The 57,722-nt window shown below is 35.9% G+C and overlaps 3 protein-coding genes and 1 long non-coding RNA gene across 10 annotated transcripts; all 4 read right to left on the bottom strand.

The window, feature by feature from the left end:
- Positions 1-19,260: 19,260 nt before the first annotated feature.
- Positions 19,261-33,486, bottom strand: LOC110856636. 6 transcript variants are annotated; one of them, XR_004836339.1, is made up of 8 exons: positions 31,302-31,430; positions 27,563-30,184; positions 24,562-24,619; positions 23,995-24,438; positions 23,444-23,564; positions 22,441-22,620; positions 21,660-22,052; positions 21,366-21,538 (listed from the first exon to the last, which is right to left on the bottom strand). XR_004836339.1 is itself a non-coding variant. In XM_035857129.1 (5 exons), the coding sequence occupies exon 5, from the start codon at positions 30,072-30,074 to the stop codon at positions 28,599-28,601; it is 1,476 nt and encodes a 491-aa protein (XP_035713022.1). In that variant the 5' UTR covers positions 30,075-30,184; positions 31,302-31,356; positions 32,274-32,335; positions 32,401-32,455; positions 33,306-33,486; the 3' UTR covers positions 28,248-28,598. The 6 variants fall into 6 exon arrangements, 3 of the variants coding, with proteins under 3 accessions (XP_035713022.1, XP_035713021.1, XP_035713023.1); XR_004836340.1 differs by lacking the exons at positions 27,563-30,184; positions 31,302-31,430 and adding exons at positions 19,261-20,093; positions 20,348-20,649 and having other exon boundaries at positions 23,995-25,866; XR_004836338.1 differs by having other exon boundaries at positions 23,995-24,619.
- Positions 33,487-40,110: 6,624 nt separating this feature from the next.
- Positions 40,111-42,059, bottom strand: LOC118437818. Its single transcript, XR_004836383.1, has 3 exons — positions 41,896-42,059; positions 41,015-41,536; positions 40,111-40,427 (listed from the first exon to the last, which is right to left on the bottom strand). It is a non-coding gene; the product is annotated as an uncharacterized LOC118437818 (long non-coding RNA).
- Positions 42,060-44,747: 2,688 nt separating this feature from the next.
- LOC118437743 lies at positions 44,748-46,733 on the bottom strand. Its single transcript, XM_035857065.1, has 5 exons — positions 45,947-46,733; positions 45,680-45,879; positions 45,449-45,608; positions 45,158-45,366; positions 44,748-45,068 (listed from the first exon to the last, which is right to left on the bottom strand). The coding sequence occupies exons 1-5, from the start codon at positions 46,182-46,184 to the stop codon at positions 44,748-44,750; spliced, it is 1,128 nt and encodes a 375-aa protein (XP_035712958.1). The 5' UTR covers positions 46,185-46,733.
- Positions 46,734-51,548: 4,815 nt separating this feature from the next.
- LOC110856619 (zinc finger protein 382) lies at positions 51,549-56,810 on the bottom strand. Of its 2 annotated transcripts, XM_035857218.1 has the most exons (9): positions 55,667-55,803; positions 55,082-55,200; positions 54,898-54,919; positions 54,105-54,282; positions 53,262-53,583; positions 53,046-53,165; positions 52,955-52,976; positions 52,317-52,657; positions 51,549-51,809 (listed from the first exon to the last, which is right to left on the bottom strand). In XM_035857218.1, the coding sequence occupies exons 2-8, from the start codon at positions 55,158-55,160 to the stop codon at positions 52,594-52,596; spliced, it is 807 nt and encodes a 268-aa protein (XP_035713111.1). In that variant the 5' UTR covers positions 55,161-55,200; positions 55,667-55,803; the 3' UTR covers positions 51,549-51,809; positions 52,317-52,593. The 2 variants fall into 2 exon arrangements, with proteins under 2 accessions (XP_035713111.1, XP_021960805.1); XM_022105113.2 differs by lacking the exons at positions 51,549-51,809; positions 52,317-52,657; positions 52,955-52,976; positions 53,046-53,165 and adding exons at positions 56,062-56,411; positions 56,657-56,810 and having other exon boundaries at positions 53,450-53,583; positions 55,667-55,978.
- Positions 56,811-57,722: the final 912 nt, after the last annotated feature.

Below are 57,722 nucleotides of genomic sequence, written 5' to 3'. Positions count from 1 at the left end.
TTGATGGAATGAAATTACGGAGAGTTTTTTAAGCCAGTTTGAACGAGCCAATTTTTCGGGAGGATTCTTATTTAACCTGTAAAAATCGGGGGTGTGAATTTTTAAATGTTTAATTTACTACGACTTGTTCTATAAATTTGTAAAAAATAAAATCCTCAGAATAAGGGAACGTGCATATATTGCGTCATCATTTTAGTGTGTGGGTGGTTTCGGTCGCCCTATCTTTCCCATGTTAAGATTCCCTACCCCTGAATGTTTACGAAGGGTGGGTGGGTGCTAAATTCGAAAATTCTTGATGACGTAATATATAGATGGCCCCATTGATAAATGATTAAAAGTGGGTTCATTTTTACGATTTTAGCTACGCAAAGGAAGTAGAGTGAGTCACCACGATTCGTGGAAGAGGTTTTGTTTGGCTGGACTTTGACTGTACTCACGTCACGGATGATTAAAAAGATATTGCCTTTAAATGTGTTCCAAGACTCGGAAAACGCAGGATTTTACCCTTTTAGGCAACTTGAATTGGATCATTAGGAATTATTACCGGACGGAGTACATACATATATGATCGGTAATATCGATCGTTACGGCATATGTAGTAATGAGGTGGTAATGAAATCGTTACCACTCAGAATCAAGCTATAACCAGTCCGGTAAGGAATTATTACCAAATCAATACGGAGTACATATATGACTCTATCGGATGCTTTACTGTGTAGTTGATTGTATGTTTTTTCTTGGTTTACATACATACATACATAAAGCGTATTACCTGTTTTAACATATTTTGTGGGCTTTATTGGATTTTTAGCAAAAAAATTCAACCAACATTTCTCAAAGTGTGAGGGGCAAAAAATAATCTGGATTTAATAGAAATCATGACATTAATTTTTCTTATGAATAGTACGGTAATCAATAAATTTCTTAAGTGACATATGGGCTTTAGCCGTCATCATACATAGAAAAATATTGCATCACACTTAAAGTTCTTCTTTAAAATAATTACATCTGTATGTAGGTTAGTTCTTATACATAAATATGTACATAAATACGGATACAATTTTCATAGGAAACAACAATTTGGAAAAATCTGTCTAAACGCTTGGGTAAATTTGAGATAAACAACGTAAAATGAAATCTGATGAATGTGTCATCCCCTAGTTTACACAATCCTTGGGTAAGTTTTTCTTATATTTATGACAATACATAAATACATTCATACATACGGAAATATCATCTCGTGTCGAACCCACAGCTAATTTTCCTCACTCGCAAGTACATAAGGTGGCGTTCATAAATTACATGATGGAAATTTATCGGTTGATAGTGCATAAAGTTTTTAAAGTCTTAGACAAATTTTAAAACTAGGTGGGGCATTTGATCAATAAATTTGTACAATGGTAAATATGTAAATGAGTTATGTACATAATTAATAATGTATGTACCGTCACATTTAAGCACTTTCTGCTTCGTTTGTCGGTCAATTGTTTATCTAACGAGAGATTATGTATCTTCACCTATTTATTTAAGTGGATGTCCATATATTATGTCACGGTTGAGTTGTGTAAAAGTTCAGCCTGGCAGTCCCAAATGGGTCATTTTTTAAAGGCTGAACACGAGGCAAAAAGGCAGGATGGTCAGAAAAATGGCTATTTTTGTATAACATACATTATGGAGGTTCCCTAATTGATAGAAAATGCTTGCATTTGGTTTATTTCCAAATTTATTAATATAAATTTATTTATTTTTTATTTATTGCACATCGATACTCCAGCACATTATACAAAAAATTATGAAATTCAGTAATTGTTCGTGCAAGAAAGACAATATATTTATCTAACTTTTCGTGGCTCATTCTTATCATTTAAAATGTGGCAGGAATACGTACTTATTTACTAACTAATCAATAACGGGAACGCCCATATTTCATGTCATCAAAAAAGTTGGGTGGGTGTTTTCTTGCCGCCCATAGCACTCGTGTTTACCTTAACAAAGATTAGTGTATGGACACGGTGGGTAGGTGGGTGAGCAAAATAATCGGCATCTTTACGATAGCGTAATATATGGACGTCCCCAAATCATGTTTGATTAACTACATATACATACGAAAGTATGCAGAAAGGTTGTAAATTATAATAATAATAGATTTATTGCATCATAGCCAACAGCCTTTGACTAGGTTCAGAAAAACCGGTACATGGTGTTGGACGAGTTATCGCAAAACTCAAAACGCTCTTACACGTGTCTAATAGAATCAAAAATTAAGGTACACGTGTTCGCGCGTTTTTTCGCAAGGTGCCCCAAATTTTTCATTTCGCCCCAAATACTGGGAAAAAACATTGTGACGCTACCAGTGCGGTGATTGATTCCAAACTTGGCATGTAAGCCTTATTTGGCATTGCCCACAGTGCCTGAGAGACTTGGCCGCCTAGGTTGAAATTTACAATGCCAATTACCTGACAATTTTTACAATTTTTTCGTTTTTTCAACACAGTTTCCTAGTTTATGTAATGGTATCTTTCTAGCTTTATATCTCTACGGAAACCCTATATTTTGCTTCGAATTCCGCTCCGCTGAACCTCATAGCTCAAATATTAAGGGTACTTTGTAGGAAGTTCGATTTTGATGGAAGTTCCCACGAAGTAACCATAATGCTCATGTTCGCTATTATTTTCAGTTCGATTTACCCAAATTTTTGATATGTTATACATATTTTGTAGTCAAACAATCGCTAGTTGCAACAAATGTCGAAATCGACCTGCGTGACCATTTTCCAGAGGTCAGAAGGAAACGTCGAGCACTAAAGTCTCACATAACCCCATAACTGGGGTATCGTTGGAAAGGTCTCGGCATACGGAATAAGAATATATATACTTTACAGGGTCTGTGAGTGCTCTCTGTTGTTCCAGGGTCATAAGAATATTTTCGAGTTTTCATCAATCTGCTGCCATGTTAGTTCTCAATCTGCTCCTGTGTTAACGGCTGTATACCTGGAAAAATAAAACTCAATAATTCTCATTGGTCTCTAAATTATTAGGGGGTGGTCCCAGACCCAACAAAGTATATATATTCTGAATCCTCTCTCCGAGACCATTCCAACGATACCCCAGGTATGGGGTTATGTGAGACTTTAGTGCTCGACGTTTCCTTCTGACCTCTGGAAAAAGGTCACGCAGGTCGATTTCGACATTTGTTGCAACTAGCGATTGTTTGACTACAAAATATGTATAACATATCAAAAATTTGGGTAAATCGAACTGAAACTAATAGAGAAAATGAGCATTAGGGTTACTTCGTGGGAACTTCCATCAAAATCGAACTTCCTACAAAGTACCCTTAATATTTGAGCTATGAGGTTCAGCGGAGCGGCATTCGAAGCAGAATATAGGGTTTCTGTAGAGATATAAAGCTAGAAAGATACCATTACATAAACTAGGAAACTGTGCTGAAAAAACGAAAAAATTGTAAAAATTGTCAGGTAATTGGCATTGTAAATTTCAACCTAGGCGGCCAAGTCTCTCAGGCACTGTGGGCAATGCCAAATAAGGCTTACATGCCAAGTTTGGAATCAATCACCGCACTGGTAGCGTCACAATGTTTTTTCCCAGTATTTGGGGCGAAATGAAAAATTTGGAGCACCTTGCGAAAAAACGCGCGAACACGTGTACCTTAATTTTTGATTCTATTAGACACGTGTAAGAGCGTTTTGAGTTTTGCGATAACTCGTCCAACACCATGTACCGGTTTTTCTGAACCTAGTCCTTTGCACATCATGAATGGTTACATAATATTGATATCATAAAATCGTAAAAAAGTATAAAACTAATTATTGGTAGGAACATGAGTCAAAATAATCACTATATGAAGTAGAAAAAAGAGCAATATGAAGTTGCATATTATTAAATTCAATTGGATTATAATTAGGAATTAATTGGTAAATTAGTGATTGTCGCTCAGATTTTAATGAAGTACATGAAAACTTATGATGTTCAACAGAACAATTATCGCTACATAAGGGACAGCTTGAATTTAGAGGGATGTAGCCTGTAGCATTGTCCAATTGTCCAAAAAGCTTAGAAAAACCGGCATCTTTCACTTGGATTGTACCTCGCCCCAACGGGGCGGTGAAATGCGTCCGAAAACTCCTTAAAGTTGCTTAGCGTCCCAAAAACTCGGACTGATGCGGGGCTGTGGACATCCGTTTTTACTTGATCAGTAAGCAGGATGGTCTCCGTTTCATCGTCCTTAAAGGCCTCACACCATTCCTAAATTAATAATAAGTGTGGGGATTATTCAAGAAGTAGTGACAATTTTTGTACTGTATTCCGATTTTGACCAAAGTAGTCTCAATCATTCACAAAGTTAATTAGTTGGAAATTTTTAAATCAACAAAAACTGACGCCGCCGCCGCCCAATAGTTTTCGGCGTCGACCTCTGGCCCGTAAACTTTAAATATTTACCTGTGCCCAAGAAATGAAAAACATTTGTTGCTCGGTAAACCGAGCTAATTGTTGGAATTGAAATTTCATGGGGGAGTTATCCATATCGTTCTCCATCCAGGATTTGTACGCCATTTCCATCCCGATAATGTCGGCCACGTTCTCCTCCAAAGTAAAAGTTCCATTGATTCGGAGGCTCTCTTTGTTGGGAAGGTGTATTTCATAGCCGTTATACTTCCTCTCAACACATTCGCATTTTTCTTCAAAGACGGCTTTCGTGAGTTCGGATGGTTCTTCATGGAGGAAAATGTGGGTCTTGTTTTCTGCAAGATAAATATGCAGATTATTTAAATTTATGTAGAAATTTTGGATTTCTGAATTTTGTTGATTTAATTTAGAAACTCTAATTGATAAATTTTAAGGTTTTCTGGTAACAATAATAAATATTCTTAAATAAATCTTTCACAAATAATATGGTTGTTCAAAATAAACGTTTATTATCCACGAGTTCCTTTCATTAATTGTGAAATTTTTCGATTATTTCAAAAAATCAGCGAACGGCTCCACGCGATTTCGGCGATATTACCAAATGAAAAAATAGTCTCTAAATCAAATGAACAAGGTGTAAATAAGTTTGCAAATATGTTAGTTTATTCCAAACGACGTATGCATAAATATAAATCGTCAATATCAGCATATTTGTAATCATTTTTCAGCTTTGGAAATTTATTTTAAACTTCATCGCGAAGAATTTGTAGTCGCCCAATTGATTAATAGAATTGCGCTGAGTCCTTTAAGCTAGTTTCGATAAGTTTTAATTCTTCTGAAAGCTTCTTAACTTGAGTTTTCTTCAAAAATTTAATGTGTACGTTTTTCTTGAGGATAACCTGCTCGACTAGATAATTTGTCATCCAGAATTTTTGAATAAATTACTTTAACTATAGTTCCGAACAGATCAGATAATTCAGATCAGATATCAGATCAGGTCAGATAATTGCCAGATCAGATACGAGAAGTATCTGATCTGATTCTGAGAACAGATAACAGATCAGATAGTCGATTGTAAAATCAGATATCTGATCTGATTTTTTTTCAGATACCTGATATCTGTTCAGATATCTGTTTTATTTTTACAAATTCAATGTCACCATAAAAGTGAGAAAAATACCGGGATTTTTAGAATTTTCAGGTTCACTCATTTTTAATGTGTACCCTTCTGGACTAAATATTATATTTATTGAGTTTTGATTAACTAATTGAACACGTAGTTGATAAATTATTTTCCGGAGTAATATTATTAACTAAAAATTAACGTTACTTTCTGAACTTAAATTACTGATAAATTATCAGTGATAAGTACGATGGAGGAAAGCGATTCACGGTCGGATTCTTCCGATCTTGACCATACTTCTGGTGAAAATATTATCGACAGCGAAGATGGAGAATCTGAATCCGGCCTAAACAAGACCAAGAAACGAAGTAAAGTTTGGGAACATTTTAAAGAAGTTCTAGTAAATGGCGTACGCTTTGCAAAATGCAACTACTGTTCAACGTTAGTTTATACATACAACAATATTTAAATACATTATCAAGATCAATTCCACATGTTTATTAAATTTACAGAAGATATACATGTCATCCAAAGCAAATCGAAGCACTGGAAATCTGAAAAGCCACCTTATAAAATCACATAAGACACAGTATAATATGGAAAATGACGATCCACAACAGCCTGAAGTTACCCAATTCTACAGTAATAACACCATGACAAGTGTAAGCAAAATAGATTTTAATTACTTGTTGCATTCTTAACAGTAACAGCATACATCTTTAAAAAACAGCAGACTTTTGACCGAAACAAGTTACGACAAGCCTTGCTCAAATGGATAGTTGTTTCGAACCAGCCTCATACAGAAATTGAGCAAGATACATTCCTAAATGTTTCAAAATCTGTAAATCCGGCGTTACCAGTTTCGTCCTTTCAGATTTCTGCTGACACAATAAAATCAGACTTAATGACAACATATAAGGAGGAGCAATCTAAAATTAAACCTCTGGTTATGGTAAGATACTATTGTAAGTTTCTTGCAAACTAATTACGTATACTTAATTATATTCTGGTTCATCAGGCGAACGAAGGAAAACTTTCAGTTACGCACGATGTATGGACCTCAAAGAATCAGATTGCTTTCATGGGAATGAAGGCTCACTGGATATCCAACGACTGGGAAATCAAACAGCTGCTTATCGGATTTCCAAATATTGTTGGGTCGCACACAGGAATAAATATCGCTGCCGTTTTTCTAAGCGGGATTGAAGATGCTGGTATTCCACTACATAAGGTGCTAGGAATTACAACCGACAACGCCTCCAATAATGACACCTTCTTCAGAGAGTTTCAAAAGCTTTGTCATGAAAATCAGGTCTCATTTACAGAGAATGGAAATCGTGTTAGGTGCGTGGCACATATTCTCAATCTCGCCGTCCAAAGTTTGCTAGAACACCTTGAAGTAACACCAACTTTAGAAGATGAAGACTATACAGAAGATGAAATTGACACCGAAATCACTGAAGACCTTGCAAGTTGTGTTGAAACCAAGGTAGTTGTCAAGCTTCGCAAACTCGTAGGACGAATTCGTGCATCTCCACAGAGAAGAGAGAAATTGGCGAATGCATGTAAACAAAACAACACTAAGGAGAATCAATTGGTCATTGATGTCAAGACGAGATGGAACTCGACGCATGCAATGATAACTAGGGGATTGGAATTAAAAATTCAGATTTTAGTTTTCTGTTCATCTGAGCCCGAGTTTCAAAAACATATTTTAACAGAAAGCGACTGGTCAGCACTAGAACACCTCATGGTAGTATTGCAGTATTTTGATAGAGCTACTGAACATCTAAGTACGAGTCGCCACGTTACTATTACTTCGGTCGTCCCGATGTTCGATTGGATAAGTGACAAACTGACGTCGTTCATCTCTGACGGTTCCAGTCCTGCACTGACAGATGCTGCAAGCAAGGCCTATGACAAGATACAAAGATACTTCCCAGATCCAGAAAAAGATGACTTGCTATTTACCGCTGTAATTCTCAATCCTTCATGCAAGTTGCAGTACTTCAAGGAGCATGATTGGGATAGTAGAGCAATAAAGAAAATGAAGAACAAAATAATTAACACATTTATGAAATATTATGCTGGAGCTTCTGATACTACCTCTCCTGACCCAGTCCAGGAGGAAGAGGAAGATGATTTTTTAGCACATATGAACAGAAGAAGTAAACTTGGAAAAAAGGGATCGGAAATCGACAAATTTCTTGCAGAACCACTTGCCCCATCAAAGGGGAGCATACTGGAATGGTGGAAACTTAATAAAAAAACTACCCTAATTTGTCCAGAATGGCAAAAGATGTATTTTCCGTTGAGCCTTTCCAATCGAGCGTGAATTTAGTGGTGGTGTTGACCATGTTGTTCCGTCAAGGTGCAGACTGAAACCTGAAACGATTTCTGCTTCAATGTGCTTAAAGTCATGGCGGGAAGCTGCATTCTAGTTATGTCATTTGAATTAAATTCCATTTGCGGTCTATTTAATGATTTCAATGTTATTTTCGTAAAATTATAAAATAAAGCCGTACATTGTATACATCTTGAACTTGGGCGGTTAATAATATTTTTAATTTTAATTCAGATATCTGATATCTGAACAGATAAATCAGATATCTGAAAGTTCAGACCAGATACGAGATTTATCTGATCTGAAAATTTCAGATCAGATCAGATATCAGATCAGATACATGATTATCTGATCTGTTCGGAACTATAACTTTAACCACGAATTTTGGCGATAAATCCTGCATTAATTGTTAACTTACCTAGTGTCACTCCATTTATTTGGGCCCACACCGCGTGACCCAGCTCATGTCCCACGGTTACGCCTAAATTGGCAAATTTGAACACGCCTAAAAAGCCGGGATGAAATCGGGGCATCTGCACCCAACCGAGTGGAATGAATACGAAATCTGGGAAGGTGGACAGTCTTGAGGCGAAGTTGGCTGCATTGGCAGTTATCGTCCTTGTGGCCGCCATCATTGCGACATTCAGGGACGGATTAAATTCCAGGCGTTTATTCAATTTATCGACTTGTTTCACATTTTCGAGAAAATCGATCGGATCGAGGGGAAGGGAGGAATACAAATCTTCTACATGGTCCGGGTTGAGCATGGTAAACCAAGTCAATCCGGGTATTGAGAGAAATCGGGGTCGGAATCCAGGCCGCCGTTGCGACCGAGTCCATAACCGTTTGGTGGACATGCTTCGAAATTTCGGCCGCACTGGAAACAGTTTTGGTATTCTTTTCCAGCAACAATTTTGCGAAGAGGATCGGAAATTTTGCGTAGACTATAAAACTGCAATGTTCTTCTTTCTTGGTGCGATCTACAGAGTACATAAAGGAATGAGATACATTAACGGGTAGAAAATTGGAATTAAATCGGTACTGGTCCGAGGTAGGGAATTCCGACCCAAAAAATTCGCTAAAATTCGCTAAAATTTTCCATAGATCTTACCATCTTGAAAATAATTTTGCTGTACAGAAGAAATTAGTAAGGCTGCCGATCTCGCGTTTGTAATGCAAGAGGTGTAAAACTGCTTCAATTTTCCTTCCGCGCCGGGAGCCGAGGTTGGGATGGAATCTGTGAAATTTTAATTTTATGTATTTACATATCTAAGAATGTATAAATATTTAAATATCCTTTTTTTCGAAATGCCTCGATTTTTATCATTTTTAGAAAAGATGGAAAATAATTGACCCAAACTATAGAATTTTGTACCTAGTAGTGCTATAATCGAAAGTGCGGTCCCGTCATTCAAATCGGACGTTCGTGTAGCCTTCTTTAGCCCGGTCTCCTTTAGCTTGCACTCTTAGCAACCTGGTAACAAAACCAAGAATTTCGTTAACACCAACCATCGGTGTCAACCTCAATTCCATTAAATAGTGTCAAACCGTTGTGTAAAAATAACACTAAGCAAAAAAACGCGTTGACACGCTACTGGTATCAGAGATATTCCTGCAATGGTGTCGAATTGACACGGTGCGATGTTACCGCAGCAGCAAAACTTGGACTTCACACCAAATTGTGTCAGTCTCTTCCTTGTACACGGGTCTGCTTGGCGGCCATTTTCCTTCCTCCTCCACGAAAAAGTCAACAGAATGGACAAATTAATTGGTTTGTTCAATTGATTTCGATGGAAAAAATTCTTTTTAATAAGTTTAAGGACTACTTCCAATTTCTTGACTCAGGTGAGTTAAAATCTGTAACATATATTAATTTTCCCTCATTTAATTAAAATAATTTTACTGTGTGTATTTTTATTTTGAAAACTTATCGTTTCCAGAAAGCTAAAACTCAACACTGAACCCCACGAGGGAACCGACGAGTAAGGATTTGTCCACCCGACAGCTTATTTAATTATTATTAAATGTTTTTTGCAAAGTTAATTTAACTTAACGATTTACTCATATTTTGATCATCACCGTGTTAAGTACATACATATAAGTTTTTTCTTTAAAAGTGCATAAGGTATGAAGAAAAAAATATTGTTTGATATGTGCGAGTGTTATAATTTCTTACTTGTGAATGTTTGAAGTACTTGATTAATTTTTTAAATGTTTAATATTGTTGAATGTAAAATAAAATATTTGTTACTAAAAGTTGTAGTTCAGTTGTCACAATCCGGGGACGATTTGCCACCGGGTGGTGACATGCATATATTAAAATGCACACATATCATTACCTTGCAGTGTCGAAGCAACATAACTGAGCACAACCTCTAATCCATTCGCGGTGTTGGTATTGTCACAACGGCATGTTGGGTTGACACCGCAACGGTGTGCAACATAATTGACACCGCACCGTGTCAATTTGACACCAAACCGGTAGAGTCATATATAGACACCGGCATGGTGTCAATTCGGTGTCATTTTTTCTGTGAGTGTGGCGACTCTCCCTGTAATCCAACGCTGACAGGCGTACTGTGATAAACAAACAAACATACATACATCGATCGACCTGTTCACTCTCATTCATGTGACTAATTATGATAGTGGATGAACATGCATTTCCTGTGATTTAAGTGGAATATTCAGTCATTTCTGACGAGTGAGTGAGAAATTCGCACTGCGAATGAAGGGATTTCTCACTCGTTCATCTTTCACCCTATGCATGATACAAGCATGGGGCGAGGTAACGTAAGAAATGAAGTCGGATGAAGTGAAATGAAATGAAGTTGAGGGTAAATGACTGAATTTGAATGAAAATCCGCAGTCAGAAATTGGGACGATTGAACTTTGAATGAATATTGAAGTTTTTTGAACAGGTACATTTGTACTCACTAATTTGTAACACTTTTGATGAATGTGAATCTATTTCGCTGTGTCCACTCCCTCTAGACTCTTCCCCTATTAAAGTCAGAGCTCATGAGGTAGCGAGAGTAATTAGAAAACTAAATAAGAAAAAGTCCAACTGTCCGAATTTAGTCCCTACTGAGCTTATAAAGTACGCTTCGAATTTCTTGGGCCCTTTAATAGCCATTATCCTCAATGAATCTTTTGCAACTTTTACTGTCCCTGATTGTTGGAAAATCGGTTTCGTCACCCCCTTACTCAAGAAAGTAACTTGTTCATCACTTGATGACGTCCGTGCGATAACTCAAACTGACGTATTTTCAAAAATTGCAGAGAGTTTTATGTTTGACAGGATTTATTCTCAAATAATTGATAAAATCAACGTTAACCAATTTGGTGCTTTAAAAAAATCGTCTACTGCGCATTATTTAATTCAAATTAACCATTTTATTTTAAAATCAATCGAAATTCCTGGCGCTACAGTTTTAATTGCTGCTATTGATAGTCTCAAAGCATTCGATTTAGTTGACCACTCGTTGTTGGCCGCACTTCTTGTTGATCTTGGTGTACACGACATTCATATTTTATGGTTATTATCCTTCTTAAAATTTCGTAAGCAGATTGTTAAGTTTGAAAAGTCGTTTTCAAATCCCAAGAGATTAACATGCGGTACACCAGCCGGTACCAAACTAGCTGCTCTTCTGTTTATTATCTTAATTAATCCGATTCTGAATGCATTAAAAATCAAATTACTTGATATTAACCCCAATTTTTGTATAGCTGGATACATTGATGATTTGGTTATTGCTGAAAGAGTTATTGGTAATGCACCCAAATTGCAATCTGCACTCAATATTTTGAGTGAAGAGTGTAAGGCAGTTAAAATAACGCCCAATCCTCGTAAATGTGAAATATTGGTAGTTAATTTTGGTGGAAGAAGAGTTAATTTTCCTACTAAGTCCTTTTGTATTGATTCAGTTCCTATACCCGTTGTAAAGAGCTTAAAAATTTTAGGGGTGACTTTTTGCCCAAATTTTAGTTGGGATAGTCATATAAAAACATTGTTGCGAAAGCAAACTCTAAATTATTTCAGTTAAGAAAATTATTCAATGCTGGCTTCTCCAGTAAAGAATTATTAATAGCTTACGGTGCATATATTCGGTGTAATCTTGAGTATTGTTCAGTTGTGTTTGGCTCTGGCTTGAACCAGAAATTAGTTTACAAAATTGAAAGTGTTCAGAAAAAAGCTTTAAGTATAATTTTCCGAAAACGAGTTGATCATTTAAATTATGTTGAATGCATGCAGGAAGCTGAGTTGATAACTTTAAATGAAAGGAGAGAATTGGCTCTTAATAAATTTGCTTACAAATTATTTTTTGGTAGGTATAGGCACTTTTTGCCGCAATTCCAGCGTGCTTCGTGCAGTGGTGTGTCATTGAGGTCAAACAAGGATTTACTATTTCAACCGGTAATTAAGTCGTCAAAATTTAAAAATTCCCCCATTAATATGATAATCAGCAAAATCAATGACGAATGGAAATCAAAATCCACGGTTTTTGGCTTGTCATTTGAAGCTCTAACAAATTTGATAGATTATAGCTAACTTTATACAAACTAAGAGTAGATAATGTCTTACGTACATATATATTGTTAAGTTAAATATAGTAATTTAGCCCTTAGTTATTGTTATTTAATCATTTAAAGTAAGTTATTTCTGTTTGTAAGCTCACGAAAATAGGCTAGTGTGCTATGCTAAAATTTCTTTTTGTGCATTCCCTAGTACTAGTAAATGAGGGTAATAAAGGCTATTATTATTATTATTATTATTAGGTACATAAATATTTATGTATGAGACTAACTTCAGATAAACCGGTACATGGTGTTGGACTCATTGTCGAAAAACGAAAACGCTCTTACACGTGACGAATATATTCAAAAAATAATGTATGCGTGTTGGAGCATTTTTTCTCAAGGTGCCCCAAATTTTTCATATCGCCCCAAATCCGTCGCCTACGGACTTTTGCTTTTGACCCCTTAAACAAGGGCACAACTGTCGATTTCGACCTTTATTGCAATTAGCAATTGTTCAACTACTCACTACGTATGTAGACCATATCAGAAATTGGAGTAAATGGAACTGATAATAATGGAGAAAATTAGCATTATAGGTACTTCGTTAAAACTGCTATCAAAATCGATCTCCCTACAAAGTACCCTTAGTACTTGACCTAGAAGGTTCTACGAAACGCATTCGAAGAAGGTACATACGGTTCCCGTAGAGATTTAGAGGTAGAAAGATACCATTGAATTAGCAAGGAAGCTATATCCAAAAAACAAAAACATTGTCAAAATTGTCAGGTAAGTGGCATTATCAATTTCAGCCTAGGTGGCCAATCCTCTCAGGCATTGTGGGCGATGCAAAATAAGGAAAGCATGCCAAGTTTGAAAGAAATCAGCGAGAGCTCAAGGGATGTGGTTGAGGGCAAAATGAGATTTTTTTATTGAAATTGAATAGATATTTATTTAAATGAAATTCTGTCAATTTAAGTGATGGACAAAGCAAGGCTGAAGTTACATATTTGAGTAATTGCATTTCTCACGATTTATTTCGGATTTCGAGTCAATTCACTACTGAAAATTCGCATGTTTAGTAACTTTTGAAAAAACAAAAGTTCGCAAAAAAAGTGCTGAAAAAAATACATTTGCAAACTTGAGTTTCTGCAAGGATAGTATTTATGTGTGGTTGATGTTTTTATTATAATTTTGTTGCGAAATTTGTTACGTGATGAATACCCCTAATATTAATACATACCTTGTAAAAGTCCTCGCAAGGAGGGAACGATTCATCGATGGAGGATTCAAAATTATGGACAGCTTCTTTCATACACGTCAAATTACTTGCACACGGCTCCTGATCACTAGTTTTTACGGTTTCTTGCCGAAGTATAGTTTTGTACCCGATGCTAAACAATACCACGGACATGGTGACGAATATGGTCCAACTTTTCATGGTGAACGTGATTTAGTTAACTTTGAGAATAATTGGTATGTATTTTACTGTCGATATTTTCAGAGATGTTGAGATTCTGCTGGATCACTGTCAACTGAGCTAAGATTTCTGAGCATCTGCCCTTTTATTACTTGAGAATGTAGACGAATGTGTCCCAAGTTGAGGAGTGGACAATCTTATTATTTACATAGGACTAGATGTCTCATACCGGCCCATCCTTAATTAAATATTTGTCCGTTTTAGGAATTTATTTTATTATTCTGAACAACAACTTTGAATTAGTTGGTGACTTGATTAATAAAATCGAGGTGAGTTTTTAAGCTAGTTTCGATAAATACGAATCTTCCTGGAGGCTTGTTAACCTTGAATTCTGCTCTATTTAAAACTGTCAAAATCTGGATGTGTTTATTTTAAGGATGTGTCACCTATTTTCATGTTTAGGTACTTGACTCACTAATTGTAAGATTCCTTTAGTAGGTTTCAAGATTGCACATGGCTGGATTTAGACTGCACGTACAGAATAGAAGAAAGAGCTTAAAATAATCTTGCCTTTGTTTGTCTTTCCAGGGTTTTGAAAATTCAGGGCTTTATGCACTTAGCTGATCCTGAGTAAACAGTTGACGGTGTCCATACCAAATAGATAAGCTTCAGCAGCTGGATTTTAGATTCTTGAATTTCCGTAAAAAATACATCACAGGGCATGAAACTAGTGTAATAGAAGACAAATTTTGAAAAAAGTTGCCCCCAACAATCAGCTATGGCCATTATTGTGAGTTTGGGGAGGGGTCCGTAGTACAGAGATTTCCTCGTCACCTTTTGGGTTAGGAAGCTGAAATTTCGGATTCTATACTGTCTTGAGTGTCTCTAGGCGGAATTTTTCGGCGTTAAGGTCTCATGTCGAAAACAACCTTAAAACAGGTCATCTTTGGACAGCTCAATTTTCCCATGTTGTTATATATGCAACGTCAAGTCTCACATAGCCCCATGAATGGGGTATCGTTGGAAAGGTCTCGACAAGTAGAGTAAGAATATATCTACTTTGTGGGGTGTAGGACCACCCCCTGTTGTTTTAAAGGTGGAAGAGATTTTTGAGTTTTCGTCGGTATTTTGCTATGTTAGCTCCCAATCTACGCCTGTGTTAAATGTTGTATACGAAAATTCGGAACATTCTTTGATTTTTGGAAAATCAGGGGGTGGTCCTAGACCCCACAAAGTATATATATTCTTACTCAACTTGTCGAGACCTTTCCGACGATACCCAATTCATGGGGCTATGTGAGACTTGACGTTGCATATATGACCACATGGGAAAATTGAGCTGTCCAAAGATGACCTATTTTTAGGTTGTTTTCGACATGAGACCTTAACGCCGAAACATGCCGCCTAGAGACACTCAAGACGGTATAGAATCCGGAATTTCAGCTTCCTAACCCAAAAGGTGACGAGGAAATCTCTGTACTACGGACCCCTCCCCAAACTCACAATAATGGCCATAGCTGATTGTTGGGGGCAAATTTTTTCAAAATTTGTCTTTTATTACACAAATTTCATGCCCTGTGATGTATTTTTTACGAAAATTCAAGAATCTAAAATCAAGCTGCCGAAGCTTATCTATTTGGTATGGACACCGTCAGTTGGTTTTATGGATTCTTTGGGTGTGGCATGGTGTATGGGTTTAACTGAGTTTTTGGATTTTATTTTGGCTTATGACTTATGCATATTAGATTTGAAAGGAATTTTTTTAGGGTCTTTGAATTTCATTCAGTTTTACTGTTTTTTTGTTTGTTTTTAGTTTTATTAGGGTTTTATAGGGTTCGTTATGAATTTATTTGTTTAATCGTTTTTTCTTGGACTTATTGAGTTTTACTGCGTTTCTTGCAACAAATGCAACCATTCTGAGATTTGTCTAAAAAAAATTTGGAAACATAAGCCGAAATGTGTGACAACATATTCATATGTACATCTGAAAACTTCGAACTATATGACATACACTGATACATTCGCTCAATTTTAGAAATTATGTGTGTAGCTTTGAGAAAATTGGGTATATATAACTTTTCTGTTCTATTTTCAGAGGTGGTAAGACTGGGCTGGGTCAGTGTCAACTGGGATGGAATGTTTGAAGATGCATCTTTTTATTTGTTTGACAAATAAAAATGCTTACACAATTACACAGTTCTGTGCAATAAGATCAGATCCTTTTAGATGCGTTTCCTGTCCAACAGGGTCCAATACCAACCATACATATTTATCTGAGCGATACCTAATCTCTAATATGGTCAAAGTAAACACATTCTTAATGGTCTCTCTGCTCTGGGAATTGATTGATACATATGTATGTAGGACTCGTTGACTCATCTTATCTTATTTTACTGCATAAACGACAATAAAAAGCTTTTACATCTTAAAGTGACAAACTAACAACATTTCCACATGTTCTGGTTCCTATAATATTTCTGCGAAGATCGGAATTAGCTATGAATTTTGAATTTCTGAGATTTGTCTAAAAGAATTTTGGAAACATAAGCCGAAATGTGTGACAACATATTCACATGTACATCTGAAAACTTCGAACTATATGACATAAACTGATACGTTCCCTAAAGAGGTGGGTGTGCCGAAATATGCTCATAAATGGTGGGAGAGCAAGATCGAGCGACTGAAAACTGGAAAAACTTTACAAAATTTAATTTGTTTTAAATAAAGATGTGTGTATGTACATATATGTATGTGTTGTAGCTGGCATAAAAAATATGACTTGAGGAGCCTCAATCTAAGAACTAACTAGGTTAAAATTTATCTTCCATCCACAATCAGGAGAACATAATCTCCTCATTCAAACTAATCTAATCTAGTTGTCTGGTCTCTCAATTACATCCTGTGACTGAGACACCCTTATCTCTAGGAAGAATTACTCCTTCCTATGTCTGCTAATGTCTTCCCGAGTTCTTGGTGGCCAACCAAGAAATCGAGTGAATTAAATATTCATCAATATTTATTTTGAAGGCCATCGGAATCCTGGTCGTTGATCAGACGAGCCAAGGTGGGGATGTTACAATATAAAAACATTTGTTGACCCTTTGACCTATGCCTGACCAGAAGCAAGATCCCATAGCTTCAGTTCAATCTGGTTGTTTTTAAAAAAGTTGAAAATATATGTATGACGGGTCTCTGAACATGATGCCTTCACCGCTACCCCAGTCAAATTGTTCACATGCTTTTTACACACTTAAACTTGGGTCATAAATACATACATATATTTATTTCGATGGTCTGCCTTATCATAAGTACAAAAAAAACACTATGAATTGATAACGTGAATTTGTGCTACTGTCTGCCTGTGAAATGGACTGTATTATCGACAGGCTATTTGCCATCTGTAACAATTATAACGCGAATTTCGTTAAACCTGCAAAAGTGAAATCTAACACATCCGGCTACGCAATAAAATACGGAGTGCAGCCATAAAATTGGCTGCTCGCGACCTGCATCTACGTTGCCACGACGAGGATCTGGCCGAGAAAGGGGACACCCTTCCAGCCACTCCCCCCTTCGGAGGACGCTCCACAAGCTATGTCTCGACGATCATCATTACTCTACCGGCAGAATCAAGACCACTACATCGACAATGTTTTCCGTCACACCCCTCCGCCCGCAATCGTTCTGTTTCCAGATTGATGGTGGTGGATGATCCCAAATTCTCCCTGCTGAAAGCCACCCATTCTCATCATCATCATAGTTTATCCCAATCAAGTGTCGACAAGTTTCAGCTCGACTCCGGATGTGACGTCACCCAGCCTGTTTTCCCATTCCAAGTCTGCTGTGAAGCTATAGTCCTTTAGCTACTTGACGACCCAAACGTCCTGAACTCCTTTACCATGATGTGCACACCCACCTTCAGCTTGACTCAGCATGCTTCTGTTATGAACCACATTTTTTGTAGTGACTATTTGTTTTATTTCAGTCATCCAACATATTTACTTTAGCAAACGTTATTATTTTCCATGCACCTTGTATGATCTTGACCATTTATTGTAAACCAAGCGTCTCAATGTTCAAACTGTTTAATGAATTCGTAAAAATTGTACCCTCATGGGCCCGAAGTGGCCTCGATAGGGGTCCAATAAATCTTATCTTATCTTATGTGGCTTTGTCAACCGAAACCTGTGATGATAAAGAATGAAACATATTTTTATCCATCCATTTCCATATTTTAGGATTATTATGTACAATATTTAAAAAATCAATTCCCTGGTTGGCTGCATTATATGTTTGTGTAACTTTGTCTGTCGTTGGACAGTATCCTTTGCCTTTAACAACGTCCATACATCCTTAATAAAACCCACCAACACTCATTTAATATTGTACATGTGTAAAACCCTATGAGGTTTGTTAATATACGTATGTATGTAAAAGCCATTAAAACCTAATCAACTCCCACTGACCCCCTGGGGAGGAATTCAATTGTACTTTGCGCAAGGCGTAAGCATAAATTTTGATTCAAAATCTAAGCTTAAGCATTGCGCAAATTACAATTGAATTCCTCCCCTGGATCGTAATGCACTGCCAATGAGTCATGCATACATATGTACATATCTATGAGTTACTGACATTACTCTAGATTTGTCGAATGAATCGAAGAAATTCAAAATTTCAAAAAGTTGAGATATCAATTGAATATTATCACACAAGTATCTGGGATCACAAAAATGTAAATTTTGCCAACATCCGACCAAACTAGGATTTTTGGCGAGGGTTTGAACAAGTTAAAACAGGGCTTTTTTCGTGTTTTTGGCACCTTTGAGTTGGTGTGGCGGGCGTAAGTGTGGTCATGGAGTCAAACCACTTAAGGGTTTTAGTACACTCATCGGACACTACCACATATCCAAAGCACATTAAGATCTTAGAGGTGCAGGAGCTGAAGCTTCCCTTCTTAGGATTAGTAGTAGTGCCATTATCAGACAAGTAAACAATGTTTTACTCATAAGTAGGGAAGAAGGCAGTTCATAAGAAAAGTTGGGACTATACTCAAGGGTAAAGAATCAAGATAGTGTCTCATTTTTTAAACTCACTGATATAATTATATTAAGCTTTAACTTCAACGAAAGTTCTTTTGCTTGCTAAAAAAAGTATACAATTTCCTTAGAAAATGATCACTATAAATATTCAAAAAGTGTTTCGGGGTCGTCCATACATTACGTAACGGAAGACGGGGGGAGATTGGGCCGTTATTCTCTTGGCTGGCACCCCAAGGCATCCTAGGTACGGCACTGGCTTCTGGAAGTATTTCAGATTATTCCGGAAATAAACGTAGCGAATAATTTAGATGCAATGACGTAGCACATGTTTATAAATCAAAGAATTACATATTTATTGTTTGTAAAAAATAATTTGTAAAAAAAAAATGTTTATAAAATTCTAACAAGAGTTTATTTATATCGCGATTACAACCTATTGTTGCTACGTAGTGTTGAAACACTACGTACTTTGAAACACATTTTTAGGTTGTGCGTTGTTTGTTTAGGTTGGTTTTCGGGGTTGCGTGAGCTATAAATTATGTTCGTTCCTTAATTAATAAATTTTGCTTGATTTTTCATTATATTTAATTTAAACGGTAAAAATTATGACAACCTACCAAATTGATATAAATAAATATTTACTAAATATGTACAGACTGTAAATTTCATTGCTTGGTGGCAACATCCTTCAGATAATTCTTGTAAAATTACAGCATTTTGAAAAAAATCTGTTTACACTTGATAAAATTTGCGTGCGCCTTACATACATATTTATTTTTATAAACTTAATTATATTTATTGCACATCAATCCATACTTAGACCTGAAGATGATCTGTGGAAAAATCTAACAGAATTGAGTAATAACGTATGATTGGACTAGAATATGTGCACATTGATTTATTTTTTCTCGACTAATTTTTAATATTTTTCCCTCATTTAAAAATATGATGAGAGTTCATCTTAAGTAACTAACTAGTCAAGAAATCGTGTTTGAATTGAGTAATATACATACGAATCAATGTGTCATACTTAAAGGAAGCGACACTTCTCACGTGGATTGTACCTGGCCCCGCGTGGGCAGTGAAATGCTTCGGAAAATTCTTTGAAGTTGCTTAACGTGCCTAAAACTCGGATGGATGAGGGACTGTGTACATCATATTTTACTTTATCACTGAGCAGAATGATTTCCGTTTCATCGTATTCAAACGCTTGGCACCATTCCTAAATACATTCAAACAGAAACAAATATTTTAGAAATAGGTACTCCAGCTCATACATAGCTGTTCACTCCCATTCATTTGACTGATATTGATTGACAGTGAATGAATATGAATTCCCTGTCGGTTGAATCAAAATGACAAATAATGGAGGTCGCCCAATGTATGCTCACAGATTTGGACCAAACTATTCTTGAGTCGTTTACAAAGATATCTTTATGCTCATTATAATTTAAGAAATCCTAAATACACATTTACCTGTGCCCAGGATATGAAAAATATTTGCTCCTTGGTAAATCGAGATGATTGTGGGGATTGGAATTTTCCGTGGGATTTATCCATGCCATTCTCCACCCAAGATTTGTACGCCATTTCCATCCCGATTATGTCGGCCACATTTTCTTCCAAGGTGAAATTTCCATTAATCCGGACACGGACTTTGTTCGGAAATTGTATTTCATAGCCGCTATACTGCTTTGAAACACAGTCTAATTTTTCTTGAAAGACGTCCTTCTTGATTTCGGAAGGTTTTGCAGTATTGCATATTTCCGTCTTATTTTCTGCAATAGGGAATAAACCGGTTTCGTAAAGTGAGCAAATTAGAGAAGTTCTTACATACTTATTTCACTCAAAAACTGAACCAATAATCTAAAAAGGCTAAATTATAAAAAAAATCTGGTAAATTTATTTGGAAACTCTGAAGTTTCTTAGGTCAGTTTCGCTGACCTAAGAATCGCTGACCGGGGAATGTGGGATTTTGAAATTCGCGATTTTTGCCTGACATAATTTATGGATGTTCCCTAACGCTGAACTTACAATGCGATGGTGTGAAGTGTAACCCTCCGATTTGGCTGAAATTTTGAAATTATGTGATCCATGTCAATACAGCCAAAGTTTCCTGTGGCAGCTTGTCCGACGGTATGAATTTGACAAAGTATTTGAAGTCAAAGTTAAAAAAATGGGCAATTTTTACCAGGCGAGAGAAGTAAACTAAACTTACATTCTTTTTCCTATCTGAAAATTGCAAATTTTTTACTTTGACCTCAAATATTTTGCCAAACTCCGACCATCGCACAAACTGCCTCAAGAAACTTTCGTTGTATTGACATGGACCACATAATTTCAAAATTTCAGCCAAATCGCAGAGTTACACTTCACAAAAGCGCGTTGTTAGTCCGGATGGTTTCCTTAATTTAGAATGTGGGCTCCATTTTTCAAAAGGGGAACATATTTATATAATTTTCAAGCCTTTATCGCTTTTTAATTAAACACTTACCCCGCATGACCTACGCTATTACCGCGTGACCCAGCTCGTGTCCCACGGTAACGCCTAACTTGGAATATTTGAAGACGTCCCAGAATCCGGGATGAAATCGGGGCATGTGCACGAACCCGGGTGAAATGACGACCATATCATTGACCGGGTAGTAGCTCGCATTCGCCAGTACACTCAAAATAACCTGGTGTCAATCCAGTGCGGTGTTGTCACATATAGACACCAAGGGGTGTTAATGCGGGCAATTAACACCGCGCGGTGTCTATATGTGACTTCACCGCGCTGGATTGACACCAGGTTATTTTGAGTGTAGGGTTTGTTTCGCCGCGGTTATCGTGTTCCCCAGGGCGGGCACTGATTCCAGGTAGTTATTAAATTTATCGACTTTTTCCAAATTTCCGAGTAAATCGTTTGAATCGAGGGGAAGATATGAGTACAAATTGTTGAGATAGTTCGGGTCGAGCAAGGCATCGGAACCGAATCCGATCCGGGTATTCATAGAAATTGGGGTTGGACTCCAGTCGGAGGCTGATTTGACCGATTGTTTAACCGTTTGAAGGACGCGGTTCGAAATTTCGGAAGCACTGGAAATAGTTTCGATGTCCATTTCCCGAACTAATTTTGCTGAAAGGAGTGGAAATTTGGAGTGGGTTAGTAAACTGCAGAGGGCTTCTTGCTTAGCGTGATCTGTGAAATATTTAAATAAACTATGTAACCTGGGATTAAATGATTGCCTAACTGGCCCGGTAAAAGCGAGCATTGCCATATCTGTTCACATTCATTCAATTATACCGAAATGAATGAACGCGTTAGTGAGTAATTTATTGAATGAATAATGAATGAATGAATAATTCAACATTTGAAGACCAATGAGTGTATTTTTCATTCACTCATTCTTTGACCTATTTGTGTTTCATACATGAGGCGAATGAATGAATGAGTAGCTTATTCATTGAATGAATAAATCAATTGAATTTCGAAGTGAAGGAATTTTAGAATGAAGGAAGAAAATTGAAAAGGTATGAGCATTGTACATAGCTCATCTTAATAAGTTTATACCAGAAATTTTTCTAACCTATTGTGAGTGACACGAGGCGGTCGTAGAGCCAATCGTAAATTGAGACATCCCTTTCCTGAGGATCATTTGGTTTTTGGAGGTAATTTCGTAAAGCTTTCCATCTCCAATTTGTGGTACAGGAAGTGTAAAACTGTTTCAATTTTCCTTCCGCGCCCGGGCTCGAGATTGGCATGGAATCTATGGGTAAATATGTAAATAGGCGTTGCAATTGCAATATAGTGGGTTCACACTTTAAATAAAACTAACAATGGAGGCGCAAACCATGTTCAGCCCAGATAATTTTTTGACCTTATTAGTTTGAAAGAACAAGTCTTTACAAACAACATTTGGCTCAGCACTTGGGCAGATGCGCAAATTTCAGCACGTTATGGGCGCCGCAAGTTCGCAAAAACGCACGAAGTTGAGCTCGCGCTGGGCATTGCCCGAAAAATCATGCGTTTTTGCGAACTTGCGGCGCCCATAACGTGCTGAAATTTGCGCATCTGCCCAAGTGCTGAACCAAATGTTGTTTGTAAAGACTTGTTCTTTCAAACTAATAAGGTCAAAAAATTATCTGGGCTGAACATGGTTTGCGCCTCCATTGTAAGTAAAATTTACTCAGGGTTGCATAAAAAAGGAGGATCACACAAGCAAAATGTAAAATTTAGTTACACAAATTTTGCACAACTTGAGACTAATTTTGCAAACTGGTTGGATAAATTTTACCTGGAGTAAATTTTACTTAGTTTTATTTAGTATTTATTATGGGAATTTGATAACGCATTATTTTCATAAATAATTTTCATACATAATTTCATACATAATTTTCATACATATATGACTTTTAAGAATTGATTTTAGTGTTTCACGCTTTACAAAAATTCCAAAAAATATTTAAATATGTATGTAACTTTTGTACTTGGATTTGTATCAGTTTTTTTTAGCAAATATGGGAAATATGCAATTTGGCGGAGTTACAAAGTTTTTATTGATAAGCATATTTCTGTACATGTGCACTTACCTAACAGAGCACTTATCGAGAGATGGTTCTCCTTGGTCCAATCGAATATTCGCGTCGCCTCCTTGGCCTTGGTCTCTTTTAAGGTGGCCACTCTCTCTTTAAACCAGCCTTGGCAGGCGTACTGTGTCAAAAAGTATGGAAATATTATTTTTAGGAAATCTTAAACTCGAAGTCACACTTGTATTTACTACTGGTTACAGTTTTTATGTATTTAGTAGGCAATTTATTTACAAAATTGTTATGAATACTACCAAATATTAATTTATTGCTGCATGAATAATTTGAAGCACTATTCATTTTTGACATTAACTTGATGCATGCGGTATACACTGCAAAACCCTTCTATTTATTCAATACGGGAAGTTAATTAGAGATAAAATGAATGAAAAATTAATGGCGAGTAGTGAATGAATATTTAGTTTCAAATTTTGAATAAATGAATAACTAATGGGAATTTTTTTTTCAATGAATGAATTTTGAATGACTTATGTAATATTGTTTGAACAGCTACAGGCATATGATGACCTGTAACTATTGATAAATGTAAATACCTTGTAAAAGTCCTCGCATTGTGGAAAAGATTCATCGATGGACGATTCAAAAAACAGGATTGCGTTTTCCAAAAAGGCCGAATTAGTTTGACCCGTCCCCTCAATTATTTCCTCCGAGTCGCACAGGAACAATAATTTATACGTGGTCACAAACGATAACAAAGTAGCGGAAGTAAGGACGAATAATTTCCAATTTTTCATGGTAAAAGTTTGCTAATATTTCAGGTTTAGGGTGATTTAAATTGATTTTTAGGTTTGAATTTTTACGACAATTTATAGCTTAATTTTTAGTGTTAAAATTCTAAAAATTCGTTTGAATCGAAACAAAAAAATTACGTGATTTGAAGAATTAAGCGTGCATTTATGTAGCTTTGAGGAAATTATAACTTTTCTGTCCTTATCTTCAGAGGTGTTAAGCTTGGGCTGGGTCAGCGTCAACTGGGACTAAATGTTTGAAGACGTTTCTTTTTATTTGTTGGACAAATGCGTACACAATTATGGTCTGTGCGTTAAAATTAGACCCTTTTGGGACGTATTGCATATGCAAAAGAATTTAAAAATACGTACCATATTTATTTTGGTATTGAATGGGCAACCTTTTTATCAACGAATGAATGACTCATCTCTAAAATGGTCAAAATCAACACATTACATATTAATTATTTCTCCGCTCTGGGAATTGATTGATAGGACTCGTTAAGTCATCTTTAAAATTTTAAAAAATAAGCACATTTTTTATAAGATCAGATCAATTTTAGATAATTTTTAATTTAGGTTTCCTTAGCTCTGGAAATTGATTTTAAATTTGTGAAAGATAAGTCTTAATTCAGTAAATTGTGTAATAGAATTAAGCTGAGTTTTTGACCGAGTTTCGATTAACCTCAATTTTTCTAAGGTTGAGATCTCGTCCTTCAAAAAGTGTCAAAATATATAGTTTAAATTCCAAAAAATTGAAAACTTCCTTCCATACAAATTTGGTGTCCTGAATCTTACACCAAATTTCCAGAGCTATGTAGAAATAAATTTAAAAAGATTTAAAATTGATCTGATTAAGTGGTCTGATCTTAATTAAAATGTGCTTATATATTTTTTACAATTTTAGAGATGAGTCACCCAGTCCTACGTACATATGTACGTTAAGGAGGTAGCGTGAGTCACCACGATTCGTGGAATGCTTTAAGATTATACATGCCTTGACTTTGACAGTGCTCACATCGTAAAGAAAGATTAAAGTGCAAATATTACTTTAGGGTTCATAAACACGCAGGGTTCTATTTTTTTTAAATAACAATCCAGTGGTTTCAGCCTGAAACTTTGAGGTTTTTTAGCAAATATAAATTCAACAAAAATGTTACAAATCCAAGCAAAAATAATTACATATTTACAAATTCTCCTTATCCAATGGGAACACTAATGTTCTACGTTATAAAAAAATGCGTATTTTTTTGACACAAAACTTCATTATCCTAATAAGCTTATCAAAAGTATATAAGTGTAGGCTACTCAAAAAGACCTGTCTACATTTTCGATTACGTAATTAGTATAAGGGCGTTATTAAAATTTGTCTCTGTTCCAAAATTATACTTTTTTATATCAACCGATGGTGTTGATTTATTCAGTATTTTTTAGTATTTCAAAATTATGGCTGTTATGTATGTATCTACTTAATTACCACTATTATTATTACAAATTAACTGAATTTTGATGACGCACTAAAATGCTAGTGGTAAAAACCAATGTCTTTTATTCATTTACAACATTAAAAACCCAAAAAGCCAATTAAACCCTGGGTCGATATGTACCTACAGTATAGGCGGAAGTCTTTCCACCCCCATTCTTTTTCACGTAAAGCGTTATATTGCTCGAGAAGCATGAAGTGATGAACTGTAATTTTGCACAATTACTTATCATGATCCAAGGTTTTCAGAACCATACTTTGGATAGCGGAGTGGCACAAACAACGACAGGGTGAAGTTATATCCAAAATTCGAACAGGAAAAAAGTCTTTCCACCTTCTGACTTTTTCGTTGTTTTTGTGTAGTTCTTAAAAATATTCTCGAAAATTGTGTTCCGTCCACCAGGCTACATATCGTTCTTTGTAAAATACCATTTGAACAATGTCCAACTTATTGCTTGTTGTCAACATTAGCTCATAATAGCCAGAAAATGCCTATGCTCCAACCGGGGGCAAAATGTCGTAAAATTTCATGATAATGTGCTTCGACACTAAAGAAGTTCTGATAAACTGCTCATGAAGAATGACACAATTGCCAGAATAGACCGGAAGCCCAAAAAATTAGGGATCGTGAAGAATTTACCTGCTTCTTGACGGCTAACGATCACACCCCCGTGGATGTGTCACGCCGTCTACTCCAATAGCCGGCGACTTTTTCGGTTACCTACGCTAAAAATCAACCTGGAATGAGGGAAGAATATGTTTTTCAAGTTTCTGTGCAAACTTTAAAGAATGGGACCCAAGAAGCAGAAGTTACCACCAAACTGTGCGGAAAAAGTCATTTGCCTCCTAGGCCCATATTGGTAGGGGTCTGAAATGGGCTCAAAACTAGCTAAGTTGGACCACGAAAGTCTTGAAACGCATGATCTGGAGCGACGAGACCAAAATCAACCTGTTTGGTGCAAGTTGGGCCGTTCGGGTCTGGTTACGACCATGAAATGCCGGCAAAACCAAGTACTGTACGCCAAACATTAAACATGGGGCTTGAAATCTAATTGGTTAGGCGTGTATTTCGTGGACGGGGGCCAGATATTTAGAGACCATTGCAGTAATCATTAACCCCAGCTAGCATTGCGACATTCTAGATTGTAATTGATAGGGAAGGAAAGAAATTAGCGTTGGAGCAACAATTTTATTTTCAAATTCGATGATCATCTTAAGTACACATCAAAATTATTGAAGAACTGGTTTACAACCAAGAAGATTGGACAGTTGAATTGCCCTCTACAATCACCCGACATAATGTTAGTGAAAATTTACAGTCAATTGTGCAGCCCAAAATTTGTCAGCGGAAGCTATCAAATCTGAAAGACCTCGACGACGCCATACAACTTGAATTGTAGGATTCAGTCACATCTCTCACCAGTTCATTTATTTAATCGATGCGAATAAGTGTCATTAGCTTCCCAAAGCATCACAGTTGACGTATCAAATGTTAATTTGAATGTTACTTAACAAGCAAAATTTTAAGCTAAACATTGCATTAAACTTTAATCTGGGTGGAAAGAATTTTTTCCTATTCAAATTTTGGTTGTAATTTCACTGTGTCGTTTCCTGTGCCACACCGTTATCCAAAGTATGGTTCTGAAGACCTTGCATCATGGTAAGTAATTGTGCAAAATTACAGTTCATGCCCTCAAGCTTCTCAAGCAATATAACGCTTTGAGTGAAAAAAGTATGGGGTGGAAAGACTTTCCGCCTATACTGTATATGCATGCACACTGATTCATATGTATGCACATGACTTACTTTACAAATGTGTACATATGTACTTAATTTCATAATTTGTTCTTTATGTCAAACGCGATGAAAATATTTGTATGGATTACTCACAAGTTACAGTTTTCAAGCAGATCTAACAATTGGAGTGGAGTCCCTGTTCAACCCAGTTAATTTTTTCGTTGAAAGGAGCAACCCTTTTGAAAACGGATTGGTCCGACACTTGCACAAATTCAGGGCGCTATGATCGCTCAAACTAAGCTGGTAAAAAATAATTTGGGTTGAAAATGGTTTATGCCCTCATTTGTAGTGCCATGTAATTGTCCACAAGCTCGGGGAACGTCCATATTTTACGTCATCGTTATAGTGGGTGGATGGTTTAGGTTGTTTTAGCTTTCACATGTTAAAATTTCATATCCCCTAAGGTATACGTTGGGTGAGTGGTTGCTAACATCGAAAAGTTTTGATGACGTACTGTACGGATGACCCTGTCAACGTTTTCGAAAATGTATAAGTTAAAATAGACATCTCACTTTTAAATGTTTGCTTATATTTTGAAATTTTACTTATGCATAAATATGTACATAAATACATATATTTTTCTTGTCTTGGTTAGTCATCAGTATGGGGCAGTGCATAAGGTTTGTAATCGATTTTTGGAGCATTTAACCCTCACCCCAAGGTGTAACCTACGTGCCCCATATTAACACAAAAAGGATTAGATGCCTTGACCCCTAAGCTAGTTAAATTGTTCACATGCTTTTTGCACAGTCCTTCTGTAAATGCATGAAAACTTGGATTATACATACATCATGTATGATTCATACATGCTTTTATTATCTCCCTGTAATCTTACGATTAGTTACATCGCATGGTGTCAATAAAATTCTAACAAGAGTTTTATTTAGATATCAATTACAACCTATTTGTGCTACCTACATAGTGGTGGAATTTTAGCTCAGATACGCATTATTAAGCATGCTGATGTAGATACACAAATCCAAAGATCAGATTATGGAAACGAAACCAATTAAAAAGATATAAGACAATGTTCTCTTACATACGTGCATCGCTATACATCACTTAAGCTGAGCTGGTTGCTCGGGTTGGGCGGTTTGACAGCGTTGTGTGGATTTCGTTGGCTATGTGGTTATTTGAGCTGTACGTGAAGCAGAAACTCTTCTATACGATTGACTTGCTTGGTAAAGTATTCATCATACAATTTTCTTATTTCGCCAACGTAGTTGTTGTACAGATTTTTCCCATCGTCATCACTATCATAGTATTCATGGTGTACCGCAATACGAGCGTAAAATTCCCGACTTTCGAGTCCATCTTTTCCATGATACGTGCTGTCAATCACTTGCTCTGATGCATATTTAGTCGCAATTCTAAGGGTTCCGACCACTTTAATAGCGTCCGAAAGCAATGCGCCCAAGTCTTCCCCCGTGTGCCTAACTGCTTTAATCCGCTCCGACACGACGGTTTCCCTATACTCGATTATATATTCCTTTAAGTTTTCCAGTTTTTGAACCAGCTCGGTCTTCAATTCGGGTACCATGAGTACAGAACAAATACAGAAGTCGATGTAAAAGCTCACAAATTGGACAAAGTAGGGGGCGAAGACCATCTTGTTAAGGTAATAAATCTTCATGTTTGTGAAAGCGTTATAAATTTCGTGCAGTTTAAATTTGCACGACATTACTGTGTTTCGCCTATACTCCTCGGATAATGTTGGGTTCTCAAGTTGCTGAAATTCTTCTGTAATCGTTTTGACATCCTTGCTGATGAACTCCATCCAGTCAGACACTCTTTTCCGTTCAATTTTGCCCTCCACTTCTTTAATCGCAACCATGACGTCGTTCGGTTGCAAAAAGAACGCCCCCATTTGTACAGCCGCGTTCACCACGACATCGGAAACTGGGATGAACAAACTCACCGCTTTTCCACTTAAAGGAAGCCCTTTTTTCAGAAGTTCCCAGAAAATAGAGGTATGTGATGGTTTATCTTGCGCCTTCAGACCAGCCGGAAATGATGGGAAAGACAAGAGTGGAATTGGCTTGCCATGTTCTTCCAAATTTTTTATGTCTTCCATGGTACCCAGTCTACTTTTCTCTAAAAGTATGGCTAACCATTCATGTTCAATTTTGCGAAGTAAATACGTTTTGTCCTCCAGTTCGCAATTTTTCAACAGGATGCGAAACAGTGCATCTGCATCCTTATCGTCGAGAGGTTCCTGACAGCATTTTTTAAGAAGAATGGCAAAAAATCCAGGTTCATCCCTACAGTACAGTATGCATTTATTCGAAAATATGTTGACAAATGCATCCCTATCCTTGACATCCATAGTCCCTTGTTCGCATTTTTTCAAAAGCATGCGGCAATATCCATCTTCGTCCGTATCGACAATTGTCTCACGTTCGAATTGTTTCAAAACTATGCTGAAGATTTCATCCGTACCCTTGCGGACGAGCTGATCATTAATCTTAAGGTAGTAACGGGTTTTTCCATCGGCAAGAATGCAGTATTTGCTGGCTTCGTCTATCAGGAGAATGGTTTCAATAAATCGTTGCCGGCCCTTTTCTTTTTTTGATTCGAGGTAAAGTAGATAATTTCGGAATCCCATATTTTAATATATCTCTCCTTGTAACGTGTAATGGAGTATTTTAAAACACACCCTTCATACAGACATTTTGAAGACGGGTTTGACCTTGAAGCCATTTATGTACGTAGTATCTATTCACATGCATAGAGGAAATTATTAATAAATGTTTTATCGCTAAATATGCACGAAAACAATACGTCGCACTAAATCATAAAAGACCTAAGGAGGGGAGCTTGCGAGGTTGATAATAACAGATCTTGATGCCCTTCGCATATGTGGTAGTGTCCTATGAGTGTACTAAAACCCGGAAGTGGTTTGACTCCATGGCCACATTTACGCCCGCCACACCCACTCAAAAATGCCCAAAAAATGCTTTCAATCGAGTTTTCACTCACTCGAATCCACCCCAAAAATTCAATTTTACTCGGATTTTGAAATTTCTTTCACCATTACAATCCCAGATAGTTGCTTTCTTCAATCCAATATCAAACTCAATTTTGCTGATGATTATATCGCTGGCATAATTTGCGTTGTTGATTACTACAACAATGCTCATTCAGAATTTTATATTTTAAAAAAACTAAAAATTTCTAAACAATTGAGTTTGATATTGGATTGAAGAAAGCAACTATCTGGGAGTGTAATGGTGAAAGAAATTTCAAAATCCGAGTAAAATTGAATTTTTGGGGTGGATTCGAGTGAGTGAAAACTCGATTGAAAGCATTTTTTGGGCATTTTTGAGTGGGTGTGGCGGGCGTAAATGTGGCCATGGAGTCAAACCACTTCTGGGTTTTAGTACACTCATAGGACACTACCACATATCCAAAGGGCATCAAGATCTGTTATTATCAACCTCGCAAGCTCCCCTCCTAAGTGCAGTCGGTGTTTAATTAAGAAACGACCGAAGTGCAGTCGATGCTCAATTCAGAAAAGACCTAAGTGTACAGAAAAAAATAAAAAGACCTATGTATGTGCAAGTATGTATTTACTTATTCATATATGTATGTATTTATATTTATATTTATATTATATTTATATTTATATGTATGTATTTATACTTATTTATATAAGTATGTATTTGCTTACTCATATATATGAAAAATCGTTTTGGCAAGCTATAGACATAAGTAAATACATACTTGCACATAAGTCTTCTTTTACTTATTTCTGTGCACTTAGGTCTTTTCTGAATAAAGCATCGACTGCACTTAGGTCTTTTATCAATTAGTACGACGAATAGGTACTTACCAAAATTGGTTTGATCGGGTTTTCAATTGTAAAATACCAGCCCGCTTTGGAGTAGCTATACATAGTGGGGTCATAAGTTCTCGTGAATGCATTTCCGGTAATAAATCCCAAAGTATTAGAGCTATCTGTTCGAAATTTTTATGGATTAACAAGGTATTAATATTGTTTAGAAATCATAACTTCTTTGTCAAGATTTCGTCCACGGGCAATTAGACAAGACATAACTCGTGACGGCCACAGGTTGATCGTGGTACGCGCCAATTTTCGTGCAAAAAGTATTTCAGACTTTTCACCGTTGGCAAAAAATTTAATAGAAAAAAAGGCCAGATATTTGTTGTACAGAAGTCTGACATCCGTTTAAGTATGCGGAAGTCAATACGAAGTCATCACCGTGGTGTGCATGGGAGCAAGTTGGCTGGAGAAATGAAATCTCTGTTTTTTACCGCAAAGGGTACAAGTTGAAGCCAAGAATTATTTTCAGAGTGTCCTAAAGCCAAACGTTAATAACCTGAACCCTGGACCCTCCGAAAATCGACATTGGACCTTTCAACAAGACCCTGTTCCTGCGCAAGGTGCAAAATTGTCCAAAACTGGCTTCAGACGAATTTTCATGACTTTTTTTCATCCGTAGAACGGTGCTCAGTATCTGCAGACCTTAATCCCCTAAATTATGACTGGTGGTGAAAATTATAGGTACAAGTATGCTCTAAATTTCACCCAAGTGTGGAAGGTCGCACTTACTGAAGATCTGGCGCTTTTCCCTGGAAATCCGTGCGTGCCGCGATCGAGCAGTTTTCGCCACGACTTATGTCTTGTGTACAAGCCCGTGGAGGAAATTGTGAAAACGAAGTTATGATTTCTAAACAAGATTAATACCTTGTTCATCCACAAAAATTTCTATCAGATAGCTCTAATACTTTGGGCTTTATCACCGGAAATGCATTCACGGGAACTTATGGTCGGACTATGTACATATGTATGTATGCAACTTATCCTTAAGAAGAATGCGTCCACGTCAGCTTGCTGATCGGTCGCTAAATTGATGGAACAATTAATTCGTGCATTTCCAAACTTATCTAAAGATAAAAAATTGAGTTACAATTACTGTACGTATGTTATAGCTTTTTAAATTTCGAATCGCGCTCCACAATAATCTGAAAAACAGAAAATTTTGATTTTCAGTCTGTACTATAAACAAGTCCACGCGGCGTTAACAAAATTCTGAGTGGTTAACAAAATTTTACATTAATTTCAAAATTATGAATTGGCAACAGGACATATCAGGAATCCGTTGTAACATTAACATAAACTAATTACTCATATTCTAATTTAGATTTCGTTCAAATTTTGTTACAAAATGTTACAAATGTGGTCCCAAAAATTAAGGCTATAGCTGGTTGCTAACAACATTCCCAGTGGGTTTAACGATTGGGAATAAGGTACGGATTGTATCTAGCGATTCCGCTAGATCACCAGACCTATGGATTAGCTTAAAATGCTAACCAACATTACATAATTCGATCGTGACATACTAATACGGAAAACGCAATCATTTTGCAAAATTCAACATATAAGAAAATTGGGGTCCGAAATTGAGGCAGCGGCCAAATTCTAGTATAAAATAGTTTTTAAAATTATTTCCCGCGATATTTGACCAAAAGTTGGACTAGTTTGAGTCAAAATCCAAAATTTGCAAAAAATTCGCACATTTTGGCTCAGATCTCGAAAACCACCAATCTACGCCCCCAATATTATTACAGATTCTTCATGTACACAAAATTACGAAAATTTTAAGCTATTAAACTTGAAAATCGTCCGAGGGCGAAAAAATACTATTTCATTGTATATATCTATCTTAACTATCTTAAAAAGCGTGCAATTATGTAAATTAATCTGATAGCTCCTATTGTTACTCTCTAAAGAAATTATTTTTTCACCCAAAACGAAATGAGTTTACCCATTTTGCACATATGTACTTGATGAATAATACGATTATGTAAATACCTGATTTTTATTGAATTACATCCAATCGAAAGGTGACACGCGTTGCAATTTTCTCCAAGTTATTTTTCTGCTAAAGGAAGGCTTTGCAAGATGATAAGTTTCTTTAATTAAATCCGAGGATAAGTGCAGACCAACAATTTGCCAAAATGGCAGCAGCTTTTTGCAACGTGGCATGAATGATTACTGAGAAATGCGAAGATTATGCAGTGTGATCATATTACTCAGTAACATGATTAAGTTTTAAGTTATAAACAGCATTAAGTTTTGCCTGGAATCGAGAAATTTGTGTGCGTATGAAGTTGTTCGGGGACGTTCATAAAGCATGTAACGAGTAAGGAGGGGGGGGGATGGTGGGTTGAAGGCTGCCATTGTATCGTGCCCATTTATGAGACACATTTTGAAGTTGGACTAGAAAAAATCGAAAGCTTTGCGTGACATAATTTATGAAGGTCCCCTTATTTACATTCGCGATCCATTCAAATACAATTAACCTCATGACCTGGTCAGGCCCCGTTTTAAGTATAGGCGAGCTAGGCAACCGCCTAGGGCGCCAGATTTTTGAGGGGCACCAGCCGGCGCCCCTGTACACTAGATAAAAACAACTTTGCGAAATTTTATAATTTGTCGTGGAAAATAGATTAAAAAATCGACTTTCACTTGAATCTGTACTACAAAATTTTATTTGTAACTATTATTAAGAAATTTTAACTTGAAAATCCTGCCAGCTAAACTATCCATTTAACATAATAAATTACAATTTCTTCGTAACACTTACAATGCAGAAGTGTGAAGCGGTTACTTCCAATCTTGGGCGGACAATTTAGATTGCTCAGGCTCGGAAATTAGCACATATTTATACTTTTGCGTTTTCTTTAATGCAATTATTTCCAATTTTTTAATAATTTGGCAGGCAAAATATAAATTTTTTAAAACTCTCTAACTTTTCAAATTTTAACCCGATTTAAAAAAGATGCACAACTTTTGCTTAGAATTGCTTCTCTGAAATTATAAAATCCGTTTTTTAAAAACTTGTAATTTAAACAAAATTAGCAATTTGCGTCTTCAAAGATTATCAACTTTGTGAAATTACAAAAAAATATTGTTTATAATTTCGATTATCATAAAGTAATTCGAAGCAAAATTGTGCTGCATTTTTTAAATCGGGTAAAATTGGTAAAATGCCTGCGTTTTGAAAAATCCGTATATTGGGTGTAATTTTAGTCTAAAATTCTGCCACATTCGTAATCCCGCAGATTCTACAAAACTAAAAAATGTGTCTACTAAGTAGACACATTTTATAAGTAAGTAGAAAATTGATTAAGTAGACTCTACTTATTTCTGAGTGTGAGCAATTTAAGCTTACAATGAGGTGTGAGGTCGTTATGGCCGATATCGACCGGACAAATTTTAAATTTTTCACGCTCAAAATTAAGTGGACCCGTATTTTTGCGTTTTCCTGAATGGGCATTTTTACACCCGTGGCGGAATTTTCAAAAAAAAATGCAGCAAAAATCTGTATTTTTTAGAACGCTGTCACTTTTCGAATTTTAACCCGATTTCAAAAGTGAAACACAATTTTTGCTCAGAATAACTTCCCTGAAATTATAAAAATTCATAAAAAACAATTTTTTAGCATTTTATAAAATTCAGAAGTGGCACAAAAATATCAAATTTTTAAAATTTTAAAAAATTCCTCTTATTTTTGAGCGTCCACTTATTTTTGAGCGTGAACAATTTGAAATTTGTCCGGTCGATATCGGCAAAAATCATTTCATACCTCATTATGAGTCACGCCAACCTCGGAGATAAGCATGTTACACCCCACCATTGTTAGTGCGATTTTAATTTTGAATATGCAAAGCTAAAAAAAATGATAAATCTTAATGAGGCTTCTGTGCCATATTAATATTCAATTATTTTTTTAGGAATTAAAAATATTTTATTAAACTTATATAAAAAATGATGATTTGTGTAAATGTAATTAGTGCAAAGTGCAATTTTGTGTACGATTATATGTAGTAAGCTCAAGTAAAAGGGTTTTCGAGCGTCAGCAGTGTGAGGACGTAGGGGCGCCATTATTTTTTTGCCTAGGGCGCCACATTGCCTAGAACGGGGCCTGGACCTGGTGACATTCTGCTCCATGGTGATATGTATCAGAGTGGGAAGAGATATCTCTCTTTCCTATAAGTTTGTATGCAAGTCGAGAAAACTTTATACACTCTAAATAAAATTTGTGCTAAATTTGCGTAAAGTTGGGTAAAAAAAGACGATCGTCTTTTTTTACATTCGTGTCATCGATGACACGAATAAGAAGGTAAAATTTGCCCAACTTGTGTCAAATGTTTTCTACAATTGCGCAAATTTGATCCGATTGTTGTGTCATCCTGTTTTTTCACTCAGCATTGGGCAAATTTGGCACAACTTTTATTTAGAGTGCACTAAGATTTTGGTAGTCGTGGTAAGCATAGGATGATAAGTTCATATTACTTACTACGCACTGGCCCGATTATAATGCTTGTAAGTCACAAACCCCTTGTATTTAAATATGAAGATGTATCCTTGTACGAATGTGACGGTGTATTCAAACCGTACATATTTGTACAAAATGGCACGCATATTGTATTAGCACTGTTTGTTCTGCTGAGAGAGTTGGAATCCATCGCCGATTTACACTACCTAAATTATTTAATACGAGTATAATTTATTATATTTTGGAGTAAAAAATCATCCAATTTTCCTAATTCCAGGCACAGAATTGAATGATTTTTACGCCAAATAAACAAATACACTTGTATTAAATAATTTAGCTATGGTTCATCTATTAAAAATCATTTTTTCTAAAAAATTATTTGCTGCATGCTATAATTAAGTATTATGCATTTTGAATTTAAGCCGTTTTTTTCAATTCGTCACATATTTTCAAAACTAAAAACGTTTTGAAAACTTTGAACCGTTGAGACGAACTAGGCCCGTTGATAGGAAAATCAACAAAATGTGAGGTACATATTTATATTTATTGCACATCGATACATACATAAATGGTCCTGAACATTACAAATATGTATATGTGTACACAAATCTAGCAAAATTAAGTAATAACGTGTTTATGTATATTTGTACGGCTACATATATGCATTTATGTATCTATTTTTTAAATCAACAAATATGGCAAACTTAAAAGAACCGACACTTCTCACTTGGATTGTACCTGGTCTCGCGTGGGCAGAGAAATGCGTCCGAAAACTCTTTAAAGTTGCTTAGCGTCCCTAAAACTCGGATCGATGCGGGGCTGTGTTCATCTGTTTGTGCTTGATCCCTGAACAGGATTGTTTCCACCGCATCATCCCTAAATGCTTGACACCATTCCTAAATATGCACATATGTAAATATAAATAGAATTTAGAGATCCATTAACTGCTAGAACAGCGGCGTAGCCAGGATTGGGCCTTGGGGGGGGGGCCCAGCCAAAAAAAATTGGATTACCCTTTTTAGGCTTAAAATTTCTACGTTCACTCACTCACACCGTTTTAACATAGGGAATGGATACATAGTTACACATATCTTTAAGTATTACAAACCGCTAGCTTTAGCATGCCATATACACTGCCTGACCAACCAACTCCTCAAACATGTATTTTATCTGTAGGAAATATGGTGTATCTAGATAATTCATCCCAGTGGTTTTCTTATGACAAAAAAATCGGAGCAAACATTAACGAGGGTCTGCAAATTTGGGCTAAAGTGGTGTACCAAGTGGCTTTCACGCAAAGCGTGACACCTCAAGCGGTAGTGACCAGTTAAAAAATAAACCTTGTGTTCCTTGGATAGCAAACCTGTTGTGCTGCACAACAGTTTGCTATCCAATTTTAATTCACAACTTGCATTAATAGAAAAATTGTACGAAAAAATCCGGGCATCATGAACGCCTTAATAATAAAATTTTAAAGATTATTCAAATATCAAACCAGTCTCTACTTGAGAAAAAATTGCCAAAGGTCATCAACAAAGGGCTTAGAGCATGATCGGAATAATTGATCCAAAGATTAAGGACTAATATAGAGGGTGTAAATTTATTCAGATAACATTCATTTTTGGCTTCCGCTAGAGACAATATCAGTTATAACTATTAATCCCGTTAATGTTTTTCGTTGACATTTTTACCATGGGTAGAATGAAGATAAATTCTAATTAAAATCACCAAAGCCTTGAGATGCAGGTCCTAGAAGCGGGAAATGTTAATTAAAAATTAAAATCACTCAAAATTCGGATGCGCCAGAAAAAGTTCGTAGCAATGCATGAAGAATAATTTTTCCAAGGGTGTAAAATGACCTGCACAATTCAAAATAGAGATGCGTCGAGCAGCGGTTTTCAAAAGCTCGGATCGCAAAATCTCAAAACAAGCTCGACGCAGGAAAAACTCGAACAAGCTCGGCTCGTTAAAGCTTGACTTGAGAAAATCTTGGCTCGTTCAGCTTAGTTGAACCAAGCCGAGCTTGATCAAGCGCTGCTAACTTGAGGGTTTCTTGTGATATACTCCATACCCTAAATAAATTCAACGTGAATATTTATCGTTGTATTGAGGTAATTAAGTAGTACATTAAGAACTTTGGGTTTCCTGCTGGACATATAACTATTTAACTCCAACTTTAACAACAGCCCAGAAATAAATTTTAAACAAATGGTTTGCAGATGAAGGAAATATTTTACACGCTAGATTATTCAGTTTTCGTGTAAACAGGTTAAATATTAAGGTGAAGAGGGGAAGAGTAGTTTGAACTACACGGGTACAAATTTTATACTTCACCCCACTTGAAATTTTATAAAACAACGAGCTCTTGGAAAGTTCGGTTCGACCCAAAAGAAGCCTGGCTCGTAGCTCGACTCAGGAAAACCTCAGCTAGCTCAAGCTCAATTAAACTCGGGATCACCCAGCAGGAACAAGCTCGGTTCAACTGAGCATTTGGCTCACCACTAGTCCAAAATTGTCTCACCTACCAGAAAAAGACTAACTGTTCTCAAATTTCATGGCATACTGACTTCAACTAGTTAGTTTTAGTAACTTAAAGTTCTTGTCCAAATTATGAAAGGGAGTAATACCTGCAGTTTCGAAAAATAAACTTTTTCTTTACAGTGAATAATGTTACCGGATTATGTAGATTTACACCCTTTGCATGTCTCATAGAAATCTTGGCGACGAAGCTTACAATATTTTTTACTGAAAAAGTGACGAACATTTGAACGAAAAATTCAACGACGAATTATTTAAATACCCTACACACACCTCATATCAAAAACCGGTATCCAAATTTCTCTTCGCATCCTTAGTATCGTAAAATAGCATAGAAATAAAAAAAACGAAGCATCAAGCTTCATAAAAACCGTGAGCTTACAATCAGGCAGAACAACTAGCCATGCATAAGCCACCTCCCTGAACCACTTTTTCTCTTTAGGGCTACTCAAAAGCTGACCCAAAACGTAAACAATTTAAAATCGTGCGATCGACTTGAAATTCAAAATTTAAGCGTTTTGTGACTTCAAAAATGTATTTCTATTTTATGTTTATCCCCGTGACCCTTTTTCGACCTAATTCATGGAGTAAAGTTGCAAACAGAAAGGTTCAGTTTATGAATTAGGTCGAAAAAGGGTCACGGCGATAAACATAAAATAGAAATACATTTTTGAAGTCACAAAACGCTTAAATTTTGAATTTCAAGTCGATCGCGCAATTTTAGCCAGGTTAGGTCACATGGTGTCGAAAAAGGTCATAGCGATAAAAATTATATAGAATAAATTTTTAAGGTCACTAGATATTGTAGCATGATTTTTTTAGTAGTTTTACGACGCTTGCAAAATCTCTCAGCTGTCCTAACTTATTTTTCGACAAAAAATACTACGGGTACGAAGTAATAACAGTAACAGTAATAATAATAGTAAGTCCCCTAATGTGTAGCATATTTTATACGTAACTTATTTTTTTTTAATTTTTTTTGCAATTTATTGCAATTTTTTAAGTTTTTTATTTTTTTTCCGGGCTCTGGGGGGGGCGCAAGCCCCCATAGCCCCCCCTTGGCTACGCCGCTGTGCTAGAAGGGACACATAATTTCTAAAGGGGTAGTTTGTCAATTTATTTTACTTATTGTTAATCGTAATTAAGTACTTAAATTTTTTACTTGTGCCCAAGATATGAAAAATATTTGTTCCTTGCTAAACTGAGGAGGGGAGCTTGCGAGGTTGATAATAACAGATCTTGGTGCCCTTTGGATATGTGGTAGGGACCCATGAGTGTACTAAAACCCTGAAGTAGTTTGACTCCATGGCCACATTTGCGCCCGCCACACCCACTCAAAAATGTCCAAAAAACGCTTTCACCCCAGTTTTCACTCACTCAAATCCACGCCAAAAATCCAATTTTACTCGGATTTTGAAATTTCTTTCACCATTATACTCCCAGATAGTTGCTTTCTTCAATCCAATATCAAACTCAATTTTTTCGAAATTTTTAGTATTTTTAAAATTTAAAATTCTGAATGAGCATTGTTGTAGTCATCAACAAAACAAATTATGTTTGCGAAATAATCATCAATAAAATTGAGTTTGATATTGGATTGAAGAAAGCAACTATCTGGGAGTATAATGGTGAAAGAAATTTCAAAATCCGAGTAAAATTGGATTTTTGACGTGGATTTGAGTGAGTGAAAACTCGAGTGAAAGCGTTTTTTGGGCATTTTTGAGTGGGTGTGGCGGGCGCAAATGTGGCCATGGAGTCAAACTACTTCAGGGTTTTAGTACACTCATGGGTCCCTACCACATATCCAAAGGGCACCAAGATCTGTTATTATCAACCTCGCAAGCTCCCCTCCTGAGATAATTGTGGGGGTAGGAATTTTTTGTGGGATTTGTCCATGTCATTCTCCATCCAGGATTTGAACGCCATTTAAATCCCGATTATGTCGGCCACGTTGTCGTTCAAGGTGAAAGTTCCATTGATACGGATGTTCTCGTTGTTGGGAAGTTGAATTTCATAGCTGTTGTACTGCCTTTCCACACATTCTCATTTTTCTTGAAAGACACGCTTGGTGAATTCTGATGGTTCCTCATGAATGAAAATTTTCGTCTTGTTTTCTACAATACGGCACAAATTGGGCTAGAAACTTGGACAACTAACAATGGAGGTCTCCCAACATATGCTTACAGATTTGGACCAAACTAGTGTCAATCGATCACAAATATAATTAGTATGAAATTTGCAAATGACACTATCTGCCATTGCTCAAGTTTAGCAGAGATATTTGCATAAAAGAGGAGAAAACGCACCCCAAAGCCTGGCAAATTTTTCATTTTCCAAATTTGCTGAGAATTTTTCCCGCTTTTTATGCAAATATCTCCGCCAAACTTGAGCATTGGCAGATAGTTCCATTTGCAAATTTCACGTTGGGAGACCTAAATTGTAAGATATGAAATATTTAAAACAAAAATTGTCGTTCCTAAGAGTCAAAACGTTAATTCAAAACGGGTTTCATCAAAATTGGAGAAACAGAAATAAGAAAAACCCGTTTTTTTTTGCAAAAATTTGTAGACTCAGAATATTCGAAAACCATGTTAGTTCCCGATTTGATAATTTGATCCACCCTTCTTCATAGTGGATTTACATAGTTTTAAAAAATGTAACATTATTGATGCGAGAGAAAACATTTTAAATCAAAACTTACCCAGCCTCATTCCATTGAAGTAGGTCATTACAGCATGGCCTAATTCATGTCCAAAAACCCGGGATGAAATCGGGGCACGTGCACCTCCCCGGGTGAAAGGACGACAAAATCATGAACTAAGCTGTAGGTCGCATTAGCCAGCAAGGTTGATTGCGCCGAAGTTATTGCGCCATCCAGGGACGGAATTGATTCCAGGATTTTATTAAATTTATCGACTTGTTTCAAATTTTCTAGAAAATCGTTCGAATCCAGGGATAGACCGGAATACAAATCGATAACGGCTGTAGCCCAAAAAGAATTGTTTGTAGCCCAAAAAGAATCCCATCCTGGTATTGAGCGAAATTGGGGTCGGAATCCAGTCGGATGCGGAGTTGATTGAATCCTTCACAGTTTGCAGGACTTGATTCGAGATTTCGCCAGCGTTTGAAATCGATTCCATATTTTTTTCCAGAAATAATCGAGTCACGAGGAGGGGAAATTTTGTACGGATTCGACCAGTGCAAAATTCTTTTTTGAGATTATCTAGAAAACAAGGAAAGTATTTTAAAAATTCGCTAATGTACCTTACAATGATAAAACCGGTGTTAAATTAGTATTGATCGAAGAACATATGTGACTTTATCGGCTCTGGTAATAACGGGCATTACCGTTTAGTAATGTTGTGGCGGTGATAAATTTACAAATTAAAGATAAACCGCTACCAATCCGGTAGAAAAAAATCAGTTGGATTCGTTTAAGGCTGTATCCGGATGCGAGTGAATCAGGTCAAATCCGGGCCAACCCGATTCAGGCCAAGTCCCGGTGAACCCGACTAAGGCCAATTCAATTGGATTCATGAGGGGCACCATTAAATAGACATTCGTGTTCGAAATTGCTCTAACCTGGTTCGGGAGAAACTATAGTAGCGTCGGAAAGCCAATTGGTAAATGTTCCCGAGAAATCCCTCCCATGTCCGTCCTCATAATTTATGACGTCTTCCCCTCTCGTATTTGTGGTACAAGAGGTGTAAAACTGTTTCAATTTTCTTTCCGAGCCCGAACTCCAGGTTGGGATGGATTCTGTCGGTAGATTGTTAATGTTCAATTTCTTGGGGGTTTTGAATTTGAATTTTCGTGTCTCAACTTTCCCTTATTTAATTTATTCAAATGGCGATTTTGAAACCTGATCATTTGCCTCTTAAATCAACAAAATGAAGATTTTATTGCATCTAAAAATCCATAATTTGTACATTTACAATATTCGGATGTTAGCATTTTGAATTTTTTTTTAATTTGCAGAGATGAAAAAAATAATAAATAAATTATAAACAGTTGCTCAGGAAATTGGAAAATCAAAATTATAACGCCCTAATTTTGTCAACTTAAAAATTATCTATTTATAGATGAAATAAAATCTTCATTTTGTTGAAAACAGAAGGACATGAACAGGTATCAAAGCTCCATTTGAATACGTGGAGAAAGGGAAAGTTGAGACACGAGAATTCAAATTTAAAACCTGCATCGATGGGAAACTTAAAATTTTGACATTAAATATATGCATACAATTTTTTAATTGTTCTATTCTAATGAAAAAATGGGGAATAATTCAACCAAGTGATAAGACTAGATAAGGGTTACCTAACAGTGCTCTTATCGAGAGTTCGTTCCTTTTGATCAAATCCGACGTCCGAGACGCTGACTTGGCCTTTGTCTCCTTTAACTTGGCGACTCTACTTTTAATCCATCCATGGCAAGCGAACTAGAATAATTTTTAAAATATGTACACTCTAAGAAACCCGGTAACAAAGTTATTACCACGCGGAGTATCTATGTGACTCTACCGCATGGTAGATAATTTATTATTGAGTGGTAAACATTTTGTTACCAAACCGGTAATAACCCCGGTCGCAAAATTTGAAAATAGTACCAGTTAATTGGTAACTAATTCTCTACCACTCAATAATAAGTTAATTACCATGCGGTAGAGTACAATGAATAAATAAATAATTCATTTTTCAATAAATCTCATTAATTATTAGTGAACAAATTTTTTGAAATTTTTGCATAAATGAATATTGAATGTATATTTCTTATATTCAAAAAGAATGAACGTGTTTTTAAATCATTATTCATTTTTCACCCTAAGCTTAATGCACGTGGGTGCACATGACGAGTATAAAATGAAGAATGAATCAATATTTATGTATTTTAACTTATTGAATATGTAAACTTTTTCTAATTATACCAATGAATGAATTTTGAATGAAGAAATATGTACTTTTTAAAGCAGCTATCATCATCATATGTAGTAAATATTGAGGTAAGAAATACCTGGTAAAAATCCTCACAAGGAGGGAATGAATTGTCGATGGAGGATTCAAATAGCTGGACAGCTTTCATTAAACAAGCCGAATTAGTTTCACACCTTTCTTCCATTTTCTTTGCAGGTTCTGACGGAAATATGATTTTATACCCGATAAAGGATAACACGTTCGTAATGACGAAAACCTCCCAGTTTTTCATGGTTCGATTTATGAGAACTTATGTTGAGCTGGACTAATTTTTAAAGAATTTCACAGAATCACTAATTTTCACTGACAATGCAAGTCTTTTACGTGTACAACTCAGATCTGGTTGGGACCAATTTTATTTTGTTCCCCACAAAAAATAAGCATACCCGTATTTTTTCATTTTTCATAATGCGCTAATTTGAGCGCGAGGTGCGAATTTTTAAACATTTTTCAGCCAAAATCTCGGTTTTTAAAAATTCCGTAAATTTTCGAATTTTAGCGCGAATCCAAAAATTCGAAAACATGTCTCTTCATATTGATTTACTTGACTTATAAAAAATCCAAATACATTATTTTTTGAAAAAGTAAAAATTTGAAAGAGTTTATAATTTTAATGAAGTTCAAAAACTGGCAAAAAATTTTGAAATTCAAATTTCGAGACAATTGGATTTTTCATAAGTCAAGTAAATCATTCTGAAGAGACATGTTTTCGAATTTTTGGATTCGCGCTAAAATTCGAAAATTTGCGGAATTTTTAGAAACCGAGATTTTGGCTGAAAAATGTTTAAAAATTCGCGCCTCGCGCTCAAATTAGCGCATTATGAAAAATGAAAAAATACGGGTATGCTTATTTTTTGTGGTGAACAAAATAAAATTTGTCCCAACCAGATCTGAGTTGTACACGTAAAAGACTTGCATTGTGAGGAAAATATTACTTTTGTATGCATGTCTGTGCCGTTATTTTAATATGCAGCTGTTGTGGAAGGGTGGGATGAGGGTCAACTGGGCCAAAATGTTTAAATATTTCTACACACTAAAAACAAAACCCTTCAGATAAAGCAAAAAACAGCTTGAGCCAAAGTAAAAAGTGCCCTTCACCCAGATCAAGCATACATACTAGCGCACTGCTCTGAAAAAGCATCCATCATTGCTTCGGCTGAAGTACTCTATGCTTCGTGCAAAGCTTCCTCGCAACCTTTATGCAGGGTAATATTTCACCTTTCCGTGAAGTAGTTTATGCCTCAGGCTGAATGTTGCGCTTGCTTTGGTTAAAGGTGTGCGGAAAGTTTGGATGAAGGTAATTTTGCTTATAAATGAGGTGCTAATTACTTCATTAAAAGTTTGATACATCAAATTATTGTTTTTATTATTACACAAATATTTAAATATGTAAACATTCTGTTAAAATCTATAATCGACAATAATGAATATTCTAAACATTTATTATTTAATTGAAATTAGAAATTAAACTCGTGGCATAATTTGACCGATTAGTGACTGAACCACGGGTGGAAGTTCATCCCGTAAACACGGCTTACCTCCAACACCATGAACGATGAACATCCAAAGATCCAATGACTTCAATGGCAGAGGGACGTACAAAACGGTAAAGAGTTTAAAGCACGTGTCGAAAGCCTTCAAAAATTTTTCCCCGCAAGGAATGGCGATTTTCTGAAAAATGACGAAAAATGAGACAAACTCCAAGTTCGACGGTGATCCCAGAGCCAAAATGAAAGGCGACATCGTGGTATTTTCTTTGATTACTTTGGCGACATGAGTTAATTTCTAAAAAGTAAATTAAAAAAGTTACTAGAAATAAACAATTATACCTGATTATCAACATACAATAAATATAATTTCAAGTTCAAATTTACCGGTTTAAAAATAATTAAGCTCTGCAAAGTATCCAAATCCGAAGCTTTTCCTTTGCTCTGTCGTTTCCCTCGCGATCGCTTTGGTGGAGGGGGGCCTTCAGCTTCCTCGTCGTCGGAGTCATGGCCATCCTGAGAGTCACATTTTAGTCGTCTTCCTGTAGACGGCAAAATGAATGGAAGGAGAGAGTAGGCCACTAAATAAGTATCATCTAAAATATATAAAATCAAGATACAGCAATGTAAATAAGAAAACACTCATTATTTCTTTCGACATCAAAATTAATTAATCACCATTTGTAAAATCATATCGATTCTTTGAAATCCCGAGTTTTTTCCCGTAATTGATTCCACTTTTTTCTGCATATTCTAGTAATAGCTTTGCCACCTTGGGCCAGCGATCATACATTATTAGAGACAATGTGGGGTGACGGATGTTGAAATCTTGTACAATCTGCATAAAAAGTACAAGGAAAACTAAGTGTGGAAACATAATTTCTTTAACAATGTTTTTACTGTTTTTACCATGTTGTCTGTGTCGAAAAGAGGTCTCAAAATTTCGCAGAGTTTCGGTAATGCTGAGATATCAAGCGTGCCGGGTTGAGAAGTGTGTCGCCGAATGAGAGTGCGCCGTTGGAACACGGTGTTTTTCATGATATTGATCACTTCAACTCCCTTATTTTGCCTCATGTACTCAAATTTCCTCTCATCAGGTTCAGGTTCGTCTACAAAGAATAAAATACAAAATAAATAGTGCAATAAATGGGAAATGAATGAAATTTATATTCTCACCGTCATCGTCAGAGTTCCAAGAAAGTGAATTTTCGTTGAAGAGAACAACTTGGAGATTTTTCGTCGGAGTTTTCTTGTTTATTTTTTTCCTCTGGCTTTTTAGTCGCTCTTCCAAAAATCCGGTGGCTGCTGGTGCAAAAGGAGTATGGAAGAACCACATTTCCCATCCTCTTTCTTGGCGTCGCACATCACCAAAACTTGGATATTTTAATACCAAATGCTTTGCAACTTGTTCCATTGCGGCCTTGCCAGGGCTGAAAAAAAGTAAAAAATTAATAAGGAATTAACTGCAGATATTTTATTGTTATTTACCATGTTCCGAGGCATCGAATTATGGCATTAATGAGAATACCAGCAATAGCTTGTCGGTCAGCCCGCAATATGAATTCTCCAGCAGGAATTTTCGACAGTATTATATTTCGCACCGTCTCATCAGCCATCAAAACTTTGTCAATATTCTGTTAAAGTATGAATGTTACAAAAAACAAGCCTTAGCATAAATTTTATATAATTAAAAGCTTACAAAGCCATAAATGACGTTTGAAAATAAGTTGCCCTCCACAGCTGGAGCCTACAATAATCGAAAAATAAATTGACATCAATATCCATTACTACATAAAGTGGGGAAAATTTAATTTACTTGTATTAGTTGAATATGAATCAGTTGAGAAGATCCACCAGGTTGAGAATCGCAATTAACATTGGATACAACATTTTCGTTAATATTTTGGACATCTGGAGCCGAAAAAGTGCTTGGTACAAAATGTCCATCATCATTCTCACTATAAAATTGCAGAGATTTCTGTAAAAATGAATTTAAGTTTTATGAAATGATTTTTAATGAGGAAAATAACACATGCGTTAATTAAACTCACCGGCACCTTTCGTATATTTTGCCGTTTTGGGGTTTCATTTAATCTTTTTTTTCTGAGTAATTCTGCACATAGAAGCCCCCTTTCACCCATTTCTTTTGCATCTAATAATGAAGCACTGAAGATCGAATTTTCATCTCCGCTTTTTGAGAATTTAATTCGCCGTCCTGCTATTATATAATAATAATTTTATATTTACTATCTGCTATCTACTTGTTTAAATATTTTATAACCAAATTTATACATATTTAACAGGTAAAACTACATATTGCTTTATATCATTAAATAAAAAAGAAGACGTACGGTACAAAGGTTGATAATAGGCGATAGAATTAATATCAATTATTTGTGCATTATCTGTAATCTCTATTTCAAAACTACATTTTCTAGCATCATAATTACTATTTACTAAGCTTACAACTAAATTACACTGATCATTTTCCAAAATAATTTGTTGGATTTCACCAAATACAGGACAGATCGAACAATATTCAATTAAAACTAAACTGCCTGTTCTAAAGTCGCAGCCGTTATAAACAACTAAGCCTGAAATTTTTATTTCGCTATCAGCATCTTGATTAAAATGTTCACTAATTATGGAACCGTATTTACTTAAGAAATGTAAATTGATTCATAATTAATTACCTCAAACGAACAGGGATTAAATTCATCAATTGATAATAAATGAAAAGCCCTTGCTAATTGATGCTTATATGCCAAAGATTTTGAAATATTTCTGAAATTGCCAGTCGCATGGGCCGCCGTTTTAAAAAATTTATGCTTGGATTCAAATGTCATGCTCCAATATTGTTTTAAGGGGCCAATTCCTTCAATTGCTTCGCCATAATGAAGAAGATGATGATGTTTGGGCTTCAAAGTTTTACAAAAACAATTCTGATACTTAACATAATACTCAGAAATCAGTGACTGTAAATAAATTATTCCACCTTTTGTAACTTTATCTGCCAGCAAAATGACCAGAATTTCTTGTAATAAAATGTACAAGTTCCAAGCGTCATCATTTTCTGGGACCTTATCGCCTATCATAAGTCCCAGAAAAAAAGTTAAACAGAGATTTTGAGAAGAATTCTGACCAATTTTGTTGTCTGATTTCAGATGAGAATATTTAATTAAAGATGGTTTTGTATTTTTATAATGCCTACCGTAATTAAAACTTTCCAATCTATAATTAAATGAATCTAGGGTAAAATACTTTTTTGAAATGCATCGATTTAGGAAGTGTACCATAAAATCAGGCACCACCCCTTCCAATAAATCGTGCATTATGTCAAATACAAAGTTACTTGTAACATGAAAATATGGCAATTCGTTAAAAACAGAGTTAAAATTTATACCAGTTTTAGACAAATCGCAAATTAAAATGTCTTCATTATAATTCGTAATTTTCTAATTTTACTTTCATCCTGGAAAAAGGATGTTTGACACAAATTTCTGTGCATTTTGCAATATCTGCAAGGAAAATTAGCTGTGAAACCTTCAGCAAATCCAAGTAACCCATGGAGCCCTAAATTGTCCCCACAAATTTGCGCTAAGCATACTTTAATATTGATTATTTGATTGCGAATCGAAAAATCAATTCCATCACGCCATAATATTTTAAGTTCATCGACAATTACTTTTGAAATAGTATTTGCGCCTGAACTTTTAAAATCTTCAGTTTTTAGACATGCTAATAATATTATATTATCCGTGCTGCTTTGAGTGTGGCGTGGACTATCGACAATTGAAAAATAAAAATTAGAAAGTTTATGCTTTCCTGCTTTTGACCCAAGAGGATTTGCCACTTAAGCCTCATCATAGTATAAGTTTATAAAAATCGTGTTTTTAGGAAATGTAAACGATTTTGAATGTTTACCCTCCCTAAAACAGGAGAAGTATTCAGAATTGTAAAAACTTGTCTGATCTAATGATGAATAAAATCCTGATTTATTAAGTAATTGTTTAATTGAATCTGCTATTGGGACGTATTGCATCGAAATTGAACGGTATATTTGCTTAGTACCTGAATTGGCTTGTGTGAAACTAATATCTGAATCCAAAATAATTTCTTTCGCTTGGATCATAAAGTTGTTTTCCTGCATAAATTTATCCAATTTGTATTTTGACTCAAACGGTTTAAAAGCAGTCATAAGAATTAAAAATTGTTCAAAGATAGTTGAAATTTTGTCATTTTCAGGCTTATTTGTTTTTACAATGTCTTGAGCAATATTACTACTCAATAATAATAACTTCCTGGCAAACCTTTTTATATTATTAAATATATGATCACATGTACTCATCGGTACTTTGCCTGACTTTAGAATACTTGCTAAAATTTGAGACAAAATAATCTTTAAATCCTTCATATCGTTTGTATTTTTACTCTTTGAGCTTTCATTTAAACTCGGAATTTCAGTGGTTGATACTGGGTCAAGTTCACCCACCTGATCTAAATTAACAAAGCTATATTTTTTTTAATACATTAGGATGCAATTTATAAATATTTTTCATGTGTCTCAAATAGCTCTTTCTATCAAGTTGACTATCACAATGTAAGCATTTATAAATACTATTTCCTGCTAGTCTATGAATATCTTTTAAATGATCTAACAATTTTTGAAAACTAACAAAACCGAGTCGACACTTGAAACACGGAAATACCTTTCCACTTTTTAAGGCCTCGATAGCTGATAGTATTTGCAGGCGGTGGCCAAGAACTGGAACAATTTCGGATAAGTCATCTCTGGACAGCAAGACGAAAGACCTATCGGTTATTTGATTCTCTGAAATTTATAAAAATAAACGATTTACAATAGTGAAATTGAAATGAAAAAATTACTGATGTTTGCAAACCTTTAAATTTGTCCAGATAACGAGATAACTCGAGCTCCTCTAAAACTCGTGTCACTTCACTGAACTCCATCTCGATAATTTTTTTAAGATGATTGTTATTTAATAGTAATTATTATAAATTCGCAACTATATATTCAGAAATAAAAGTTAACGAATTGGAGAGTGAACGCGAGATCAACCGACAAACTAAGATTGTAGCTTGGCGGTGCATGATGATGGACAAACTCCTCCTTCCAAAGCAGCTTCATTGGAAGCTCATTTTCCTTCAACCAAAGTAGCCGAGTTGCATTAAAAGCAAATGTACCTTCAAGCAGAGCACTTTAACTCTTTTGCCTTGCCTAAAGCCAAAATTCATTTGCTTCAAAATTAAGCATCTGAATTTGCTTGATATTTGGCTCATTTTGCTGTGGATGAAGCATATCAAAATGTTGCTTTTCGAAAAGCAAATGCAATTTTTAAGTGTGTAGCAATACCACCACGTGAGCAGTGGTACCTTTATTCGTGAATATCGTGGTAATTTCTTATCCGATTTTGATTATCTCAAGGTTAATTAAAAGCTAAAAATATTTAGAAACTTTTTTTCACAGTACATTTTTGATTTAGGTCCTCAATTTTTTCGTCTATAGCAACGTCACTTTTTGGAGGGTGTTTTTTGAGAATATCTCAGGAATGTGTAGACTCACAACCGACCAGAGTTGGAATCCAAAAGTAGACCATCATAATTAACTCTCGGCACTTATTTTGCAAAAATCGGTTAAGAAATGGTAAAGTAATGTGGCTTTGTCAGTTTTGAACGTTGTAGTAAATGCATACTTAGGTGTTTTTTAATCATTAGATCACCATAGCTTCACCTAAGAAAAAGATTAGTGAGAGCCGTCTCAAATGTATGGGTTGATAGTGAAGGACGATTTTGACAGTGTCCACTCCATGGAAATGGATGAAGATAAACGGCACTGTAAATAATCTGGTAATAAACATTACCGAAAAGCACAAGTATATGACTCTACCAAAGTGGTAATGATAAGTTGTACCGTGTGGTAATGGCTTGGTAATAATGTTTCACCATCATGGTAACGAATTTTTACTACCTGGTAAAATATTATTCCAAAATTTATTACCGAAAAATCATTACCTGCGTGACCTTACCGGATTATTAAGAGTGTGGCCTATGCATACATACATATATATGTAAATGATGTTCGGATATAACTATATCGTTGTTGTATCGCTTTTGTATGTGTGTACGCATGTATGTATGTAAATAGCGCACAATGTATATACAAACTTACACACACTGTTAGAAATCCGGTGTAATCAATCACGCAGGTATTGATTTTTCGGTATTAAAGTTGCCACTGCTTGGTACTAAAATTATGTACACCTGTCCGCAAAACTTGCAGACTTATATTGAAAAACTTTAATACCAGGGTATTACTATACGGTATTACAGATTTATCAATACCACTTTGATAGACTCATATATGCAAACCGCCTGGTATTATTTTAGTACTGGATTTATAAGAGTGTACGTAAATGCATTACTCGTAATTGATAACCTCATAAAATGCTATGATGCGATTTCTTACACGTGGTGTCAGAGATGCATTGCTAATTAATTAGTCTTTTAGAAATTTATACTAATCATGCCATTAACTCTTTTGTTTAGCTACAAAATTTTTCACATCAATTTTTGTTAGATTCCCAACAAAAATCGATCAGGACGAATGAAATCGACACGCTTTATGAAATCTACACACTTCGAAACGGGGTTACTAACCAAAAAGTAAAGGTATATGACTCTACCGCCGTGGTTATAAATTTGTCATCGAGTGGTTACAATTGTCACCGACTAAATATAAAGTTTCACCGACTTGGTGTTAAATTATCTCCATACAGAGCTAATATATTTATTACCAGTTGGTTTTATTGTTTACAAGAAGGTGTTACAATTAGTACTTTTACAAATATTTACAAATATCTGCATGCTTCTGAAGGGCGGATTGGCGTGTAAGTCCAGTCCCACAAATGGAACAAAAGTAAGCCTTGTCGGGATGTTGGCGCACGTGGTGTTCCAAGCGGAGAAGAGGGTTGCGGAATACGGCGTAGCAAAATTTGCAGACGTTATCCGATTCTGTATTCTAAATGAAATGAAACAAATCCGCACTCTTTAAAAAATTATGTCACTCCACATCTGAAATTAAATGCAGTCTTAATTCTATGTAGGTCATGTAAACTGAATCGAGAGTAACGTTAATGAGTAAAGTTTAAAAAAAATCATTCAAAATTCAGTCTCCGATTTCTGACTGAAGATTTTCATTTACATTCAGTCATTTTCTTTCGAATTCATTTCACTACATCTGATTTCATTTCTTACTTCGCCCCACGAATCAAGCATACATATTACATAGGGTCAAAAATGAGAGGAGCGAGAAATCCTTTCATTCATGGTCACTCATTTGGAATGACAGAATCTTTCACACATTTTCATTTAAATTACAAGAAATTCATTTTCATTCATTACCATGTTCTATCATAATCCGTGAGATGAATTAAAGTGAACAGGTATGCATAGGATAAAGATTGCATTTACTTTTCGAACATTATTTTTATAAGTGCAGAGATTTTTCAAAATATTAATTCCTCACCATTTTTGGGGAGTCACACCCCTCCAAATGCGTTACCCAGTCAGCCTCCGAGTCAATCTTGATTTCACATCCGTACGGACAGGACGTCTTGTCGGAAAAATGGGTTAACTCCACGTGCAGATGGAAGTTCCACTTTCTGGAAAATGTTTTCGAGCACATGTCACAAGCATGTGATTCCCTTGCTTTTGGCGCCTGGTGACATTGCGTAATGTGCTTTTGCAGGACTACCGCGCTCGTAAAGAGTCTCGGACAACGGGTGCATTTCCGCGTAATCCGATTAACGTGAGATGTGAAACGTTGTTCGGATTTGACAAAAGGGATTAATTTCTGATGGTGTGGGTCTGTGGAAAAAAATGTGGAAATTTTAATTTTTTGGTTTTGGTCTAATTTTTTAAACAGACATTGTCACAAAGTTTCTTAATTATATTTCTGAAATATGTAAATAGCGAGGACGAATTAAATTTTAGAAAAGGGTGCAACTTTGACAAGCCAATTGCAAAAATTGTTCCGAATCAAGTAAAAGTAGAGACAAGAGTGGTTAAGTTTTTCTAAATAAGATTTTTTTAAACAACCTGTGCCAGATAACCTGTAAGATTTTTTGTATTTTTTCAAATAATATGAAATTTTCACCCACTCACCCTGTCTTGCTCGTAAATCCGGCTATGGAACAAAATTAAAAATTAAGGTGGGTTTGTTTAGGCCAAATTTTTCATAATATTTAGTACTAACCTGAAATTTTGTTAGGATCGGAAGCGTCTGGATGTAAATTTGTGTTCTTCATGTGCCGCACGAGATAAGACTTTCTCGAGAATTTTACACCACATATTTTGCAGGAAAATTTTTTGGACTCTAAATGAGTTGAATAATATATTGATTTTTTATGAACAGTCCTTTAATTCCCTTGTTTTTCATGAAAAATGAAACAGCGTCATCAAAAAAACTTACCGGAAACATGAGCAGCGGCAATGTCCGGGTGAATATTCTTGTTTCGCATGTGCACCATGTAGTTCTTGGCCGCGGAAAAAGTGACATTTGGTGTGCAGAAGGTGCACACGTATTTTGACTCGGCTTTGGAATTTAAATGGTTAATTTCCGACGTTATGGTGCAAAGGTGATGATCCAGGACAGCTTTGCGGGTAAATATTCGCCCACAGGTGGAACACGAGTACGTGTTTGCGGGATGGATGCGCAGGCGATGTTCCATCTTGAGGAAAACGTTACGAAATACGCGGGGGCAATATGGGCAAACCGATTGCGATTCTGTTCTCTAGGAAAAACCAGATAATGCAAATGGGCCACGATTCGGGTAGAGAAATAACCATTCAACCTCCTTGCTGCCAGATAATTTTCGGAATATTTCGGGAATTACACATATTTGTGTAACGGTTTTTTATCACTTGACTACCAATCGAAATACATATTTGCACATATTTGTGTAGCAAAATAAAGAAAAGTAAAGATAATTAGATTAAATTAATTTAAGCATATGCATTTCTTCGATATTTTATGGAAAGCTCGATGGTGAAAAATGAGCTTTGTGTGGTATTTTTTTCTAAAATTTTGGAATTTTACGTTTACCGACCAATTGTAAAAGGTAGATTTTTCGTGTTTTTCCTCAAAAAATTGGAGACTGGTTGAAAATTTTACTTGGATATTATCAAGTGTAATTATGAAATCAACATCGCACCGAAGGGAAATTTTCTTACAAATTAATGGTATGAAAGAGGATAATTAAAAAAATAAAATTCGAAAGGTACATAAAAATTTTTAATAAATCTGATTGATTACCATTTTTGGGGAGTCACACCCCTCCAAATGCGTCACCCAGTCAGCCTCCGAGTCAATCTGGGTTTCGCATCCGTACGGACAGGACGTCTTGTCCGGGAAATGGATCAGTTCCACGTGACGCTGCTGGTTTGCTGATGTGGCAAAGGTTTTCCCACACGTGGGACAGGAACAGGGCTTTCTAATTAATTAGTGAATCTAATTAATTATCTAATTAAATAGCATGTTTAAACTAATTATTAATTACTAATTAACCTTAACTGGTACAACATACCGAAGCTAGTTTTAACGAAGAATTAATTAGAAAATCACTAAAAATTACCAATTAATTGATCGATGCTCTAATGAATTAGCTAACTAATTGACTTCATTAACAACCTGAATTTAAGTACTAATTCCTCAAACAAAATATTTTCCCTCTAATTATTAACTACTAACTAATTAGAAATGTGGCTAATTAAAAAGCTCTGGGCAGGAATGACGACTGTAAAGACCAAGCTAATTTAACTATGGCGCACGTTATGAAGGACTAAAGTATACATTAAATGTACCTTTAGTTTGTCTAAGTTTACGGGGTAATGAAGGCTAAATACCTAATTAATTCGAATCGTCAAAACAATAAGGACTGCAAAATCTGGGGTGGGGGCTATTCATAAATTATGTAAGAGAAAATTTGCGATTTTATAGACCCCACTTCTCTTCTCCCTGCTGCACGGGCACGATATCAGAGACCCCCCTCACGTCACATAATTTATGAACGGCCCCTTTCAGGATGTTGGCAGAAATTTATACTTACCGCTCTGTTCCTTTTGATGCGGCTATAGAAGGAAATTTAAGTTAGGAATTACAAAAAATTACATTGGACATACTCACGACAACACCCAATTTCGCATCGCAACACATTTAGCAAACTTGCGAAAATCACAATTTTTGTTGTCGTCAGGGTATTCGCAAAATGTGACCTGGTAAAAAAAACGTACCCGAACCGTCATCGGAAATATCGGGATGTATCGCAAGTGTCGAAGGAGATCTTGATCTCTCGCGAATTTCGTGCCACATAATTTGCACGCAAACTTCCCTGACAGCAAAGGTTTCAAGCCTAAGTAATACAAAAATCGGTAATTTCGAGCGATACATATTCCCCATGAAAAAAAGTTGGTGATGGATGGGGGGAGGTGGTCAAGCAAATTTTGACTACATCAAAAAGTTTGAAAAATCGGGTATTTTGATCACGTAATCTATATGATAACCTGGAAATGTCTGTCGGCAACGGAAGTGAAAGTAAAGAAAGTCAAGTTTAGAATTGGGCGAAAGTTCAAAACAACTTAAAGTAAAATAATGACTTAAACGTCTGATGGTTATCCTGAGATTAATTTGGGATTTTATCCCATTTAATAATGGGACATCACACATTTAATTTTTTGAATTTAATATGTTTATAATTTTCGTGCCATTAGAACCTCTGTTTTTAACTTTCGCTTCTGTTGCCTGCAGACATTTCCAGCTTAGATTCCCGCGCGCCCGGCGGGAGACGGGCTTATCCGCTAGTATATTATAAAACTGACCTGGAAAAGCATCATGGGACACGTCGGGATGAATATTTTTATTTTTGAGGTGACGGACGAGGTGGTCCTTCTTGGTGAATGGGACATTAGGTTGACATATTTTGCACACATATGCTGATTCGGAATTTGCAAGGTTGGAGTCCTCACATTCAAGGGAGAGAGGATCTCTCGTGATTTTGCAAGGGTCGTCATCGTCGTCTTCGATTGGCTCTACTTTTACGGTGAATTCTTCCTCCACCTCATTTAATTGTTGGTCGACGTCATTGTTAGAAGCATTGGAAACGTTGTTAGCAGCGATTTCATGGGACCATTCTAAATTAAGTGAATATGAAGTGATGATTATTTAATTGAAATTTAATTGAACACGAGTAATGATTGAGTACATTATAATTTACCGGAAATTTTGGAATCATTTCGCCCTTTATTGAAGAGTCCGTTCCTGCTGGAGATGACGGCACGGAGAGAAATTGTGATATTTTCAATCTGCGTGGTCAACTTGGCCAACGAGAGGATCACGGAGGAGCAAATTTTGCAACAAAATATTGGCGGATGATCTTCAGTTTGTGAAATGAGAGAAATTTGCTCTTGATTTAGGACGAATTTGGCCAGAATTTCCATTTCTTGGTGGGCGAGAGGGCGCAGATTTGCCCCAGATTCGGCGCAGATAGAACAGAACGACGTTACTTCTGGGGATGAATAATTGCCCTCGGTTTTTAGGGGAAGAAAATTGTCATTCGCAAAATTCCTGTTGAGAAGAAGGACTATGGAGGAAAGTAAATCTTGCAAAATGTGTCTATTAGCAATGTTTGTAAATGCATGTAATTTTGCAAACTTTAAGCAGTTACAAACTTGACGTGACTTAGCTCATATTTACGTTCTTTAATGTAGAATAATGTGAAGTTGAAAATGTAAACTTTACTTGATGGAATATTTATGGATGAATGTGGTATAAATTTATGTGTATTAGCCGTTTAAATCGCACTGACTTACGCACGTATTTCGTTGAAAGAGAAGGACATCGTGCTAAGTAAATGTATATCTTAATTGAGAAAATTTAACTTTATGTATGCGAAATGTAAAATTTAATTTAAGTAGATTTATTTTGCATTTGTCAGCTGCTGATTTGTGTGTCGTGTTTTGAGTGAATGAATTAATACCGCCTCGAGATTGAATGTTGTTCCGGGCCGGTTGAGATTAGTGTGAAGTTGGCCTCTCCTTTTTTTTTTGTTGGATGAAGTTAGCCGGCTAAGCCGAATTTATCCGAAAAGTTGGCCTCCCCGCCCATAAATCCCGCCTATTTGGGGCAACGTGAGATTTGCTCCCTACAGCTCCAGAACTGTAGCAATTCAAACCTGTGGCCTTCCCGCCCAATTTTAAGGGGTAATTTGAGATTCGGTCTCATTGGGCTATTATCGAGCTAATTAAGTGTTATGAACATACATCAACACAAATACTTTCGAGGTTCTAGGACTCGATACTCAACTTGTGAAGCCAGAACGACACCACAGCTCTATATACAAATACACTCGTGCATATACAAATTTAATTATTACCGTAACCAACTTTGCCTCGTATTTACATATAAACTACCTTTGTCATACAAACATTGCAGTCACACCAATAATTAATCAACAAACAAGTTGCCAGTAATAAATTAAATCTTAGATTCAATCAACGTAGCAATGCTATTATAAGCATACGAAATCGAATGAAATAGTCAGTCCATTTTTACTGAAAACACATGACTTGTACCCTAAGAAAACCGAATTTCGGATTTTAATTGCTCGAAACCGCGTGAGGCCATTGGGCTCGGAATACCCTCATTTTGTAGCCATGACCCTATGCTAACAAACGTATGTAGTGGCTACTCATGCACCACTCAGATAAGAGACAAATTCGGGTAAAATCCGAATTTCCACAAGTTGGTACCCTAAGAAAACCGAATTTCGGATTTTAATTGCTCGAAAACGCGTGAGGAGATTAGGCTCGAAATACCCTCATTTGGTAACCATGACCCTGTGCTAACAGACGTATGTAGTGGCTACTCATGCACCAC

Source organism: Folsomia candida, unplaced genomic scaffold (assembly GCF_002217175.1).
Source record: "Folsomia candida strain VU population unplaced genomic scaffold, ASM221717v1 Fcan01_Sc016, whole genome shotgun sequence".
In the NCBI taxonomy this organism is placed as follows: domain Eukaryota; kingdom Metazoa; phylum Arthropoda; class Collembola; order Entomobryomorpha; family Isotomidae; genus Folsomia; species Folsomia candida.
The sequence above is the reverse complement of the archived record's forward strand: the minus strand, read 5'-3'. Positions and strand labels throughout refer to the sequence as shown.

Coding starts and splice junctions, on each gene's coding strand:
- LOC110856636 (XM_035857129.1), bottom strand. CDS start 30,074: ATGGGATTCCGAAATTATCTACTTTACCTCGAATCAAAAAAAGAAAAG.
- LOC118437743 (XM_035857065.1), bottom strand. CDS start 46,184: ATGGAACAAGTTGCAAAGCATTTGGTATTAAAATATCCAAGTTTTGGT. Junction 45,880..45,946: donor TTGGAACTCTGACGATGACG/GTGAGAATATAA, acceptor TATTCTTTGTAG/ACGAACCTGAACCTGATGAG. Junction 45,609..45,679: donor TTTTCGACACAGACAACATG/GTAAAAACAGTA, acceptor CTTTTTATGCAG/ATTGTACAAGATTTCAACAT.
- LOC110856619 (XM_022105113.2), bottom strand. CDS start 56,685: ATGTCCTTCTCTTTCAACGAAATACGTGC. Junction 55,979..56,061: donor AAATGATTCCAAAATTTCCG/GTAAATTATAAT, acceptor CACTTAATTTAG/AATGGTCCCATGAAATCGCT. Junction 55,201..55,666: donor GTCCCATGATGCTTTTCCAG/GTCAGTTTTATA, acceptor TGTATTACTTAG/GCTTGAAACCTTTGCTGTCA.